Source organism: Bactrocera latifrons, unplaced genomic scaffold (assembly GCF_001853355.1).
Source record: "Bactrocera latifrons isolate USDA-ARS-PBARC rearing strain unplaced genomic scaffold, ASM185335v1 scaffold_7, whole genome shotgun sequence".
Classification (NCBI taxonomy): Eukaryota; Metazoa; Arthropoda; class Insecta; order Diptera; family Tephritidae; genus Bactrocera; species Bactrocera latifrons.
In genome coordinates this window covers 398,798-467,257 of record NW_017537378.1, presented here as the reverse complement: position 1 = coordinate 467,257, position 68,460 = coordinate 398,798, and the positions used below count along the sequence as shown (strand labels likewise).

At 39.6% G+C, this 68,460-nt stretch overlaps 10 protein-coding genes across 15 annotated transcripts in view; 6 read left to right on the top strand and 4 right to left on the bottom strand.

Moving 5' to 3' along the window:
* Nucleotides 1-2,251, bottom strand: part of LOC108975914 (mitogen-activated protein kinase kinase kinase 7-like) — a 28,940-nt gene extending 26,689 nt beyond the window's left edge. The window contains exons 1-7 of the mRNA XM_018944744.1: nt 1,642-2,251; nt 1,449-1,562; nt 1,044-1,232; nt 793-972; nt 593-728; nt 256-437; nt 1-183 (exon numbers count right to left, since the gene is read on the bottom strand). The exon at nt 1-183 is cut by the window's left edge and continues 225 nt beyond it. Coding sequence (XP_018800289.1) covers nt 1-183; nt 256-437; nt 593-728; nt 793-972; nt 1,044-1,232; nt 1,449-1,562; nt 1,642-1,953 — 1,296 coding nt within the window. The 5' untranslated portion in view covers nt 1,954-2,251. The remainder of the gene's footprint in view (nt 184-255; nt 438-592; nt 729-792; nt 973-1,043; nt 1,233-1,448; nt 1,563-1,641) is intronic.
* A 233-nt stretch (nt 2,252-2,484) lies between these two features.
* On the top strand, nt 2,485-4,748 carry LOC108975930 (27 kDa hemolymph protein-like). The gene has a single exon (XM_018944771.1). It carries the CDS (start codon nt 2,966-2,968, stop codon nt 3,902-3,904), a length of 939 nt encoding a protein of 312 aa, XP_018800316.1. The 5' UTR covers nt 2,485-2,965; the 3' UTR covers nt 3,905-4,748.
* A 3,063-nt stretch (nt 4,749-7,811) lies between these two features.
* On the top strand, nt 7,812-10,043 carry LOC108975889 (probable Xaa-Pro aminopeptidase 3). 3 transcript variants are annotated; one of them, XM_018944694.1, is made up of 6 exons: nt 7,812-7,905; nt 7,989-8,100; nt 8,157-8,431; nt 8,495-9,302; nt 9,376-9,506; nt 9,558-10,043. In XM_018944694.1, the coding sequence occupies exons 2-6, from the start codon at nt 8,037-8,039 to the stop codon at nt 9,846-9,848; spliced, it is 1,569 nt and encodes a 522-aa protein (XP_018800239.1). In that variant the 5' UTR covers nt 7,812-7,905; nt 7,989-8,036; the 3' UTR covers nt 9,849-10,043. The 3 variants fall into 3 exon arrangements, with proteins under 3 accessions (XP_018800239.1, XP_018800238.1, XP_018800240.1); XM_018944693.1 differs by lacking the exon at nt 7,812-7,905 and adding an exon at nt 7,906-7,930; XM_018944695.1 differs by lacking the exon at nt 7,812-7,905 and having other exon boundaries at nt 7,950-8,094.
* Nucleotides 9,930-18,017, bottom strand: LOC108975888 (general transcription factor 3C polypeptide 1). The gene is made up of 13 exons (XM_018944692.1): nt 17,616-18,017; nt 17,356-17,552; nt 17,157-17,296; nt 16,889-17,098; nt 16,438-16,720; nt 15,999-16,363; nt 15,847-15,940; nt 12,958-15,789; nt 11,289-12,028; nt 11,072-11,225; nt 10,596-11,008; nt 10,229-10,500; nt 9,930-10,158 (listed from the first exon to the last, which is right to left on the bottom strand). Exons 1-13 carry the CDS (start codon nt 17,701-17,703, stop codon nt 10,043-10,045), a joined length of 5,904 nt encoding a protein of 1,967 aa, XP_018800237.1. The 5' UTR covers nt 17,704-18,017; the 3' UTR covers nt 9,930-10,042.
* Nucleotides 18,018-18,351: 334 nt separating this feature from the next.
* LOC108975776 (probable ATP-dependent RNA helicase DHX34) lies at nt 18,352-23,968 on the top strand. Its single transcript, XM_018944493.1, has 12 exons — nt 18,352-19,237; nt 19,304-19,670; nt 19,762-19,910; nt 19,974-20,195; nt 20,258-20,455; nt 20,513-20,707; nt 20,776-20,912; nt 22,240-22,833; nt 22,896-23,128; nt 23,192-23,468; nt 23,557-23,678; nt 23,742-23,968. The coding sequence occupies exons 1-12, from the start codon at nt 18,470-18,472 to the stop codon at nt 23,930-23,932; spliced, it is 3,453 nt and encodes a 1,150-aa protein (XP_018800038.1). The 5' UTR covers nt 18,352-18,469; the 3' UTR covers nt 23,933-23,968.
* A 2,232-nt stretch (nt 23,969-26,200) lies between these two features.
* Nucleotides 26,201-33,501, bottom strand: LOC108975909 (5'-3' exoribonuclease 1). 3 transcript variants are annotated; one of them, XM_018944725.1, is made up of 19 exons: nt 33,428-33,501; nt 33,001-33,117; nt 32,494-32,931; nt 31,964-32,405; nt 31,670-31,899; nt 31,499-31,614; nt 31,242-31,434; nt 31,004-31,177; nt 30,654-30,944; nt 30,325-30,593; nt 30,061-30,211; nt 29,829-29,997; nt 29,539-29,771; nt 29,162-29,476; nt 28,344-28,692; nt 27,270-28,258; nt 26,950-27,192; nt 26,754-26,888; nt 26,201-26,684 (listed from the first exon to the last, which is right to left on the bottom strand). In XM_018944725.1, exons 2-19 carry the CDS (start codon nt 33,073-33,075, stop codon nt 26,619-26,621), a joined length of 4,878 nt encoding a protein of 1,625 aa, XP_018800270.1. In that variant the 5' UTR covers nt 33,076-33,117; nt 33,428-33,501; the 3' UTR covers nt 26,201-26,618. The 3 variants fall into 3 exon arrangements, with proteins under 3 accessions (XP_018800270.1, XP_018800269.1, XP_018800271.1); XM_018944724.1 differs by having other exon boundaries at nt 33,302-33,494; XM_018944726.1 differs by lacking the exon at nt 33,428-33,501 and adding an exon at nt 33,167-33,268.
* Nucleotides 33,502-33,973: 472 nt separating this feature from the next.
* Nucleotides 33,974-36,263, top strand: LOC108975784 (segment polarity protein dishevelled). Its single transcript, XM_018944505.1, has one exon. It carries the CDS (start codon nt 34,431-34,433, stop codon nt 36,186-36,188), a length of 1,758 nt encoding a protein of 585 aa, XP_018800050.1. The 5' UTR covers nt 33,974-34,430; the 3' UTR covers nt 36,189-36,263.
* Nucleotides 36,264-41,415: 5,152 nt separating this feature from the next.
* LOC108975802 lies at nt 41,416-45,255 on the top strand. Of its 2 annotated transcripts, none has more exons than XM_018944531.1 (6): nt 41,416-41,863; nt 41,930-42,542; nt 44,022-44,439; nt 44,499-44,677; nt 44,736-44,920; nt 44,980-45,067. In XM_018944531.1, exons 1-5 carry the CDS (start codon nt 41,689-41,691, stop codon nt 44,917-44,919), a joined length of 1,569 nt encoding a protein of 522 aa, XP_018800076.1. In that variant the 5' UTR covers nt 41,416-41,688; the 3' UTR covers nt 44,920; nt 44,980-45,067. The 2 variants fall into 2 exon arrangements, with proteins under 2 accessions (XP_018800076.1, XP_018800075.1); XM_018944530.1 differs by having other exon boundaries at nt 41,419-41,863; nt 44,736-44,890; nt 44,980-45,255.
* A 1,475-nt stretch (nt 45,256-46,730) lies between these two features.
* LOC108975827 lies at nt 46,731-51,219 on the bottom strand. The gene is made up of 4 exons (XM_018944565.1): nt 51,036-51,219; nt 48,324-48,634; nt 48,109-48,219; nt 46,731-46,890 (listed from the first exon to the last, which is right to left on the bottom strand). The coding sequence occupies exons 1-4, from the start codon at nt 51,177-51,179 to the stop codon at nt 46,731-46,733; spliced, it is 726 nt and encodes a 241-aa protein (XP_018800110.1). The 5' UTR covers nt 51,180-51,219.
* An 8,685-nt stretch (nt 51,220-59,904) lies between these two features.
* On the top strand, nt 59,905-64,691 carry LOC108975768 (intraflagellar transport protein 56). Its single transcript, XM_018944481.1, has 7 exons — nt 59,905-59,938; nt 60,519-60,658; nt 62,345-62,754; nt 62,816-63,263; nt 63,337-63,669; nt 64,146-64,273; nt 64,340-64,691. The coding sequence occupies exons 1-7, from the start codon at nt 59,905-59,907 to the stop codon at nt 64,536-64,538; spliced, it is 1,692 nt and encodes a 563-aa protein (XP_018800026.1). The 3' UTR covers nt 64,539-64,691.
* Nucleotides 64,692-68,460: the final 3,769 nt, after the last annotated feature.

Below are 68,460 nucleotides of genomic sequence, written 5' to 3'. Positions count from 1 at the left end.
AGTGAAGTTGGAGTAACCCTCCGAGCTGTTGGTTGGTGTTATCGAGGAATCTGAGGTGTTTGTGTTATCTGCTGTATTTGTTGGCGTTAAATCTAAAGAAGTGCTGGAGTTCTCGGTGGACCTCAGACTGCTGAAATCAAGTTGATAACTGTCAGTCGATTGTGTGGAATCCGTGCAGACAATCTAAAAGTATATACGTGCGTAATATTAGAGAATCAAGCTTATCATGAAGTTTTTTCTGTAATATTAAACCACCTGAAGATGTTTAAATTCATATTCTAAGGGTACATCAGCTCCCGGGAAATCAGCTGTTACTCTTTTCATAAAGGCCAATACTTGTGCCATGGGTGGACGCTTCGCTGGTTCCTTCAGCCAACAATCTTGCATAAGATTTTGTATTGGTTGCGGAATTTTAGGATTCATTGGCGGACGATGGCCTGCAAAAAGTGAGTTGAAACAAGTACTAACTAGAAAACTTTCGACATTGATTTTGAGAATAATTCAGGATGTGAAAACCGTATAACTTATATCTTGAAATTTTATATTCTTAAAGACTATAAAGACACTAATCACTTCAAGCCTAAGTGCTCACCTTTGTGTATTTGCCATTGTATTGAATAGGCGTTTGTGATTTCGGCAAAAGGCTGTTGACGCATCAGCACCACCCATAGCACTGTGGCCCAACTGAAAACATCACATTTTTCGTCATACATGCATGATGAGAAAACCTTGAATTTTAGAGGAAAAATTGAAAATTTTGGTGAATGAAACTATCTAGAGATACAAACTCACCTCCGGTGCCATGTACACAGCCGTTCCTCGATTATTAGTCATCTTTGTAGCTTGATCTGCAACAGTTCCGAAATCACAAATCTTCAAATGACGTCCCTTGTTCGTAAGTAACAAATTCAGGGGCTTTAAGTCACGATGAATTAGAGGTTTGGGTTTCATTGCATGCAAATAGGCGACACCCTATATAAAATAAATATTATTTCACAAGTGAAACACAATATAAAATATGTGGTAAAATATGGTTAGTTTACCTCTGCGCATTGACAGGCCCAACTCATGGCATGCGCTGTCGAATAGTAGGGTTTCACCTTACCATGTAGAAATGTATGTAAGGAGCCACCTTCCATAAACTCCATTATGAGGTATATTGATTGTTGATTTGCAGTTATTGCATAAAGCTCTATAATGTTGGGATGGCTTACCCGAGATAATTGTCGTACCTGAACATATAAAGTGTAATAAAAAAATCATATTTAGAAATACTTAAAATATATTTTTTATCAAATAAAAACAAGAAGAAACATTAACTTCGGTTGCAACGGATTCCTTCACACGAATAAAAAAGGTTCCATATAAGAAACCCTGTTTAGCGTATACAAATAAAGAACATATTTTTATATAGATATTACAGAAATCAATGAATTTGCGATAACTACCTCTGTTTCAATAGCTTCCGCTTGATCCGGATTAGCCATGAACTCTTTTGCAGCTACCTGACGATCCTGCCATTTAACTTTGTAAACTACACCAAAGGAACCATGACCGATTTTCTGTAACAAATAGCATCACGTATATATGTAGAACTAATTGAAATGATCAGCAGTTTTTTTCACAATATTTTCCACATACTTCTTCGAATAAAAGATCTTCAAAAGGTATGATAGGTTTAAACTGCTCCAAACCTTCAGTTATACAAGGCAGATATGTTGTAAGACTTGGTTTTGAAAATGTAGGAGAGGGCGATGGTGCATTTATAGTCACGGCTTTGGTTTTTGGTATAGTCACCATTTGTTCTGCTGTATTACTTGTGGAATCTTCAGAGTTTAAGGATGCTGAGGAAGAAACAATCGCTGTCGCCGTTGTTGTATCATTTTGTGACGAAACATCTTCGGCATCCGTTCCAGTAGGCATGTGGTTGGTGGTATTTTCTAATTCTGCCATCTGCAGATAAGACTTTATTAGGAATAAATGGTGTATGAAGGCTCCACAGATGTTTCGGTAAGGGCTAATGTAGCTGTCGGTTTTCAGCGTTGAAACGCAAATTGTTTTGCTTTTATCTTTGTTAAAAACTAACACATTTTGGTACTTCAATTACATATATTTATGTTTATATGTTGCCTTTAAAAAATAATGAAAACTATTGGTTTATGTGATACTGAGAGTAGACTACAGTTATATGAAATAAATAAACTAAATAATTAGAAATTAAAGTTACGACAATTTTCAATTATAATTAATAACTTCTTAATCGGTTATCAGCTGTCAAAAATAAAGGATGTCATGTTAAAGAACAATTTGAAATTAAAGTTTAATGAGTTGTGCGACATCTATCTTCTCTATGATAAACGTTCTAGAGAACGTATATCTGATAAACGTTCTCTATTCTTACATTCCGTTATAACTATAAATTACGTTTACGTTTATTACGTTCTCTGACATGCGTATAAAAAGTACATATATTTTTTACCGTGCATTCTTACATTTCGTTTTAACATAAATTCGCTACCTGAGAAATTTTGCTATTCGAGTTTTTGTTATAAACACCATCGATCAAAGATTCAATAAATTGACGCAGAGTGGACAACATATTGTAATTAGTTATTTACCAACCATTGCAATCTCAATCCGTAATCGACAAAGGCCAAAGGCGAGAACAACTGAAAAACGACGAGAGCAATTTTTGGTCGTTTTCTTTAACGCTTTGTTTTAATAATCAACGAAGCGGCCCTCACTCATTCGTCTATAGAGACTTATAATAATTATCAAGTCGTGAATTAGCATTACCATCGAGGTAGATCATTCAGTCTTTGTTTGCGAGCGAAATATTATAGTTGATGTTTCAGTTAAATTGTGCATTGTTCAAGTTATAAAACAAAGTATTCCGTACGCGAAAGCTGTTCAAAATCTGAAAACCTTAGTGCCTTAGCAACTGATACCTGCCGCGTAGAGCAAAATGAAATTGTCTTCAATGGCGAAAACTTTGCTGTCAATAGCTTTTTTTACAATCGTCATTAATTGTGTTTTGGGTAGCAGCTCTTCGTCGGGCGACATAGACCTAAGTCAAATAAATGTTAACGACCTGAAGCAAAACTTACCTCCAGAGTTTGCCAATACAAATTTGACACTGGAAGATGTTAAGACCCTAGTTCGCAACAAATGCATTGAAGTAGCTGGCAAGGAAGAGGGCGAGGCGGCATATACTGAGATTGTAAATGCTGTACCAACGCTTTCCGAATGTGCTACAAACATACTTAACTTTACGGCACTGCAAGCGGAAATTGAAAAAGCAAGCCCGGATGGTGAATTGGATGTTGTTTTTAATAAATATTGTAACAAACAGCCCGAGGCACTAACTTGCGTTAGTGATTTCAACAATAAATTAGCAGCTTGTCTAGATAAAGAGGAGAAAGAACATCAGGATACCTTTATGCGCATCATTAAAAGTCTGCTCAGCTTCATATGCCACAAAGGAGGTGATCAAATTGCGCTTTTTATAGCAGAAAAAGGACCAGAATGTCTGGATTCAAAGAAGGATGATATTCAAAATTGTATTAATAGCACATTATCTAGTTATATCCCGAAAAATGGATTCGATGATATCAAATCTTTGCCAAAATTCGTAATGGGTATGAAACAATGTAGAGAAATGGAGGAGCTAGAGAAGTGCATTGTGCAAAAGCTGGAGACCTGTAGTGAAATCACACCAGCTAATATTATGGAATCAATGTTCCGCTTTATTAAAAACGAAACTATCTGTCAAAATGCACCCCGTGTAGCAAAACAAGCATCAATGACAAGTGGTGTTGATAGTAGTGCAATAACTGGGGGCGTAATCTGGCTGATAGCTGTACATTTATTGTACCAAATTATAAAATCTCGTGTGCAGTCGTAGGTTGGTTCATACACATATCGCAAATACTAATTCAAGCAAATAGTAATGCGGTGTATAAAAATACCCGTATAATTCGCGTATACATTATATGCACACCCTTTAAGTGAATCGTCGTTTTCAGAATTTGAATATTTTAATTTTTTTTTTTTTTTACACCAGCCGATATAGTAATTGCAATGGTAATGCGGATGTATTTACTGCACTAGTAAAATTTTTGTAAATGGGGTATTTGAAAATTTGCGCTACTTGATGCAAGAATTAAATGTGCCGAATGCATATAAATATAACCTCGTGTGATATTAAAAATTGGAATCAATCAATCATTAGGCACAAATACTCTCCATTCTACTGTAACTATATTTATTTAGGTTCTTAATTATTTAAGACTTCAAGTTTTTATTTACGCTACAACTTATAAAATTAAGCCTTAATAAGGGTACTTTGTCGAAATTACATAAAAATTTCATTTTATACATTTAAATTGAAATATGTTCGAAAATTTTTAAAAATATAATTGATAATTACAAGTCAACTATGTCATATATAACTATATAAGGTCAATCAAAATATATTTTGTATTGAACCGGATAGCTGCGATAACACACTAAATGAAACAGATTTAATCAAAATACATGCAAAATACAAATCATGTTATTAATGCTTATTGTATATGTTTGTAAATAGGTATATTGTGTGAAAAATATTAAGTGTGTATTATAGTTAAGTAGATGGTTTGTACTTTTGTTAGCAACTACATATGTATGTAAGAATAATATAAAACGAAGTGTTTACTACCTGTAATTGAAATTGATTTATTTCAATAAAGCGAAATACAATATGTAAATACTATATTTCTTTCATGTCGCAATTGTCAAGTGTCAAAACGCCGCTTGAGAAATAGTCCCACTTAGAAAACGTTGTAATGTTACATAAATATCTAAGCATATATACATACATATGGTATGTACATATGTATGTGTGTATGTATGTGCTTTCGTACCAATTTCTCTAATACCCATATCCCACATTTGACAAACAGTTGCTTCAAAAGTTATTCGCAACGATTTCTTGGCTTGACTTTTCCTGCTATCGGTTCTTTTCTATTTTTTCTACTTTTCTGTGATGAGTCGCATATAATTTCTACTGTTTGTAATTTGAACTTTGCCCAGGTTTGATTCAGACACTTGTTTTCTCACTTACATATGTACATCGGTTTGTATGTGTGTGCGCTGAATTACGCGCTTGCAAACTGGTTCATATTTAAGTTAGTATGTATGTACATATGTATTTTTCATAATTTCCATCAAAAGATTTACAAATAATTATACAAGTACATGTGCGATACAGGATTTATTTCCTATTTCTATGGCATAACTTCGTAAAATAAATAAGTACATAAATACATATGGAATATATGTACATACATAAAAAAATAAAAAATATGTATATTATGTTTCATCTATTGTTTTTATAATATGTATGTTATCACATTGGCTTGAATTTCCGTTATAATTACGTGGTATACATATATGCAAATGTGTTTTGTGTGTATTGAGCATTTTTAACTTTATTTTGAAATACAATCATATTTAAATATTTACATACATATGTACATACAGCCATGTACGAACCAGTATGTTTTATACCAAACGTTCACAATATCATAGGGGAAGTGCAACTTCCAAAGTAAGGCGGGCGGACGTTTGACATTTATTCTTATTCTTTATTGGCATAGACACTGTTTACAATAGCGTGCCAGTAGTTTTTTCTTTTCACTGTTTGACACCAATTGGAGATTCCAAGTTTGCCAGGTTCTTCTTCTTGGCCTTTCCAACGGAGTGGGGGTCTTCCGCTTCCTCGGCGTGTACTGCGTCGAATACTCTCAGAGCTGCAGTGTTTTAATCCATTCAGACGACATGATCTAGGCAGCGTGGCCGCTGTCTTTTAATTCGCTGAACTAGTATGTCAATGTCCTCGTATATCTCGTACAGCTCACCGTTCCATCGACTTCGTCGTTTCCACTTCGCAAAGGACCATAAATCTTAACATTTATTAGCAACTTTAATTTAGATATATTATGATTTGTTTTATTTCCATTTGGGTTTATATTTATATTATAAGTATATGTACATATATTATATGTATACATATAACTGTTTACTGAAACTGTTTGTAATATTCAAGCAGCAACATGCATACACACGTATTTGTAGTAAGAGTGCATTGCAGGAAGTTGAACTTTATAATACAAAAAATCTTGTATTGAACTGATTTCTCGGCAGGAACTTCGTATCACCGGATATTTATACAATCGCCGATTAAAATTTTGAAATATAGAAACATTTACTAAAAGCTGTAAGAATTTTAAATAAAGAAGTTAACTCGGGCCCCACAAACAGTCCGATACTGAGTCAGTGGTCCCTAATGTCCTCTGGTAGCAAAGCCGTTACATGATTCATCACGATACATCTGTGAGCTGCTGTTGAACTTGATAAGAATATTGTGACTCGGAAACATGAACGGAAAGACCAGTACTAAAATTTTAATAAGTTTTTTATGAGTATGTTTTATTATTATTATCATTTTTTTCAAGATTACACTTTTGTGCAAAAAATATTTGGGATCAGAAACATTTATATATTATATATAAACATTATCAGTAAATTAGTATGTAGAGAAGTACATAAATATGTATTAAATCATTTACAAATTCTTTAGCAAAAGTTGTGTACATATTTACATATGTACATATGTACATATATCTTGAATTATATAGCAGTATTTTTTATAATTGAATGGGATTTAAAGATATACTTCAATAGAAAAGTATAAACATTCATTCTAACATACATAAATATAATTATATACGTATGTACATACATATATGAGAATACAGCAAGTACATGTGTACGTGATTGGCAATTGTTAAGAAATGTATGTAAGTAACAAATCAAAGTTCATTCTATTTGCGAGCGAATGAGCTCAAATTGTTCTAACCACAACAGTTTACGTATAAATACATCAATAATTGCATTGAAAACCAATTTATACTTAATTCATTTATTATAGAATTATACTTTTATCTATAGTCTCATAAATATTCTCTCAATAAAGTGGTGATTAACAGCTAATTTAATAGAAAATTGCCTGAATCATTGGTTCCTCTAGCCAGACAGCATCCAATTAGAAATCTGTTTCTTGTTCTACCTTTCACTAGCTGGTACATATGCACCTGTAGATTTAAGTACTCTCATTTCAAGTCAGAATTGAGAGATTTAAGCAGCATTTCAGTTATTCCCCTCATAAAAATTGAAATAAGAGCAAATACCAGTACTAGGTAGTTTTGTCTTACATAATTTTTATTGTGTTCGCGCCCCCTTCTTACAACGATATGCTTTTAACAATTATGTGACATATGATACTTGTAACAGTCGTAGGTTGCAATTAGGTAAGCATATTATTGGAATCGTTGCCACAGTATATACACACAGTACATACTGAGATCGTTGTTTATACGAATGCAGTAGGTGAAAAAAACTGTGCCTAATTAGTGCATATGTAAGCAAACCAATTATAAGCGGTTGAAAGTGTTCGGACTTGACCTCGACGGTAGTTTTGCACATCTTCCACCTCAATTTTGTTGTTTTCTTAATTGCGGCTCCTATTTCATACATAAAAATAGATTTTGTCCAAATAAACAACGAATTATCGATTATTTTTACGCAATACATATATTGTAACTTCAACAACGCACTTAAAATAACCATTTATTGAAAAACAAGTTTAGAATCATATAACTCGAAACTCAAGGGAACTAAACTAAATATCTCATACGTTTTTATTTTCCGTTTTGGGGCTTAACTGATCCATTACTAAGTTCCGTATGGTAGTGCATTTGCTACGGTGCTTTCTAAACTGCTATGGGAAATGTTTCCCATAAAAGCAACAACAAACACATGGCAGTTATGAAAGTTCGTTCACAATAGGGATCAGCTGTTCCGGTATGTGATAATACCAGCAATCAAAGTGATTACGTTTGACAGACTCATATTTTTATCATTTATTAAACAAAAATTTTTTTTAGGAAATCGTCAAAATTTGTATTAGTTGAAATATATAAAGAAACAAAAAAATGTCTATTTTTAAGAATGCGAGAAGAAATCACCTAATTAAAACTCTCGGCAAATTTGGTAACGGTATTGTGTCAAATTAGTTATATGGCTTGTACTAAATGTGAATCCCTTTTCTCTAGACCACAAAGCATTGTTATCATCATCATCATCATCAGCATCGTCATCAGATGCGCCGGCTGCTGCAACACTGAGTAGGAGTTTCCTCCAAACTTTACGTTCAGAAACATTTGGTCAACCTACGTATGTGACGCATCCACATCTTATAAATGAGGGTGAGCTTGTTATTGGACAAAATGTGGAAACATTTCGTGAGCGACGCTTGCGCCTTATGAGTGGCATACAAAAATACGCAGAAGACCATAAAGCTGACCAACAAATGAAGAAATCAAATTTGGTAAAATAATTAATAAATGCTATAATTTTTTAAGTGTGCTTACAAATCAAACAACTCTTGAAGGTGATTGTGCCGTCCGCTTCTAAAAAATACATGAGCGATAAGATTCCCTACGTTTTTCGTCAAAATTCGGACTTCTATTATTTGAGTGGTTGTCTGGAGCCCGACTCTGTGCTCGTTATGTCCATAAATGAGAAAGCAGACATCAAATCCATATTATTTATGCGGCCAAAAGATAAGCATGCTGAAATGTGGGATGGCGCGCGTACTGGTGTTGAGAATGCGCCCGATTTTTTCGGTGTTGACGAAGCATACACAGTGCAACAATTTCCAGAAATTCTCAAAAAACACATTACAAGCGAAAAATCACACGTGTGGTATGATATGGCCACATCAGATCAACAAAGCATAAGCAACGATGTTCAAAATGTGGCTGGCGCTACATCAGCGCCAAACTCACCCGCTACATTTATACAAAGCATGCGACTTTTCAAATCGATTTGTGAACAAGAACTCATGCGTAAAACGTGCCAAATCGCTTCAAGAGCCATAAATGAGGTAATCAGCGAATCGAGACCAGGCATCTCAGAGCATCATCTATTTGCAGCAGTCGATTACAAGTGTCGCATGAAGAATGCCAGCTACTTGGCCTATCCACCCGTGGTGGCCGGAGGTAATAACGCGACCACAATACATTACATAAACAACACGCAATTGACCAAAAGTGGTGAGATGCTGCTTATGGATGCTGGTTGCGAATATGGTGGTTACACAAGTGACATCACTCGCACATGGCCCATAGATGGTACATTCACACCCACGCAAAAAGTCTTGTACGACGTGTTGCTGCAATTGCAGAAGGAATTGATAGGTAAGCATTAAATATATATGTATGTAGTGCTTATTCAGCATCGAGTCTTATTATTCCATTTATATGCTTGTAGGTACTTTATTGAAGCCCGGTGGCGAAACATTGGACGCACTATTCGATACGATGTGCATACAGTTAGGCAAGTACTTGCAAGAAGTCGGTATCGTGCCCAAGGATATAGCGGATGATAACGGTTATGCGCGTGTAAGTTTCATTCTCTCTTTAAAAAATGTTGTTTTAACATATATCCTGTAGGCCGGTTACAAATTCTGCCCACATCATGTATCCCACTATCTCGGCATGGATGTGCATGATACACCCTTAATGCCGCGTTCGTTGCGTCTTTTACCGGGCATGGTGTGCACGGTGGAACCGGGTATTTATATAGCACAAGACCGAAAGGATGTGCCGAAAGAGTTTCGCGGCATCGGCATACGCATTGAGGACGATGTGCTCATCACCAGCGACAATAACGTGGAAGTACTTACGGCGGAATGCGTAAAAGAGCGCGCAGAAGTTGAAAATATATTTCTCGCGAAGCGATAAAAAAAAATCACTTACTCATTTTCAGTTAAACAAAAAAAAACTCACTCATTCATAATAACAACAAAAAAAAAAAACAAAAAATTACATTGTGGTTGTAATGTAAAGACTTTGCGACAAAGCCAGCTTAATTTATTCTGTTCTAGTGTTAACAATCTTAAAATAAAAGGGTATTATCAGCTAACTAGATGAAACGTTTAAAAAAATTGCGTGCTGTACTTTTTCTTGCCAATAAAAATGGCCATGCGTGTCATGGCGTCCGCATGTGCAGTCACGTAAGTGTGTTCTGGATCATAGAACTCCGTTACAATACCTAGAGGCGTAGTTTTTGTTAATATTTATAAAAAAAACAAAAAAAAAATCAATGACAATTAGCTACTCACTCTCTTGTACGTCCTCATAAGCTGAGAAAAGGTTTACAGGTGCCGGCTTCATCTCGGTTAAATGCAGGCACTTCAATTCACCCAGTATTTCGAGTAAAAACATTATTTCCATTGGTGGCAAATGTGGAAACTTCGTGCAAATATCCGAAACCATGCAACCCGAACGGCTAATGCACTCGGTTAGTATCGAGCCCAACCAACGATCCAATACACGTCGATTAATGGTGCCATTCAGACGTATCCAGGCGTGGGGCTTCATTACAATAACATCACTGTAAAAAATAAAGTGAATAATTTGTCAAATTTTACCGTTATGATTTAAATTAAATTAATATATTAAAATTAGCACGCTGCCGCCAAGTATTACCTCTTGCTATCCTTCTCCTTGTTCATGCCTTCCTTACTGGCGCTTTCAAAGCGTTTTACTGGCTTCGGCACACGCTTACTTGACCGTTGGTCGTCGGCATCGACTCGTGCATCGTCAGCTAATTTAGCTCTTTTACTGGTGCTGGGTCCATCTGCATCATCGCTATCCGCTACTTCCGCATTACAGCCCGCGCTGGGTTCGGCTTCGCTTGCACCGCGTTTGAGACTCACTGTGCCATCAGGTCCCAATTTTTCACGCTCCAGTCTTTTCAGATGGAAGGTATGCACGACCCAAGGGCGTATATGGGTTTTATGTATATACATCATGGTGGCAACACCAACACGTTTGACCAGATAATGCTCGGAGAGTAGACGCAAAGCGCGCGATAGAAACTGGGCGTAGGGGAATTCACGCTGTGGAAATATAATCGTATTTTATTAATTTTCTATTTTTTTTTTTATATAAAAAGTAAATACCAGCAAATCCGTTACGGGCACGCCGAGCTTGCGCGCTTCAATAAAACGCAGCAAGTCCTCGACATGCTGCTGTTCCATAGCATTAAAGCCCAGTTTGTTCAATTTCGGCTTGAGTGCTTCAAAGGTGTTCTCCGTATACTTCCAATGCGATTCACTATTGATACAAATTGAATATACCTTATGTATAAACTTCCAAGCTCCCAGCTCATTTACTTACTCTACTATTTTCCTCAGTATATTTTCACGATCCAGTTCAGTCTCGGCCAAAAATTGCGAAAGGCACACGCCATTGTGTGCCGTTGTCATGTCTGTAAATGTGTTAAACACACTTGTTTTGGCTTCCAACTGCAAAGTGGGCAGATTCACTACAAACACATCCTGTGCACGCGCAAGACGTTCCTCTTTGTTTAGCGTAGGCTCGTACTCATCATTTTTGTCATTGTCCTCCTCGGCTACATTGAACTGCAGTATTTCGCAACATAACTGATGCCAATCAACGGTCTTGTTGACTTTCACGTTAGCCGAAACACGTCCCAGATCCTTGCGGTCGTAGGCGGTCTCTTTCTCGCGCCAAAATGACTCCAGCATGCGCACGAGCGTCAGCAAATTCGACGATTCCACCGTCACGGAACAGCCACTCAATGCCAGATTCAGCAACTTTTGTGGTGGCATCTCCGTTAACTCCCGCAGAATGTTGCGCTTCTCCTGCACTATCCGCTCGATGGCGTTAATGTAGTTGGCATGTTTGAGTACACAGTTGAAGGGGCATTCGATGCGCAGTGTGTCGTGTTCATCGTCCTTATGCATGAGGCGACTGAAATTGATCTCCACCTCCTGGTTGAGATGGTCGAGTGCGCAGAAGAAGTGCAGGTGCCGCGTGGGTAGTTTGGATATGAAGTCGTAGGGGCTGTAGTTGATTTTATAGCTCAGGTTGGCGGGTTGGAACTTAACGCGGACCTTTAAAAAAAAAAAATAATAATAATAAAAATAAGACGTCACGTTAATTTCGGTTGCGATATCTTTCACAGGAGCATTTCCTATAGCATAAAAATGTATAAAAAGATCTTTAACTTGACTTAGGTTGATCTATTTGTACGGCAGCTATATGCTAGTGGTCCGATCTGAGCAATTTTCTCGCAGGTTGCGTCACTGTCTGAGGTAATAACCCACGCTGAATTCCGTGAAGATATCTCGTCAAATTAAAAATTTTTCCACACGCACTTCATTCCGATCGTTCAGTTTGTATGGCAGCTATATCGCGATCTCGACAAATGAGCAATTTCTTGGGAAGGAGAGGACGTGGGCAATATTTCAGATCGATAGCTCAAAACTGAGATACTGAGTATATACAAACAGAAACGTGCTGTGTCGACGGGGTCGGACCAAAGGGAGAGGGATCTCAGATGAGTGGTGTTGGTGGGGTATCCAAAGAGGTGGCCAGTTATTGAATATATCAGGATCGGATAGGTAGGAGTTGAACCTGCTATAGTATACACAACGACGCTGTCAAAGGATCACTCTCGTGGTTTGACTCCGAGTACGCCATTCACTGCAAGGGAGTCGGTGAAGGTGTTGATGACTCCACTGTGAATGGCGGTCAGCGCTTGTCGGAAGTTTATTACGTCCAAAGTCTGGTCGACGTATTGTCTAATGTCGCTTACTTAGCTCTTCCTAGATTTTTCGAAGAATTTTGAAGGTTTAAAAAAAGCAATCGAAGATCCTCACATAAAGTGCCCAAATATCCCCTTTTGTATATTTAATATTATTGTTTAATAATGACCGAATTAAGTACTTTAAAACCGAATGGTGCAAATAAATTAAACATTTTTACCCGACTGCAGTGTTTATGCAATTGAATAACGGTAAATAATTGCTCATTACATTACCTGCTTCTCGCTGGCTTCATTTTCGAAGCTCTTCGTGTATTCCGTTTCGGGCGCATTATCGAAGATACAATGATAGTGGTCGAGTATGCGATCCATTGAGGACAACGTCTGCCTTTGTTCAGCATCAACCGTCAATATATTGCTAGGAAATTTGATATTACAATTCCAAAAGTTTCGCGCCAAACCCTCGGTAATGAAGAAAAGTTGTCCTGCGTTGGGCGAACGTAGCTCCAAGTTTTTAGCTGACTGCGCGCTACTAGTTGATGCCAAGTCCATAAATTCCTCTACGGGCTGCATAAAAACATCCATTGCGCTCTCAAAGAAACCAAAGAGAGAGTCGTAAACGAAATATGGTATGCGCAGATAGAATAAGCGACGTTGGTATTGCACCGACAACGAGTAAGCCGGGCTGGTTAGTTGATTGGGTAGCTTTTCGATGTTCTTGCGTTTATTCGCCACGATCAGTGCGCCATTCCGCGCTATATGGAAGGCGCGTTGCAGTATTTCTTCCGAGAATTTTTTGAAAATTTCAAAAGCTTGCGCCGTATAGGAGGTCTTGTCGAGCGCCGAACACAACGAACTGTGCAGCACGTTAATGGCCAGCATTGTCAGCGCATCTTGTTCGTCGGCGGGATCAATATATTTCATAAGCTTCTCTTCCGTGGTCGCCATACGTTTCACGTACAGACGCTCGAACTCATCGATACTGTCGGGTATGATGAAGCGTGGTCGCAAAGCGGTAATCGCCTCTTTGCCTTTAGTGTTGTGCACCAACTGATGTAGGAAATGCAAAATGTTTATGAAATGCACCGCCAAAGCATCGCAGTACTCCTCACGCACCGTATAGACACCTTTCAGTTGTTGCAGAAAATTTTCACCATAGCGCTCCTGGATTTCGACGTTGGTCTGCAGCATGTGCACCCAAGTGGGCACCTCTGGTATATGCCGTCCTTTCTTCACGATATACTGCATGCGCCGATGGCACGCTTGCGTTGTCTTGTTGCGTATGCCCAGATTGTGTCTGATGACGTCACGACAAATTTTACCCACCACAATGAGTCCGAGTACCGGCACCGGCGCCGCTATGTATATATAAACGGCGCGTGCCAATTTCAGCAAGTCATCCTCATCCTTGCCCCAGCTGGCGCGCAACGTGCGCATGTTCTTCAGCGCATCCCGATCGATGGCATCGCGCATGGAAGCCGATTTCTTTTTGGCATTACGTTTGATTGCCACCGCATGTGGCAAGCGCTTCACGTGTCCGCCATGACCGCCGTGCAAGCGTGTCTTGCGCAAGCCCATGAGGTGCAAGTGTTTACTACTGCCATTGCGCATTAACGGTATGCGGCCCGTGCGTGTTTGCACCGGTTTCACATTCGTGCGCAGTATCCACGACCAGCTGCGCAACGCATGCGCAAACAGATGCGCCGCAAAACCGGCTGCGCCTGCGCGATCGCCAGGCACTTCACCGTTATCGTAATGTGGTGCATCGTCAAAGCTTACAGCGGGTAAAAAGTGAAAGTCTCGACGACTTTGCGACTTCTCATTATGCTTGGCACTGAGCAGGCCGAGTTTGGTATACACACAAATGCGATGCACATGCGTCCAGTACATGGTGATGTCCTCAAATGTGGAAAAATTAAAATTCAACTCTTCGTATTTGCGCTCCGTATTGACAGTGGCGAAGCTCGCTTCCGACGGTGTTGTATCGAGTATTTGTGTGCGCCGATTTAGGTACACCCAAATCATCATGGTATCTTTGAAATTTTGGCTCTCGCCCACTTGTATTAGACCCATGTGATTTAGTAGTTTCAGGACCATCGTGCAAATGCGTTGCAAGTAAATGCGATTAATTTGATTCTGCAACTCCATTGGCAGCTGTCGTATGAGATAGTGCTGGCGTATGGGGTGGGTCAAGTAATCGTCGAGCACATTGCCGCCGGTCGGCTGGAAGCGAAATATTTTGTTAAATATTGAGAGTGGCATGCGTTCGATGGCGTCCAAAAAGTTCACCCAACCGGCCGGCTTGTCGGCATACTTCGGCAGCGGCGGTATGAATGTGCGCCAGTTAAGCTCCGACATATAACTGTGCTGCACCTCGATGCCAGCATGTAAACTTTGTAAAAACTCGTTCACCTGCAGCGATGGCTCGGTCTCTTTCCAAGTGCGCAACAAAGCCTCGTCTATTTCCAGCATCTCTTTGTTTTCATTCAATTCAACTACGATATAGAAAAGAAATTCATGCATGTAACGGGATATAAGAAACTTAGGCGGGTTAGGTAACTGCTCAATGGAGGCGTTTGGCATCGTAGATTTAGTTTCGAGAGATTTTGGCGCTTTTCGTGTTAACTTTGCAGCATGCTTTCGTAACATGCGTAATTTATTCTGTTTCTTTTGCTCCTCCCGCTGCCTGGTTCGTAAGAGCATATTTTTTAAACGTTTCACCTCCCGATCCACCAATAGGTGGTCTTGATCAATTTGCGGATGTGCTACGTAATGGTATCTACGCACGTGTTCTTGATATTTTAAACGAATCTCGTATGCCTTTAAGTTGTCGGTTTTCTTCATTTCCATGAACATGCGCCGCAAGGATTTAAAGCAGATTTCATCTTTGAAACCACGCTGCCGTTCCGTTTCTTGCAATTTATTACGTAAAATAACGGTATGCATAATGCCATGCTCGTTCAGCTGTTGAATTATGAAGTCGCGGCGGGATTGCTGACGGCTGGTAAAGGTGATACGGAACGGCTTGTCCTTATGTATGTACTCCTCCACCGTGGCTTTGACTTGTGGACAGTCGACGGCCATGGTTTCGTCCAGCTGTGGTGTGGGCTGTAATGAAGCTAAATGTTAACCACTCAGTTAACGATATAAATGTACTTGGCATACCGGCATGCTGTTGAATTTGACCACTTCCGCTGGTTTTTCAACGCCCTTTTCTTTAGCCAACTTGTCTGCAGTAATCACCTCTAAGGCAACGAATCTAAGACGGACAAATTATATATATAAGTTACGCAAAAAATATTTGATTTGGGAAGTACTTGTGGATGCGTTGGCGTCCCTCATCAACGACATGTGGTACTATCAAGCCGTCACGTTGCATCGCTTTGACCATCTGACGCACCACGCAGTGCGATTCGCTGAGATAATTGGATAGCTCTGTGTGACTGCAACCGCGCGTGCCATGTCGCAAAACGGCGCGATAGAATTCCTCCTTCAGCGGCATATCCACAAAAGAATGCTTATTATCGGTGAAAGCGTCTTTGAAGCTAATTCCTGTCTCCTTTTCTTCCTCCGTAACCTCCTCCTCTATAAGCTCTTCTAAGGGTGTTTCGGGTTTCCGCAAAGTAATCGCGAGAACACTTAGCTCCTTGCCTTTTCCGCTTTTGCGTCCGGTCAGCACTTTCTGAATAAAATTATATATAAAACACAATTCACAACAAAAATATAATTATGTAGGAATGTGATCGTTTTACTTACTTTCACCTCAAAAATTCGCCGAAAGAAAGGAGTCAGTACAAGACGCCGAAATTTGGATTTACGTGCAAATATCGGAACCAAAGTGCGAAATTCTGTTAACGGTAAGTTTTGCTGTTCCGACTTCTTTACCAGCTCATAAATTTTTTCTATGAGAGTAATAATGTTTCGTGGAATTTCCGGCACGTACTGCGGTAAGTTGAGTAGCGATGTAACCACTAGACGATCACCACGAAATTCATGAAAAGGTTGGTGCGTTATCAAACCAAAGTGAGCCAATTTTTGTCTAAAAGTAATTATGTAGTAAATACTCGTCACCATAATTATTACAGAATGCTGATGTTTTTTTGTTGTAGCGGCAGAATTATGGCGAGTTGACAGTCCATGGCCGGATAAAAATCCGGGTCCGTTTCTATTACTGCTGCTACAACAACAATAGTATGCTCATATTTACTTGATATAAAAAATCACAGAGGAGTCTTTGCAAAACTGAAATAGGGAATAAGGACCAGAGGTTGTCTCCCCATTGTAGCGTGAACGTCCTACAGCTTCCCAAAAACAATATTGTACCAGTGTTAAGTCTCGTTGAATAGGTTTATTACGCGGTGTAAGCACGCAAAAACGCAATTCTTGTGAGGCCACCACTACAAAGCGTTTATCCCACCTGCAATTAATGTTTGTATTGACAAAAAACGCATATTTCATATAAATGTGTTACTCACCTTTCCAAGACACTTTCGGCATTTAAATCACTAACTTCAGCGGGTTCTATTTTCTTCCGCTCCTTATAGAATTCACACGAACCGCGTATGTCACCATCTTCAATTGGTACATATTTGTACCGCATAAATTTGTTGGGATCCTTTAAGTGGAAATAATATAATTTGGGACATTATCAGTATTAAAATTAAAATTACCAACCGGCATAATGGGTACTCCGAAATCTGGGTCTACATGCGTAAAGCGACTCTCACATTGCACAGTTGCTCTCTCCGTTGGTAGTTCGTAAAAATCTAGCTGATGGCTGTTTTGTTTGATGAAATTCCACACACGGTTCATCACATCTGATGGCAGAGGTAATTCCACACCCAAGTCGATACTTAAGTAAGCCCATAGTGCTATAAAAACAAACATTATTATGTATTTTGGGAACGGAACATTTATTTATTAAATTTCAGTACATGGTAATGTTATGCCCTCTAAACCTTCCAAAGCAATTTCCTCTAATATAGCTCTGGAAATGGGACAACGTCGGATGGGTCGAGCCATAGTTCATTGATTTTGTTCCACTATGAATTGATTTTCTCCAGACACAGCATAAAGCGCACTTAATTAAACACTTAGGCACTACACAAGAGCCGTCATCGTATACTTTGGTAAACAACTTTATTAATGTTGTTTTCTCTCTGGTTTTGGCGATACAAATCACACTTCACTATCTATTGTTTTGTTTAAGAAACTTTAATAATATGTTTACTACAGCTGTCTCAAACCATTTGCAAATGTCAGTGCCGCATATTCATATATTTCACAATGGATTTGAAACTCTCCATCTATGCTCACACACGAAAACTTTTGTTGCTTGTTATCAGCAACTTCTGGCTTGGTGTTGCCAGATATATCAAATACTGATATCTGCCAATTTTACACAACCAATAAACTAAGATGGATTTTTATATAATGAAAAATACTTGTTTTTAACATACATATATTAATAACGTTAACGATGTTAAAATAATTTTTCTTTTTGTAAGCATATTGTTTTTAATATTTGTTTGTTTATTTTATAAGCAATTGCGAATGATTACGTTTATTCACAATTTATTTGCCAGCTGTTTTATGTTTTCCTCTTCCCACAAGTAAACATTTTTTATTATCAGTTTTTATTTTGCTCAAGCAGAAATATGTTACAACCTGTAAAAGAAATAAATATTTATTATGATAAACATTATAATAATAAATCTACGTTCCTCTAATCCTCTATAAAGTGTTTCCTTCATAATTTAAGTTATACATTTCGAGCAAAAAAAAAAAAATGTCTAAATCGTCCAAACATTCTAAAAAATCGAGCTCTTTTGAAGAGGAAACGAATTTAATTAATTTTTCATTTTGCGACCATAAGTCCGTCTTCCGGCATTTGCTGGAAGGCAATGATAAATACTCGGCCTCCATTGTAGAGGATGAAACCGACTTTTGGAAATTTGTAAATAAATATGAAAGTATGTTACGTAGCGCGGGTCAACCAATACTTGGGAAACCTTTATCAGACGCTGAATTAAGTAAGCCAGAACCATATCACAAGCTCAAATATATACCATTGCAACTGGAACGCGGTAGTGACTCCGAACAACTCAGACGTGGATGTCACAATAATGATGAACGAATATTCACAAAACTGAAAGCACGACAGTTTCGAGAAATTGTGCTCATCTATCTGGATTTTAAACAAAAGGAAAGATTTACTAAAATTAAGAAATTACGTCTAGCACAAAGAAACCTACCCATCGCAAATTTCAAGCAAAAAATACAAGCTGAGCTCAAAGAAACACGAGTACTGATTATAGCTGGCGACACCGGTTGTGGAAAATCCACACAAGTGCCACAGTATTTATATGAATTTGGTTATCGTAGCATAGCGTGCACGCAACCGCGACGCTTAGCTTGTGTTTCACTGTCCAAACGGGTTGCGCATGAGATGCTTGACGATTATGGCTCTAAAGTGGGTTTTCAAATAAGGTTTGAAAAAAATAAAACCAAAAATACGAATATAGTCTTCATCACTGAAGGGCTACTGTTAAGACAAGTAAGCACACATTTTTTTACATACATAAGTTGCTCAAAACTAATATTTTACCATATGTTTTTCTAGTTGGCTGTGGAAGCTAATTTAGAGCAGTACGATGTGCTCATTTTGGATGAAATTCACGAACGTAATCTCTTTGGAGACTTCTTGTTGGGTGTCACCAAATGCCTGCTACATGCCAAACCAGATTTGAAGCTGATACTTATGTCTGCAACTATAAATGTGGAATTGTTTCATAATTACTTTAAGAATGAGGGAGCAGCACTAATTGAGGTGCCAGGCAGATTATATCCGATTAAAACCATGTTTATGCCACCACCAAGCTTGGAACTGAAAGGAGGGACAGGCGGCAGCAAAATTGCTAAAAGCACGAATCGCTTAGATCCCGCACCTTACATACAAGTGTTAAGCTTGATTGATCAAAAATACCCAAGTGAGTGAAAGTAGCTATTAACTAAAAATTATATTTGGATTTAATTCTACTTCGTGTTACCTAATGCCATCATATATGTATATTTTTTTAGCAACTGAACGCGGTGATGTCCTAATATTCGTTAGTGGCGTAAACGAAATTACAACGGTTTGCGATGCTGCCAAGGAATATGCTGAGCAAAACTCACATTGGATCATATTACCGCTGCACAGTGGCTTGGCGCTAGCTGATCAAGATAAAGTAAGACTGATAAATAATTAAAAAAGTTATATGTATCTAAATGTAATTGTGTTTCATAAACAGGTATTCGACTACGCACCGGAAGGCATGCGCAAATGTATAGTGTCCACAAACATAGCAGAAACTTCACTCACCGTCGATGGCGTGCGTTTTGTCATCGATTCTGGGAAGGTGAAGGAAATGAGTTACGATTCGAGTTGTAAAGGTCAACGCTTGAAAGAGTTTTGGGTATCAAAATCCTCAGCCGAGCAACGTAAAGGTCGTGCTGGACGCACAGGACCCGGTGTAAGTGTTAAAAAATAAATAAATCTTATATGCAAGTATATACATATATGCGTGTTTTGCAGACTTGCTTTCGCCTCTTCTCAGAGAAACAGTACGGTACTTTCGAGGCATATCCCACGCCAGAAATATTCCGTGTGCCTTTGGAAACGATACTTTTACAAATGACGGCAATGGGTTTGCCCAATGTGCGTTCGTTCCCATTTATTGAATCGCCCGAAGAAGAGTGCATTGAGCAAGCCATTTGGTCTCTCAAGCAGCATGTGAGTTTCGTCAATTTCGCCCTAACAAACTATCGACAATGTATTTTTGTATCATAGAACGCGCTTGCTGTGGATGAGAAGATCACAGCACTTGGCAAGTCACTCTCCAATTTACCGGTTGAGATTACAATTGGCAAAATGTTGCTTATGGGTTGTGTTTTTCCCGATGTTGAGAAGATTTTAACGCTGGCTGCAATCATGAGCGTGCAGAATCCGTTTACAAATCGCGCCTATACGGATCGCAAGTGTGAGGTTAGTTTTTAATACAGCTTATTACCATTATAATTTTATTTATTTAATTTTTTTTTTTTGCATTGCAGCAAGAACGTGAGCATCTTCAGTCCGATCAAGGAGATGTGTTTACCTTACTGTGCGCTTATCACGAGTGGCTACAATTGAAATGGCATAATGAGAACACCAGAAAATGGTGTCATAAACTTGGCATTGAGGAACAAAGGTATGAGTACTGATTAAGCAAAACAAAAAAAAACTTATGTTGTTGTAGACAAAATGAAACGAAATGTTACACGTCGGCTGCGCAAAATTACAAAAGACTGCGCACCACTTCCACCGATGAGGAGGTTCAGAGTGCCATCAATAAGGCGAAATCGTCCAAATGCATTGGCTGATGCTAAAGCATCTAGGCTCGACGGGAATAAGTTACCCCACTAAGGTTCTCAATTTATCGCTGACCACTCTTCAAAGTACAGAGCTACAACAAAATCTTCTAGTCGCCGGCAACACATGGAAAAAAACAAAGAAACGTTGTTGGCAATTTACAAGGCAATCGACACGCCGTACCAATATGATCGCCTCCATACAGTGAAACGCAGACAAGCGTCAGAATACTGCACTCCGGACTACGGCAGAATGCCTCTTGATGTCTCCTATCGAACACCTGCATAGTGAGGCCCGTATGCTTCCAGTTTGGAAGTTTGGAAGCATAATGAACTCCTCTTCAAGCAGTTCCCGCTGGGGGGCTTTTGTAGAAATCATCCTTGCAGTCACCTGCTTGGAGCGGAACCGCCTCCTAGGAACATCAAGAGGTTATTTATCAACTAGACGACATCAGCAATACGCCGACTAGACTTCGGACGCAACAAACTTCCGACAAGCACCGGCCATCAATACCTTCATCAACTTCCTCTAAGTGAATGGCGGATCACCACTTATTGCAGAGGAAGAGTTCGAGTTGCCGTGAGAAACAAGAGCAACCCTTGCGCAGCTTCTAGACACTGTACCTCCAGATCCAGAATAGACCCTGACATATCCAATATACATATGTCCTGCGCGCATTGAGTCTCCGCATGACACTGGCCATTTCTTTGCATGCCGCACCAATCCCACTCATCTGACACCCCTCTCCCTTTGGTCCAATCCTGCCAAAACAGCACGTTTCTTGGTCCTTCCGTTGTATGACGTCGACAACAACTTAGCTAATCCTTTCTTTGGGATAAAACGACGAGTGCAAATTTTCAAATCGATATTCAAAAATGAGACAGGCAGACGGTTTTTTATAGACAGATTTGTAAGGTCTCCGATATTTCCTATTGGGTGTTATAAATATCGTTGTAAACTGTTCAGGGTATAAAAATGGGGAAACGATCGGAAAAATCCACAAATACTTTTAAGACATACTGCCGGGTTGATTATCTAGTCGTATAAAAATATTTGCCATTCCTCTTACATACATATGTATACCCGACTAATGCCGATTATTTCATATGCAAAATGTTTCCTTTTTTTTGTTTAATTTTTTTCTCATATCACCCTGTTTCCCATAGGTTTTACGAGATCACCAAATTGCGCAACCAATTCCAAAATATACTCGAAAGTTGCAACATGACCTGTAAAAATGCGGATGGCGCGCCACTGAGCAGCGCTGAGCGTGCGCGCCGTCATGGCGAAGTGCGTCAGCTGAAGGCGATCAAACGCAAACAGAAATACCAAGAGCCGCGAAAACGTAAAGTTCTCAAACACAGCGGTTACGGTGCCGGCGATGATGAGTACGACGACACTGCCGAAGGCGATGACATACGTGACGTGGACTTTCGTCTGCAGCACGATGCCGGCAAATTGGAGGTGCTCTTAAACTCCGCCAAAGGCGACAAACTGCGCGATGTCTTGCTGCTCAAGCTAATCATAGTCAGCGGCTTCTATCCGCAAATTGCGATTGCTGACGAGTTCAACTACTGCAAAAGTGGCAGTCAACAGTTCTTCCACACATTTCTAAAGCCCTTCATATCCATACATCCAAACGCGTATTTTGCCAAATATTTTGATGTGCTCAAACTGAACGATAGCGATATACTGGACAAGCCGAGCTACTACACGCCAAAGCAGCTGCTCAGTACGCGACATCAGGTGTTGTGCTATCAGTAAGGGAAATCACATATTTAATAAGCGCTCTGTTTACTTTTACCATTTACTGCAACCCTAGAAATTTGCTGGAGACCGCAAAACCCTATTTGATGAATTGCATACGCATGCCGGCCGCGCAGACGCTACTCCTGTTCTCCTATTCGGTGGACACCAATGCGTCCGTCACACGCATAGTGTGCGATTCGTGGCTGTGTCTGGAGTTCCCCGTACCAGAGACGGGTTGTGAGCTGCTGTGCCGTGCCATAAAACTGCGCCGTTTGTGGGCTAAACTTTTGTCACAAAAACTGACCGGTAATCATACTACACTTCATAATATACACTGACATTTTTTCAATAACTTCTTTATACACGTAGATTTAGTCAATAATGTGGAGAGCCAAAGTGTAAAGAATACGAAACACGCCAAAGAAGAAGAGTCCGAACTCTGGGAGTCACTTATCGACTTCATAAGCGCAAATGTCAGTTATACAATAAAGCGTTTGCTGCCCGCCGATTTGAAATCGCTCTACACACAGCAAAAACTGAGCAATTTCGAAGCTTTCGACGTCAATCCGTTTGCTGCCGACTATGCGGTGAGCCATAACGAAGAGAAAGGTGGCATAAACGTGCTGGAAAATGTGGTCTATGGTTGGTGAGTGGAAAGAAAGTTATATAACTCAATATATTAGATATTTCGCTGTTATTGTCCTCATTATTATGTCCACTACTCTCCCACACAGCCTACAAGAAGTGCAATGGACACTGGCAATGGAGGCGGAAATGCGGCAACACACGTGGATTTGCAAGACCTGCGACACAGAGATGGCGTTGGACACCATAGAGAAATTGTTGCACAAAACAAGTGAGTAACTAACGGAAACCGTGAAATGTGAGAAACATTATATTCAATATGTAATACTTCCAGCTTGCCACGCCACGAGCTCGTCTGCAACAATCAAAAGCGAAACCGTTGCAAAAACGCTGCCTAGCACTTCGGGTTCAAGCAAGGGTGGCGTTTACTTCTGCGAGTTCTGCCACAAGGAATTGCGAAATATGAGTAAAATTGATATTTTAAAACACAAAAAATATTGCAATAAATCCGATGCGGCGAAATGAATTACAAATAAACAGAAAAACAAGAAAGAGCATTAACTTTGTCTACTGAAAAGCTTTAATACCGTTCACAGTTGCAATTCTTAAAGCAAATAAGAGCACAAAAATATATTTATTTTGATTTTGATCGGTGGTAAAATTCCGGTAAGTTGTCATCGAGGTCATCCAAGGGTAGGCCCCGGAAACTGTTTCAACGGGATTGTTGTTGTAACGATTATCTAGTTCCCGTTAGGCTGGTAAGGTTCATCGAGGTCATCCAACGGTAGGCCCAGGAAACGTGCTGTTTAGACCGGGTCGGACCATATCGCCATTTTTTCGGCGATCTAACCTCGTTTGGATTGTTTTTTTTTTTTGGTATCACATGTGTAGAGTCAGCTGGGCATGCAAAGAGGTGGTTAGAATCATGGGGGGACTCCTTACACGCCGGACATATATTTGGTATGTCGGGGGAAAAGTAGGGGTTTAACGTGCTACAGTATCCAGAATGAAGTTGCGCAAGGGTCACTCTCTATACTCGCGGCAACTTGACGCCATTATCATGCAGTCACCAGCCTACGATGTGATAGAAATTCTCTCCGTTGGTTGAAGTACTTTCGAAATGTAGAAATAAAACAGCAACGGGGAGAGGACACCACCCTGCGGAACCCCCTATGTAATTCTTCTCTATTTGGAATTTTTACTTCGAAAAAGTATGCTTGATTGGCGACCGCTCAAGCAGTTCAATAGTCCACCCTTCAACCCTGTTTTTCGATGTCCTAAGACTTACCCATCTAAACAGGGTTACAACACCGATTTTATCCGGGTCAATTCCGGAGCGTAAAACCGGCTGTTGTGGGAATTGTCCGCAAGTATCGTTGTGTGGTTGATTGTGTCAAAGGCTTTTGACAACACCAACGCTACGAGGATAATCCTCTCGCAAGGTGGTTTTTGGTTGAGATCATGAACTATCTTTCTGTCGCTAAGTGATGTGGTGGTGCTGTGCACTTTAGGAAAGTCATGCAGGACCATTCCTCCGATATTCCACACACCGGATATTTGAAGAGTGATCAGGGACCGGTTGAGATCCTTGGTAAGGAGGCTTACTCCAGCCAGGCGTAAGTGCTTTGGCCACAAATTAACATGTTGATTCCATTAAGGCCAATGGATTTGAAAGACTTTGCTTTATTGATAACACTACGATCCTCATCATCGGTGAAGGTAAGTGGTGAGCAGTCTTTTGCATTTTGCGCAACCGTGGGGTAACACATCGTTTGGCTTTTTCTACCGAAGGGTGCAGTGTGAATCGGGTCCGAAGAAGCATTGCCAATGAATTGAATTTCAACACAGTCTTCATGTCTCTTCGGGTTAGACATAGCCTTTAGAGTAGTTCAAAATTTACTCGGCGGTGGAGAGGCTGCAGGTGCTCTTACCATTTTGTCCGCTGTTGTCGATTTACTATTAGCCGAATCTGGACATTGAGATCCCTTATTTGAATCGGCATGGCGTAACTGACGATTAACTCTGCATTCTAAGAGGTAGTTAGAGTCATGAGGGGACTCGTTACAGGCTGGACATTTATATAGTATATGTGGTGTGTCTGGGTCGATTCCGGAAAAGTAAGAATTTAACTAGCTACATTATCTAGATCGGTGCTGTGCAAGGCTGAGTTCGTATGAGGATTTTATAGTTGTCCAATATCGGCGATATCTCCAAATGAGCAACTTTTTAGGAAGATATGCACGTGTTAGAGCATTTCGGAGCTTCGGTATATACGGAGACACAGACGGATATGATTAAATCGACTCAGCTCGTCACATCTGATCATTTATATATTTACCTTTGGGGGTCTCCGTCGTTTTTTTCTGTGTGTTACAACTGTGTATGGCCTTGTACACTCGGGTCAAGGTCTGTCAACTCGGCAGAATTCTGCCACTACAACAACAACAAGCCTATTCGAGTTATAATAAAAACAATAGTTGTTATTTTTTGTTGTATGCCCAATTTTTTGTTTTTTGGTTGTTACTATTAATGTACATAATATGGCCAGCTAATACATATACATATATAGTTGCAAGTCTAGGCGCGGCCAGTCGCTTTTTTTTAACACTTAACGTTAAACTAATTACAATAATTAAAATAATTTACATACATAAGAAGTGTGTGTGTGTACTTTTATACAAAATATGAGCTTGGGCATGGGGAGTATATACATATGTATATGTATTTATGTATGTATGTATACGTTAGCATGAGTAAAGTTTATATATCGAATAATTAAGCTTACTTGCGGAAATTTTTTTTCTTAAATAGCGCTAGATTTAGTTTAATATAATTATGTGACGCGATTTATCATCGAGATAAAATCAATATGCAGCTATACAATAAGATATATATTTAAGCCTACATATGTATGTATGTATATGCAGATGTCTAATAATTTACATGTGAAGCTCGTTGGGAAAAACAAACTGAATGGTCAAACGACATGAAATACGCAAAATTTAGCTCTAGCATTAAAAGTAAAATAATTTGGCGAAATTTGCAAGGCTTTAAAAACGCGCTGCATATAGTTTGTCGTTTTTTTGCCATTTTCGAAACTTTAATTTTTTTTTTATATTTTTTATACTTTTTTTATAAAAAGGTATGGATGTGTTCGACAGCCATTTGCACAACAATAGCTGCCTCCATAGTTTCACACAAAGAAAATAGCTCACTGAGCGTTGTCAAAACGTGCGCCGATCTTTGGGACGCGCGGCGAACGTTTTCTTCTCGGCTGCTGTAAAGACAAGAAATTTAGTGAATGAAGTAACAAGAAAAAAGCCAAAGCATAAACAAAATGAACTACCTCTGGTTGAGCGCTGCAGCCATCATTCTTAGTTTCATTTGTTGCTTTTGTGCTGGCTTGCTCCGGCAGCTGTTGTACATTTTGTGGCAGATTCTGTGTGTTCGATGCTTCCGACTTGATTTGCAATTTGGTCAACTGCAAAAGCAGAGTTTGAATATAATAAAATCTTTTATTTTTAATGGTATTATTAACTTACGGTTTGCTGCAGCGCCTGCACGTTGGCTTTCTTCGTGTTTATGGGTGCGCCTTTGACGGCACTCACGGTGCGCTGACGCTCCTGGTGCGGCGTAGGCTGTTGCGGTGATGCCGGGACGTGCGCTTGTGCCTGCTGATGGGCGTTGCCACGCAGCACCTGCAGCGGTATGAAAGCGCTAGGCGGATGACCCATGTTCTCCAATGTGGCATTAGGTTGAGACTTTTCATTAATCGGATGGATCATCTAAAGGAAGCGGTAAAAAGAAACGGAGGAATAAAAATTAGATGTCTGACGATGAGAAAATGTTTTAAGCAGCTTACCTGAAAGGGCAGCGGTGGGTGTGGCGTGTGCTGCTGCATTGGGTATGCTGCCGGAAAAAGCATCTTTGGTGGATAGTAGCCGCCCATGTTGTTGTAGTGTGTTGGAGGTGGCGGTGGCATCGGCTGGCCGGGCAGCCTATTGGTGGCGCCGCCGTAGTGTAGCAACGTATTCGGCTGTGGCGCCAATTGTGGAGGTTGTTGTTGCTGTTGTAGTGGGAAAATGGGCTGCAGCGGCCGGTTGGGCGCTTGATAATGTGGCCGCCTATTTAGTGGCAGTTGTTGGGCTTGCTGCGCATCGCTGCGCCAACCAGCCGGCGGTTGAGGTAACTGTTTCTTCAACGGTTGTGAGCCGTCTCTCTTGTCCTTTTGGCTCGTTTGCGGCTGCACAGTGGCTGGGTTCAAACCGACGCCGAGTATGCTCTTCAACGCTTGCGTGCCCGCTTGGCAATCGCTCGCATCGCTTACACTCGCCGTTTTCGGGGCGGCTGTTCGGTTGCCGAGTAGTAACTTTTGCATTAGCTGCTCTTGTGGATTCTCCGATTTCGCCGCTTCATTCGGCGTTGCATATTCGCCTTTTGTCGTCGAATCAATCACTTTGCTTTGGATTTTAACATTATTTTGCTCCGCATTGGCCAGCGCTAATTCTTTCGCCACCGTGTGTTTCACTTTGGTTTCTGCCGCTGGCATCCAGAAGTCATCGGCGTCAATTGCACCGCCACCACCGGCACTTTTATATGTGCTTTGCGCGGGCAACAATGCCTTCGGCGGCTCTGCTCTTTGTTGCAGTATGCTAATTTTCGCATTATTACTGCTGCTGGGCTCGTTGGAGCCGCTCGGTTCACTTAGTTCGCTCGACTGCTGTGGCGTCAGCAGCTGCTGTTGTTGTTGTTTCTGTGCTTGTGCAAAGCCATTGTGATTGCTCTGCACAGTCCTGTCTTCGTTAGGTAATTGATTCGGCTTCGTGTCCTGCATTTCGTTTTGTTTATTATCTATCATATGAGCGGAAGAAAGAAAACAAAAATGGTGTAAAACGGAATATATACAAAAATAATGTAAAAAAAATCGACAACTCACCCTGTGCGGAAATAAGCAACAACGCCGACTCCGAAACCCTATAAACGCGTTCCTCGGCAATACCGTACACATCGTTGCCACTCGGCAGATGCTTATCGAAGAGTATTTCATAGAATATGTCTACGGACTTCACACATTCCATGCGCACTGGGTTCGGATCGGTTATCGGATACACGCCAATAACGGTACCCTTCGCACCTAGCGGCACCATGTAAGTGGTTTTCACCACCACCACACGATCGAATAATTTCACAGGTCGCTTGGGCTTGTAAATATTTGCCAGCGTTACGTCAGGTTTGAGCAGCAGGTGGGGTTTCACTTGCAGCTTTACAGTCTTCACGGGTAAAGTCTAGAAAAAAAAAAAAAAAATTAAATAAAAAAATATTTAAATTAAAAAACAAAAATTAAAAATTAAATTGAAAAAACAATTAAAAATATAATTTAAAAAAATTTAAAAAAAATCAAATATAAAATAAGAAACAAAATTTAAAAAAAAAATTGAAACAATCAAAAAAAAATCAGAAATAAAATCGGCAGAAGAATCAAAAATAATATAAAATTGAAAAAAAAAAAATCAAAAATAATATCGAAAAAAGTAAAATAAAAAAAAAATTACAAATAAATGTGAAAAAACCGGTACAAGGTTGCAAAATTTTAAATTAAAAAATTGTTGATTTTAAATTAGATTTTTTATTCTTCATCCCAACATCTTGGATTAAAGTAGTTTTTGAATTAAAAATTTTTTTTTTAATCCAATTCATTTAATTTTTGAATAAATAATGTATATTTGTGATGCCAACTTTTTTCTCATATAATACCTTTAATTGTTCGATGGCGTCCAGCACGCTCTCAACGGCTTCCTTCTCCATTGTTTGTGAGCCACATAAACGTCTATCCGCCTTAACATGATCTTGGCTCTTTAGCCACGTGATAATCTCATCTAATTTACGCTCACCAACTTCTTTGGGGAAGAGATCTTCTTCGAAACAGAATTCATTGCGATCCGAGGAGCGACTTAAGAAATCAAAAACCATGGGATATTTTAAATAATACTCTTGTATCAGCGACATAGCTTTGGATGAGTAGTACCACTGATTGTTTATGCGGCGGCAATAGCCAGCGCGCTCTTCTTGCTGCAAAGAAAAACAAAAAAATTAAAATCAAAAATTAAATCATTCTTTATACACACACATACCTGCTTGGGAAATTTAAGCTGCAAGCCAATATTGACTTTTGAGACATTCTCCGGCAATTCCTTACGACGCGCGCCCGCCACCACCAAAACCGTGCCAGTGACGCGGCCAAGACACCGCATTTGTATACTAACTGTGGCGGCGACTTGGAAGGAATGTACGTAGTCACGCTCCAGTTTGTGTTGCAATAACCGTGCGGCGGTGAAATCAGGCTCCGGAAGCACCGTTATATTTACTGTTATTAAATTTATTAAATAAATGAGCAAAATCATGCATTTCAACGTTGTTTTACCTTTTAAACGACCACATTCGTAGACGAGCATGGGATTTAATACGGTGCCTTCGCTGCCAAAGTAAGGACTGCCTAAGAAGAACACTGTGCTGTCGGTAGGAAAGAAGTTCTCCACCTTTTTGGGCTGCGTCACCCCGCTTTTTTGCACAGCAATCTCAGCAACAACAGTCTGTGTGGAAATAACGGTATAGCTAAAACAAAAGTTAACAACAATAACAAATTTTAAACGGACCTGCGCCGGATAGGCGGTAACCGAATAGCCCCAGGCATCGTTCACAATGATCTTGCCTTGATTGCCGCAAACGCAAGTGGTGCCTATGTGTACGCGCACATGCACCAACACCGAAAAGTCGTCCAATTCAATGCCCATGCGTGTGCTGAGGCTAGAGGAAGAAAAAAAAAAATATATATATACATCACAGTTAATCATAAGTAGTTTGAGTACAAGCAAGCAGATTTAAGCGCTTACTGGGTACCCGTTGCAACAACAACTTACTGCTCCTGTGCTGTCTTCATGTGGATTTGAAATAACCTTGGTTCCATGTCTTTTATGCCTTCGGCATCAATGTACTTTTCCCTGTTGGATATGCCGACTACTTTTGATTTTATCAAGTGCGGCCAGCCAGTGTAAACGACTTGATTCAAATACTTTTCAGCAACAGTGTAAATATCATCCAATCCTTTGCGCATATGAGGCTTCAGTATTAGATTTTCGCTTCGACTTGATTGTTCGAAAACGCGCACGCGTGCAAACTTCAACTCGAACTATGTAAGAAATGACATTTATGGTAACTATAAAAAAAGTAGTAGTCAAACACAACATACGTCGTATTTCAGATGCTTCATGGTCGGGAAGCCAGGAAAGAAGACTGTGCGCGCGGCATTTGGCAGCTCGACACATACAGTTTTGTCGGACGGCACAGCGATTTCTCTCGACCAAATCTGCTGTTCGGTGCAGAACACACTATATAACGGTCTCAACGAGAATATACCGGGTGCGCTACCTTGCGATTCTGGATGGTAGTCGTACTGATGCATTGGACCATGACGATTTCGTTTCACTTCGGCTGGTGTGAGATTCTTTTCGCAAGCTTTCATTGCATCCAGCAAACGTTTCTACGAATACGCATATATTAGAATTTAGTTAGTACATATGACATGTGTGCATTGCTCACCTCATCAATGAATGGTATTAGGACGACCGCTTCCCATTCGTGTTTCTTGCCATTTAAATCGGTTTCGAAGTCTTTTGGATAAAATTCGAGCAATTCGCTGGAGGTGCTGGTCATTAGTTCACGATATGCCGCCGGCAACAAGTCTTTGCTAGCGGCTGGTAGCACAGCTAAGAGCTTTCAGTAAATTGCAGTTATAATTTTGTTCTGTATTTACTCATTTAGTATATGGTGGACATACCTGTTCGAATGGCAGGAACGGTTCACCCAAATTAAACTTAATTTTATAGTCTTTAAAGTTTTTCAGGTCACTGATAAATGGTGCGTAATGATGGGGATAATACCAATCCCATGATTGCACACCTCTGTAGTAGTAGTCCAAAATCCATTGTAGTGCGGTTATGTAACAAATAGCTTGCTCACGCTTTGATTCACTATAATTTGACAAATATATTATATATGTTCATATCACTAGCACCAGCATAATCATATATTTACCAATTCATATCGTTTTGATTTAATTTATTCATATAATAATTGCGTTTATAAGTCTCAAACTCATCCGCCAAGTGTTGTTCTTCATCGGACAAATCTTCATCGTCATCTTCTAAGAACTGTAAAAAAAGTAATTATCAGAAAATAGTCATCGGAATTGATTCGTGGGCTCACCTGTCTGCTGCTCGCAATTAGATCAGCGAGATCAGCGTCTTGATTCTCCAATGTTATCTCATTTATATCAAAATCGAATGCTTCATCAATGCCATTCTTTGTTTGTTTGGCTTCGAAATATTTCAAATCTGCGTGATTTTCCTGAAATATTTCGTATTCGACATTCGAAAGTTCGGCGAAATATTTCTCCAAACGCTCTAAATTTAGTTTTCCATTCACATTAATGTTACCTAAAAATAGTATAATTAATCATTTTAAAAGACAAATTCAAAAACAAAAAAATTGTATTGTTACCTCCAAGCGTTGGGTAAACTTTGATGTAGGTCTTATATAATAAAGGCAATGCATTTGAAGAGATATGCATACACGGCAAATGCGGTATAAAATCATTGCCCACAAGGAACCCCATCAGTACCCAGTCATCGATAAGATTTGATATGTTAAAATTGTCATAATTTTTCTTCAATTCGTCAAATTCGAGTTCTAGATATTCACGCAACAATCCTAAATGTAGTAGGAAAAAGCGCGTCTCCTCAACAGAAGCTTGCTTTGTCTTACGTCCGAATTTTACTTCTTCGCGCAATACTACGAAATGGGGCTCATGCGTACATTGTCCCAAAATAATTAAATCTGCATCCAATCCATAGAGGCAGTGGCGTGTATTTGGATCATAGTCTTTTTGTGATTTGAGGTATCTAATGTAATCCATTATTTTATGTTCCCCCTCGCCTGGTGCCTAAAATGTTAATATACACTTAAATATACACACATATAACACATTTGAATAAATTAAAAAAAATTATACGAAATATAACTCGACCTACATCATGTCCACTCAGTATAACACGGCACTTTTGCCATAATGGATCTGAACTGATTTTACTCTTAATAAAATAGCGCAGTGCCTCTTGCAGACGCACCATAAATTCGGTGCCAGGTGTGATGCAGTTGCTATCAAAGCGTTCAGTTTCACGTACTTCACCGCGACTTTTGGCTTTTGCTTCTAATATCTCAGCATCTTTGGCAGAGCGAAAACGCCGACTGCGCTGTTGATTCATTTTAGCGCGAGGGGCTACGCCGTCAACGGCCATAAAAAATAGCTTTTGTGGCTTAATTAGAAAGAATAACTTATCGATGTAATTAAAAATGTCTTTAAACATGTTTTCCTCTGTGATAGTAAAGTGAAAGTTGCTGTCATCAGGATGTGAACATGTATGTATTATTCCGTTCATGTCTAGATAAAGATTGTCAAAATCCGCAATCTGGAGGAGAAATTCAAAAACATTTATTTGAATAATTGCCTTAGAACATAGTAAAAATTTAACACTTACACTTTGTTCTCTTGCTAACTCACTCAGGCAAGGGTAACGTTCGCTGATGTAGCGGAAAAATTTTGGTACTCCCATATTTAGTTTTTTTTTCTATCGGTCACAGTCACAGCCCTCAAACTAAATAAAAATATTAGATTTTTGAATTATACAATTTCAAAATATTCACTTTTTTTCAAAACATTATAAACACCAATTTTATTGGTGTCCTTCAATTATTCTGCATCCAACAAGACTTGCAATCTGTTGGTTTGTTGTTGTGCTTGTTGAAAATATTTCCACGCGCTAACAATAAAAAACATACCAAAATATGGAATTATACAATTCTAACTCCTGGTAACTTGCACTGTTTGTTGAATACAAATAATTGCGGAATTTATGCAATGTATTCTAATTTAAACACTATAAAAACAAGTGAACTAAGACCAACTTTTTTGCACCATTTGTTGCAATGAAAAGCAAATAAAAACGAAAAATTTGGCAATTTATTCAATTCAAAGTCCCGTTCGATTTAGAAGAATACACAGGGTTGCATTTTAAAACGGTGGATGCAAAGTGATGCCATTATAAATATCAGAAGAATTATAAACATATATATTTAAATGAATGCAAAAAATTTGCTAATGTAATAATAATCAATTAATCAATCAATCAAACTTCAAACAAATATTTTTTTTTTTCAAAAGGCACTCAATTACTATAAAAGTTGTATACAAATTTGCATACTACAAGACTCCGAAAGTGCAGTTCTCGATTTGTAAAATTTAGATAAAAATTTAGTTTATTAAATATATTAATAATATATATATGTATATAAACATACAAATTTGCATAGTTACATTTAGAGAACCTTAAATAAAAATATATATAGTATTGGTATTGCACTAGCATAAAAAATTCCAACACTGCTTTCAGGGCATTGCACGAAGTATACCGTGAACTTGCCATCCACAGATGTGGATTTCAAATTCGGAATGTCAAATAGTTTTGCTGGTTTTTCGCTGTCTGCGTATTTTTTCCAGTAATTAATTAGTAAAAAAGTACTTGTAAACAAAAAGAAAATAAGTTTTTATTAATTTTAGAGAATAAGTTAAGCATTTCGTATACGATCTGTGTTATATGTGAAGAAGAAAAGTAAAACGTCGCTATTTTAAGCTAAAAAACATGCTCCGAGGCGAGCAACGCCTTCGGTGAACAGCAGCGGAGGAGCAGCGCCCAAGCCCCACTGTTAACCCAACCCAAAAGAAAAAAATTCTTGAAACTTCGTCGGGGTATTAAAATGCTGTGTATTGATGCAAATTAGTGTTATAGCAAAAACAATAAGAGTATATGAAAACAATTATTCTTGAAATATAAAGTGATACGGAAACAAAACAAATAAATAAATTTAGCACTTATCGAATTTATAAAACACATACACACACAACAACAAAATGGACGCAGATAAGAATAGTCATGAAACAAAAGTCATCTATCACATTGATGACGAGACTACCCCTTATTTGGTGAAAATTCCCATACCCTCGGCGCAGGTTACACTAAAGGACTTTAAAATGGTGCTCAATAAACAAAATAACAACTACAAATATTTCTTTAAATCTATGGATGCGGATTTTGGTGTCGTAAAAGAGGAAATTGCTGATGATTCCACTATATTGCCTTGTTTCAATGGGCGAGTGGTTTCTTGGCTGGTTTCAGCCGATGGTACAAATCAGTCTGATAACTGCTCAGAGTTGCCAGTAAGCGAATGTGAGGTGCGTCCAAATATGCGTGGTGCTCAACAACAGAAAATCGGTGGTGGAGGAGGAGTTGTCGGTGGCATGATGGGTGTCGGCATGTCTTCTATGGGAGTTGGTGGTGGCGGAGGTGGAGGCATGGGTGTAGGTTTAGCGAATACTGGCGTTATAACAAATCCGATGATGCAACATACTCTTACATATCAATCTGCTTCAGTTCTCTCAAGTGATTTGGATTCGACCAGCCTGTTTGGCACTGAATCTGAAATAACACTTGACCGTGACATGACCGACTATAGCAGTGTTCAAAGACTGCAGGTGCGTAAAAAACCACAAAGGCGTAAAAAACGTGCTCCAAGTATGTCACGTACATCCAGTTATTCATCGATAACTGACTCGACAATGTCGTTGAATATCATCACTGTATCCATAAACATGGAGGCGGTCAATTTCCTGGGTATTTCGATTGTAGGCCAATCGAATCGTGGCGGCGATGGGGGAATATATGTTGGCAGCATAATGAAAGGTGGTGCTGTGGCGTTAGACGGTCGCATTGAACCAGGCGATATGATACTACAAGTAAACGAAGTAAACTTTGAAAACATGACCAATGATGAGGCTGTGCGTGTGCTGCGTGAGGTTGTACAAAAGCCTGGTCCCATCAAATTGGTTGTAGCTAAATGTTGGGATCCAAATCCAAAAGGCTACTTTACCATTCCCCGAACTGAGCCGGTTCGTCCCATCGATCCGGGTGCATGGGTGGCGCACACTCAGGCATTGACTGCACACGATAGTATTATTGCCGATATACCAGAGCCGATCAAAGAGCGTTTGGATCAAAATAATTTAGAGGAAATTGTAAAAGCCATGACAAAGCCGGATAGTGGTTTAGAAATTAGAGATCGAATGTGGCTGAAAATAACCATACCGAAGGCATTCATTGGTGCCGATGCCGTTAATTGGGTACTAGAGAATGTTGAGGATGTGCAAGATCGCCGTGAAGCACGTCGTATCGTATCGGCAATGCTACGTAACAACTATATTAAACATACCGTTAACAAGCTGACATTCTCTGAGCAGTGTTATTATGTCGTTAATGAAGATCGTAATACACATTGTCGTTCAAATATCAGTCATGCCGATACGGAAAGTATTACAAGCGACATTGGACCACTGCCGAATCCTCCAATCTATATGCCATACTCAGCCACCTATAATCCCAGTCACGGTTATCAGCCCATACAATATGGATTAACAGAGCGACACATCTCTTCCGGTTCGAGTAGTTCGGATGTGTTGACGAGCAAGGATATATCAGCATCGCAAAGCGACATCACATCGGTTATACACCAGACCAACCAAATGACCATCGCTCATGGCTCAAATAAATCTTCCGGTTCGTCGAATCGTGGCACCAACGAACAGGATGCGTCGGTTTTTAATTACGTACTGTAGAAATTGCAATGAAATTGTGTTTATTCTTTTTATATACAAGTACATACACACATAATTATACATAAATACATTACATGCATACATACATAATTTTGGATAAAATTTGGAGAATTTAGTAACCACAATGATAATAAAAATAATTAAATACCACATAACGATAACCATAAAGTAAATAAAATAATAAAAATATATATTTTTGACTTATTATTTAATATTTTCTAATGGTTTGTAGAACTGAGGGAATATTTCAGATATGTACGTCTCTATAGATGTCAAAGTGAATATTGGAAAATATACGACTAATGATTATATTCGAAGCGGTATATTAAAGCTTCCATGAATTAAAAGTTTCAAGGTGCTGGTGTGGTAAAGAATTCCAGCTGCCTGCTTTCTTTAATATCTGTAAGTATAAATTTCTATTGCACGAATACATAAATTAATTTTTATATTTTTATAGGTTAATTGGAAAAAGTCTCTTGGAAAGAGAAATATTTATATTTTACACCTGATCTTTCCAACGGAGTTGAGGTCTCCTTATTCCATCGTTTCCCCCGACGAGTACTGTGTTGAATACTCTCAGTGCTGGAGTGTTTTCACCCATTCGGACGACATATCTCAGTAGTACTCACCGATCCAAACGGGGTTAGATCGCCGAAAAAGCAGCCCTTGATCGGATAAAATCCGAGTCAATTCCGGTGCGTAGAACCGGCTGTCGTGGGAATTGACACATATCCCAGTCAGCGTAGCCGCTGTCTCTTAATTCGCTGAACTATTTCAATGTCTTCGTATATCTTGTATAGCTCATCCTTCCATCGCCTGCGGTTTTTGCCGTTGCCAATGTTCTAATGACCATAAATCTTCCGCAGAATCGTTTTCTTAAAAATTCGTATGCCGATTCCTCAGATGTCATCGTCCATGCCTCTGCACCATATAGCAAGAAGGGGATGATGAGTGGCTTGTAGAGTTTGGTCTTTGTTCGTTGTCAATTGCTTACTCAGTCTGAAGTAGCACCTGTTGGCAAGAGTTATTCTGCGTTATATTTCGAGGCTGATGTAGTGCAGTCTTAAAAATCACCTTTTCAACATAGGTATAGCTTCTTGTGCAAACTATCGGTTTTAAGACATGAAGCCAGAAACTCTTGAGCACTTGATTTTAGACTACACAACAGTTTGTAGACGCAAGGCCAAGGCCGTTGGATCTATATATCCGAGTAGGCACTATATCGCTACAAAAGTGCGCAGCAGGATCCTCGAATTTATCAGAGTGAGGGGTCTATGTGAGTCTGTATGACAGAAATGATAGACCTAAGGTCGCAATACAAGCTTCAATTTATTTCTATCTTCTATCTATCTACTACAACTGTACGAAAATCATAACAACTTCAATTCTTTTAAATATTTAAAACAAGAAAAATCTTTATAAAGTGGCTGATCTTTATATACCTTGTGATGATGATAAAATCTTTGACAGTAAATAAGTCCAACAGCAGGCATTAAGCGTCAAACACAGAGTAAAAGCATTTTGGGAGTTAAATCATTAACTGTTGTAGATGTGATGTTTGAGTTATCTCAAGAAATGGAAGTGATCGTTACACGTTCTGCATTTTTCGCCAGTAGATGAAACACTTCTACATTTTTCCTACAGAAACTTGTTGAAGCAGCTGTGTTTTTATTTACTTATCTAAAGAAAGTTAGAACTACGAAATAACAGACCTTATAAAATCTGAGATGATTCCTCTGCCATAGAACCATTTGTCCGGGCATGGAAGTGATTCCGATGATAGTGAATTTTGCGCTTTTACTTAAATAATGCCTATATATTATAACCACAATAAAAACCTATTTTTCTGTGATTGCTTTACATGACCTCCAAAATGCAATTTCTGAAAGTCAACAATGACAATTTTGTGCTATAAAAACATCAGACACATACTTGCATTTCCAATGACAACGAAATAGTAAAATTACTGGTTATACCGTTAGATGACATTTTCAGCAATAAATTGGCGTGAAGTCGTTGCTACAATTACAATCCATGAGACTTTCATACGTTTCCACGACATTTGGGTCTACGTAGCCGGAATGGCTCTGGGTTTTTATGCGGCCAAGGACTCTCAACTTGGTGATGTTTTCTGCCGCTAAAAATAAATTCCAAATTTTAAAATTATATTTGTAGTTTCAAATACTTCTTGCATACTTTCTGGCGTTAAGCTGTTGATAATTTTATTGAAAATTAATTATTAAATTTTTTAATTAATTTTTTGTAGCTTTCTTTTTGTTTAAAGCTATATAGTTATCAGGTGAAAATATTATTTTATTATATTCGCATATGACAAACGCTATGTATGTAGCTATGTATAGCTACAATTAGTGAAAATTAACATCATGTGAAATATTCTTTTTTGTAGGGTTACTGAATGAAAACACAATAAATATTCTTAAATTGTTATATCCGAACACCGATGTTTGTGACACCCAATAAGAAACGTCAGAGACCCTATAATGTATGTATATAAAGGAAGAGCCATTTCGAGGTTCCCTACTTTTTTAAAGAAAAATCACAGAAACTTCAAATTTAATGGGGAATGTTTATATCATTCGAAAGAACGTTCTTTGGTAATTATATCTTAAAGAGCATCTCTTCAATTGTTGGCAGTGGAGACGTCTCAGATGGTCCATCCACTGAATCCAATTTTCGATGACTCGGTCGAGCATTTTGACTGGTAACTGGCGAATGACACGCGTGATGGTTTGCTCCAAGACCTGAATCGAAGCGAGATTGTCCGCATAGACTTTAGACTCTGCGTATCCCCACAGGAGAAAGTCTAACCTTGTGATATCACATGATCTTGGTGACCAATCGATCGGCCCAAAACGTGAAATTATCTGCTCACCGAAGTGTTCTCTCAATAAATACACAGATTGATACGTTGTGTGGGAAGTGGCGATGGTCTTGTTGAAACCAAATGTCAACGAGATCACGAGCTTAAATTTTCGGCATCAAATAGACGGTTAACATGGCGCAATAACGGTCGCCCTTGACGGTTACGTTTTCATTGTTGAAGTAATATGGACCAAATTGTTGCTTTTTATAGATAAAGTGGCAACTCTTGAATCTTTTTAGGTTGCTCTTCGTCCCAAACGCGGCAATTTTGCTTTTTTACATACCCATTGTGCCAGAAATGGGCATCATCGCTGAACAAAATTTGGTTCGAAAAAGTCGAATCTTCTTGAAACTTTTCAAGAGCTCATAGAGCGAAGCGATGTAGCTTGGGAAGGTCGAGCGGCTTTAGTTTTTGCACAAGTTGTATGTTATCCGCTTTAAATTTATTATTTCGACGAAAAATGCACCAAGTTGTATCATATGTCAGTCTGAGTTGCTGCGAACGGCGCCGAATGGACTTTCCACTGTCTTCGTGTACATTCTCAGCTGCAGCTGCTATATAATCTTCACTGCGTGCTGAAATCAGTGCTCTATTCGGTTAATATTCGACCCAGTAATGAACAATGAGTCTCAAGATGGGTGATGGCGTTGCGAATAGTACGCTCAGCAGGTCAATTGTATTGACCATAAGTTGAGCGAAGCGCGAGAAACATATTCTTTACAAATCGTGAATTTTTTTTGAACGATTTGTAAACGTTGTTCAGCGTAAGTCTTTCCATGATGAAATGCCAAATCGATTTCCTGTATGGAAAACTTTTTTATTTGACGAGATATCTTTGCGAAATTTCCCATTGTTTCCTGGGACACTGGAACGAAGGAATTGTTCATATGGAGTCACTGATCTGATAGAATAGTTGTATTTGTGAAGTGTACTAGAACCTGCCAGAAAAATGGAACGTTGTGATTACAGAGAATAAAATTCTGCCTTCTTGGTGAAGCAACTTTGTCTTTGGAATCCCATTTTAGCGATTTGGGAGCTACTTTTTGACTCCCAACGTCCGATGCCGATCGATGTGTTTCAACCCAACTGAGTGCAAACCCCGGTTATATCGAATAACAGCCAACTTGGTTCCTAATGTAATTTTAACAAGTAAGGAAGGGTAAGTTTTGGTGTCACCGAACATTTTATACTCTCGCATGATAAAGTGATAATCGAGATTTCAGGCGTGGTTGTGAACCGATTTCACTCATATTTGGTACATGTCATCAGGGTGTTAAGATAATATTATATACCGAATTTCATTGAAATCGGTCGAGTACTTTCTCAGATATGGTTTTTGGTCCATAAGTGGGCGACGCCCTCCCATTTTCAATTTTTAAAAAAACCTTGGATGCAGCTTCCTTCTGACATTTCTTCCGTAAAATTTAGTGTTTCTGACGTTTTTTGTTAGTCGGTTAACGCACTTTTAGTGATTTTCAACATAATCTTTGTATGGGAGGTGGGCGTGGTTATTATCCGATATCTTCCATTTTTGAACTGTATATGGAAATGCGTAAAAGAATCGACTCTATACAGTTTGGTTGACATAGCTATAGTAGTTTTCGAGATCTGTAAAAAAAGTTAGTACGTCCAAATATGCCCCTTCCTAATGCGATCCTTTGTGCCAAATTTCACTTTAATATCTTTATTTATGGCTTAGTTATGACATTTTATAGGTTTTCGGTTTCCGCCATTTTGTGGGCGTGGCAGTGGGCCGATTTTGCCCATCTTCGAGCTTTACCTTCTTATGGAGCCAAGAAATACGTGTACCAAGTCTCATCATGATATCTCAATTCTTACTCAAGTTACAGCTTGCACGGACGGACGGACGGACAGACAGACATCCGGATTTCAACTCTGCTCGTCACCCTGATCACTTTGGTATATATAACCCTATATCTGACTCTTTTAGTTTTAGGACTTACAAACAACCGTTATGTGAACAAAACTATAATACTCTCTTTAGCAACTTTGTTGCGAGAGTATAAAAATTCGTGGTTCTTATATAATAATATCCCAACTTCATGGACTCAAATGTTTTTAACAATTTCTCGTCGGCTCTGACCCTTATAGAAACCACTTTGGCTATTTTTTGATTGAAGCGCCAGCTGTTCAAGTGAATTTATCACATCCCAAAGTGTTGACAAATAGACTGTTCACTGCACCTTCGCTTGTGGAACGAGTCAAACGCAGATTTCGTTTCAAACGTTCGAGCTGAGATATGTCGCTGCTTTACACTTACGATAAATTTGGCATATTGGCATTTCGTATTTATTTATTTGTTATGCTAACTGATTAACACCTTCTCATATGGAACTCGCCGAGACACTTGTACGTGCTCACATACACACCGACAGACATAGACGCATACTGATAATCATTTTAGCCGCTAATAGAGAATATCTAGTTTGATGTCATTTCGAGCTGAGCACCGGAGATCACAAGTCGTGACGGGATTTTTAATTTATACACACGGTGCTTGAGTGCATATTGAGTTTGGAATTGGAAGTAACTGAAGGTAGAATCGTCTAACTGCCGTTGCAGTGCTTGTTTGTTGTTGTTTGGGACTGTTTTGAGATGCGTTTTGAAATAAACGAACTTGTGTTGCTAGTGATCGCCTTTGCGCGTCACTGTGCGGGCGTGATGCGACCGAGCGACGCGCTGTCGGTGATGGCTGGTGAGGGTTTCACGGCCTACTTGGATTTACCGAAGACCTTTGGTGCCATCGAGAACTGTTGGTTTCAATTTGGAGGTAAATAAATGTGTGACTAGCTTTCGTAAGGAACTTCCGTAACTCTTCAGTGTTCTTCATTTATAGCTGAGGAGAAAATTAAGCTTGACTTGAATGCCCCTAATGCCATCATAACGGCGAATGCTGAGGAAGTGTTGCCATTCTCAAGTACCGTTTGCGGTATACGTGTTAATAAAGTGTCCTACGTTTCCGCGGATACTTGGAAGCTGGAAGTTGAGAATGCGTTTGGTGATTATGAACGCGGCGAGCTGAAACTCTCCGTACTCGCTACGCATAGGAAACACTTCAATACTAGCGTCCAGTTGGCTATCGGAGAGGGCGCTATTTCCTGCAGCTTGTCCGACACTGCGACAAAGGAATGCAAAATCATCGATCATAAGAGAAACCAGATTTGGAATTCGTGCAATATTTATACAACCATAAAACCGAACCGAACATTCGATTGTTATACCAAAAATTGGGGCAGCATGACACAGAGCCATGAACACATAGTTGTTGAGGCTAAGAATAGCAGCTTGTATACCACGGCTAGTGTAACGGATGGCGATGACAGCGTTGTGATGCGCTGTCAGTTCAAAAGTGAGCTACGTGGCTGTCAGGCCGAATCGCCAGGTGGGACGGCTGAGTTGTATCTTATGGAGGGATTGTATAATGGACGTTACTCGGCTTATGATACATTGTGAGTAAAATTATGCACTTCATAAATCTTAGCTTATATTTGGCTTGCATTCACTAACATATTTCGGTTTGAATCAACTTGTGGGTTTGATACTGTCTGAACAATGTAAACCTTTTATGTGTGAACATTTGACATCGGACTAAGATTACGCCTCAATCGGGATTCGAATGAAATCATTGCATTGTTCAGATCAAACACTGTCCAATTTCGATAAGGTGTCACTGCTTGAACAAAAAGTCTTTCATAAATCGTATCATGAAGTCGTTTAAGTTTTCGTATATGCAGGTTATTAGATATAATGAAGTTCTTTTTGTGCCCTCAGAATTCACTTGAAATCCCTGAGACATCAAAGAAGAGTGTGTATCAGTTGAAAAGTACCTGATCTACCATATTAGAACACATTTTTTGGCAAGGATTTTTTCCCCTTCAACATAGAAATATCATAGGATTATTCACTGATTATAACGACCCTTCTCTACGATACCATTTTAGTAGCACTTTGCTTCTAAATAGGCCTCAGTTTTGGCGATTATCTCGTCATCCGACGAGTATTCTTTTGAGTTATTAGAATATGAAATAGTCTCTGGGGGCCTGATAGGATAATATGTTGGATGTGGAAGCACACTTCATGGATTTCTGCTATCATTTTCGTTGACTTGTGACACGGTGTACTGTCTTGGTAAAACAGCACTTTCTGTTTCTTCAAATACGTCTGTTTTTCGGCGATTTCGTCCTTCAAACGTATTCCAAACTACAGATGCCATAACCTTGCCAGCTGACTGTTTCGTTTTTCCACGCTTTCGAGCGGTGCAGTCTATTCGGTTGACTGTCGATTGGACGTCGGAGTGAAATGATGAAGTCATGTTTCAACCATTGTCACAAATCGACAAAAAAATCGGATTTATTACGCCAGAATCATCAACTTTTTGGTTAAAAGTGAGTGGCGCCCACCACGAACAGAGCTGTCTCATACCCAACTATTCGTAAATGATATGACGTACAAGTTCAATTGATATCTACACAGTGCCTGCAATCTCGAACTACTTCACTTTACGGTCTTCCAAAATTATTTTGTGGAGTTTTTTGATGTTTTCGTTGGGAACAACCACTTTTGGGCGTCCATTCCATAAACTTAGCAGACAAATCCTTGATGGTTGATTTTCCCGAAGCAGCGTACGAAAAATCGTCGTCAAGCTAAGGTTTTGCTTCAACTGTATTTTTTCTCTTTCATTTTATCAACTTTCTTTTCATTCATTTTTTCACCATAACAAAAGTTGCTTCACTCAAAATTATATAATTCACAAACTAATGATCCGACATACATGTTTCGTTTGAAGGTTGAGGCTAACTAAAAATCATATGAGTTTCATTCTAGTAGTGCCCCGTATGTGTCAGGCCGGGGAATAATCAATTGACCTTGTTTTTGCCAGGCAGCAACGCAATACGAAGTAATTTTCATCTCACCATTTCCATTTTCAGATATTCGAAGCAGCGCTGTGCCTTGGAAATCCCTAAACCACTCAATGAATCTGAGTTGGGTCTATGGCGTATATATAATACAGAAGTAGTGCCGCCAACAGGTTGTCTCTTCTACATTGGCAAGTCAAAAGAGCGAATTATAGCTGAGGAGCTCAATACTCTAAACGACATAAAACAAATTCACGCTTACGATACAGATAAAAATATCGAGTTGTTTACCTGCGAAGTACCCTTCATTATATACGATTGTTACCTACGCGATCCCAATAATACGGTATATTTTCCGGATGCCATACGATTTGAGCGCACGCGCACCTATGGTCAATGTCATTTCAGCAATATGCCGGTAATTGCAGGCAGCTGGATTTGTGGTGCGCGCGGACATGACTATGCCAAGGAAGTACTGCAGAATTTTGAGGTTAGTTTCACTAGAACTGTAATTTCTGATAAATACTTGCAAGTCTACCGGGTTTTTAGGTTATAGTTAAGCCAAAAGTCGGTGAGGTACTCACTGAATCGCTGAAGCTGAGACGCGGCAAGGCGGTAGAGTTGATCTGTCAGAGCGCATTTGAGGAACCACTCACCCATTGCGCATTCATCGATCCATTGGGACGTGTACATTTGGTGGGCACAGCGCACAGCATTAAAACCGCAGGGTAAGCCCCTTATCGATTTCTTTTTATTATTTGTATTTTTAACTCTGTCGAATTACAGTCATGTGAAATATTATGGACGCGGTTTACTTTGGGGTGATTGTGGCGCGCAGATTATGGAAACTAACAGCGATGATTATGGCATATGGAAATGTCAATTCGTCACATTCGCCGACAAACGCACTTCGATTTTTACACTGCGACTGCGTGAATCCGGTAGGCGGTCATACAAAAGAAAGCTTTAAGGTTTTTTCACACACAAATTCTTATTCGTTTCGGCAATCTCCTCTCTTGTTTTGCAATAGTTATTCCGGGTTCTGCAATCGGTCTCGGCGTTGGCATCACAATCATACTTGTACTTCTGTTGGGTTTATTACTCGCAACTGTGGTTTACCGTCGTCGAAATCGCACCGCACAGCACAATTTCACTTCATCCGATCCACTCGAGGCGAATTCGAGCAACTCTGTGGTAATGACTACGTTGGGATCCTTCGAACAGCCAAGTATTGAGCGGTTATAATGTACATATTTACTAAAACCATTACAAGTAATCTTTTGTTCCAATTATGGGTGGGTTTTAACTTAAGCTATATGAATTACTTAGGATTGTGTTCACTATGTATAATTAATTGGTTATTAAAAAAACTCAGGTTTTATAAAAAAAAAAACGGTGTTTAATAGTTATGGGACCATATCTTTGTGCTCTTTATTCTCTTCTTCATGCAAGAGTAGGAGCCGTTTTCGGCTGGTTACTGCGTGGGGCCTTTGCTATTTTAACAATACTTCTTTATAATGTTGGACTTTGATTTTCCTCGGAATTTAACCCAGATTTCACTGAAATGGAAGTAGCATTAAAATTAACTAATCATGACTTTTTATGTGGGCTTGGAACTTCTTCTTGTTTATTGTCGTAGATATCGCTTATGAGGTTATAGCTTCTTAATTTTTGCTGTTGGCGCCAATTGAAGATTGCAATGGTAGGCAGGTCCTACTCCACCTGGTTTTTCCAACGGAATGGAGGTCTTTCTCTTCATCTGCTTTGCCGGCTGGGTACTGCATCAAGTACTCTCAGAGCTGCACCGACATGACCTAGCTAGTATAGCCACTGTCGCTTATTTCGCTGAACTATGTAAATGTAAATGTTTTTTCTCTCGAATGTAGAGCCGACTCATCAGATGTCGTCATCGTCCATGCCTCTGCACTATATAGCAGGACGGGGATGATGTAGAATTTGGTCTTTGTTCTTCGAAAGAGGACTTTACTTCTTAATTGCCTATTTAATCCGAAGTAGCACCTGCTGGCAAGAGTTTTTCTGCGTTGGATTCCAAGGCTGATGTTGGCGTTAATGCCAAGATAGACTAAATTATCTACCATTTCGAAGTTATGACTGTCAACAGTGACATGGGAGGCAAAACGAGAGTTCGACGACTGTTCGTTTATTGACAGGAGATATTTTGCTTGCCCGCGTTCACTACTAGACCCATTTGTTTCGTTTCCTTATACAATCTGGAGATAGCAGTACTAACGGTGCGGTTGTAGAGGTCAATGATATCAATATCATCGACGTACACCAGGAGATGTATACTTTTATTTTTATTGGCTTGGAATTAGGCATTTATAAAAGGGAAATGAGATCCTTATTGTTTTTTAACAACTCAAAATAATGACTTGAAGGAATGTACCGCTTTATCCGGTCTCCTTGTGAATTTAAAGGAGTAATAAATCTTCGATTGCCATGGATTAGTGACTGAGTTATTCAAATAATGAGAAGCTGAAAAATGTATGCATTACTGGGATGAGCGCATGCCCGCCTATTCAAAAAATAGTATACATAACAAGTTCCAACAGTTGAGGTGGAATCAACCAGTTACATGCATATCGTAAGGTGGGTTCCGAGTTCCTTCAAAGTTTACGGTGCCTGATTTTAAATTAATAAATAAAAAACTTCATTCGTGCTAGCGTTTTTGCAAAAATGACCATCCCTCGGCTTTTATAGAATAAACAATAATTTTTTTATTTTTAATTTTTTTATTAAGAATTTCATAAATACATTATTTTAGTCGTCCAGCTCTAAAACAGTTGTAAACTGTTCGATTGGCGCGTAGGCACACGCAGCATATGTGGCTGCGCAGTCACCACCATTTCGACCGATGTGTTCCGCGTGTTTATAATCTTTGTCATTCGGGTTGCTGAGCTCATCATGTGAGCGTGAAGGACTGTGGAAAGCAGAAATAAAGCACTATTAAAGTAGAAATTATATAAAAGGGAGAGAAACTAATACGAAGGAATAAAAAATATTAGCTCTTAAAACCAACAATTAAAAAGAATAAAGTAACTTTAATTAAAATGAATAATATATTCAATAAAAAAATGAAAAGTAAAGCAGGAATAATAAACGTTTGATCAAATTTGACCAGGAGTGGCAAGAAAAGAAAGAATAAAGGAATGTTCTGCGGCAGATTTATGGTCCTTTGCGGATTGGCAACGGCGAATGCCGCAGTCGATGAAACGATGAGATGTACGAGATATACGATGACATTGAGATACTTCAGCGAGTTAAGAGATAGCGTCTACGTCGTCTGAATGGATGAAAACACTTCAGGTCTGAGAGTATTCGACGCAGGAAGATCTCCACTTCGTCAGAAAGACCAGGTATAGAGGGACCTGACTACACTTGGAATCTCCAATTGGTGCCAAATCGCGAAAAGGCAAAAAAGGCTTCTGAGCCAATGAAAACGTTTCATCCAATATAATAAGTATAAATATAAATATAATTTAGCGAATTTGGTATTTTCCGTTTGGGCTCATTTTTGAAGCGCCATCCACTAGATTGTTAGACAGTTTCGACTTCATATTCATAAACCCACTCCTCATCACTAGCTATGATGTGTTTGTTGAATGTAGGGTCAGTTATCAAAATTCTCTTTGACCTCTACTCGATGTGGTTTTCGCAAAAGAAAGGTCTTTCAGTGCGAGTTTATCATTGATAAGCTCCATAATCAAAAATATTAACTAAAATGTGTTGAGTCGATCCATAAGAAATGTGATTTTTGGGCACTGTGTCTTTAACTCTTTCGATGTTGTCGCATGAAGCAAGTTTTCGAAGACATCGCTTCATTGATTACTTTGCGCCTTTAATGTATTCGTGAGAAAGTAGACTCCTCAAAACAGTTCTGCAACATTTTAACCGATGTGGTTATGATTCCATCTCAGTATTATGTTTCCAAAAAACAAACACATGGCGATCAAACTTTACACGAAAATAAGATGTACGAAGCTATTAAATTTTTTTCGATTTTTTCGTGTAGCTTATATGGACCAGTCTGGGTAAAATATGATCAGATGCAATAAAAAGATAATATCTGTGGTGTGTCAATAAAAGCAAACTAAATCATAAAAGGCTAGATTCATTAATGCCTCTCAAGTTCTCTTACCTCAAAATAATATGCAATATCTCTCCTAAAATACCATTATCGTAATGTAACGGTACTGCCGCATGCTCACAAATGCTCCGCAGCATACACTCACGCCCCGCGAGTCCCGCTCTGTTTCGACAAAACGAAAAGAAGAAGAAAACACAATACATCATGAAAAAGCAATCTCAACAAATTGTATTATAAATGCGTTATATCAATAACTTCACACGAACCTATTCATTAAGATTTCCATGGCTTTGTAGATGAGCCAACGATAGGTCGCTGCCGTTTGCTGTTTGTTCTGCCAATTAGTGTGGACGCTGGCACTTTGCCGCTCGTTGCTCTTCTGCGCTTGCGTAATTGTGTTGTTGTAAAAATCATCATCGTCCCCAAAGCTGCGTCTGTTTACCGATTGTGGCGTCAATTTTGTTGGGCGCCATTCATCGGCCGTTTCGGGCAGAAAATATTCTGCTTTCAGCACATAACCAGAGGTGACCGATTCATAAGTTAGATCCTCAACGGGTATACCAATGCCGCCAATAAACTAGATCGTAATTATGGTGAGAATAACGGTGTAAAAGGTATAAGCACGTGCGCATGTGCACATAAATATTTGTTAGATTAAAGAGGGTAAGCGTAAAGTTATTTTTACGATTTTCCAGAGCAATTCTATTTCTACTACAAATTAGGCATTTTATTTTAGTTTGGTGAGTGTTTATTAGACTTATTAATAACAATTAGTAAGCGCAATGTATTATCGGCTTAATTTAGGTGCAATACCCATCTGAAGGCTTAATGAGGTTATACTTATAATATGGTTAGGTTTGCTTGTTTAGAAGTGATTGAAAAGTGATTTCAGCGAAGTTGAGGTTAATTTTTTAAAGAAAGTTAATTAATAACGGAAAGAACAGGTGATCCAAGTAAAGATACTTCTATCAAAAGGCTCTTTTTGACAGATCACGCGGGAGTCGTGTCAAGCTGTTATGTCATGTTATTTTTGTTCAGCATTTAATCATATGGGAATACTTAGGCCTGACCAACGTTTACAAATCGTTCAACTTTATTACGAAAGTTCTTTTTTTGTAAGTAATGTGTTTCACGCGCTTCCCACTTATGGTCAACATACTCAGCATACTTAGCGTACTACGCTCAAAAACCATCATCCATCGCGAGACCCTGCATTCATTATGGGATAATGGATAATGGATTCGATCGAATATGCTATGTCCACCACACAGTAAAATATATAATAGCCGTAGCTGAGAGTGTACACGAAGACCGTGGAGAGCCAATTCGGCACCATTCTCGGACTGATGTATGTGACGAATCACATGTTTATGACATGACATGCCAAGATCGAAAAAGTGCGCCAAGTTAGGTAGAAAGTGAAGGCTTTGCCAACAGTTTTCTACTTTTATAGGGGTGTCGTTTGTAGTTATTGTATTGATTTCAAAAGTTAGTACGGTCAATAAACAAAATTATCTGCAAGTTATGCGCAATCCACCAAGAACGCTAAGATTTGTGGAAGAATAAAGTTTGGCTTTTGCACCATGATAACGCTGCTGCTCAAGCCTCGTTGCTTGTGCGCGAATATTTGAGCAAAACAACATATTATTAGTGCTTGCGGCACCGTATTTCCCAGATCTGGCCCCTATGACTTATTTTGTTCCCAAAATTGAAGAGGGTCATAAAAGGACGACGCTACGATTGAGGAGAAGAAAATTGCATCGAAGGAGGAGCCAAACAAGGTCACAAAAAATTACTTTTTACGTGCTTTGAGGATTGGAAATACATACGTGCAGCACAACAATGGTTCGCTCGCTTCCTTTCTGGAAATTTCGATATGAAAGATGCACCTCGCTTGTCTCCGCTGAAGAAGTCAATAACTGGAAGAGCTCGGTTGGGAAGTTATGATGCATCCAACATATGGCTCTGACATTGCATCATCGGACTACCATTTGTTTTGGTCAATGCAGAACTCCCTTAATGGAGTAAAGTTGGCTTCAAGAGAAGCCTGTGAAAATTACTTGACGCAGTTTACCGCCGAAAAACCAGAAAAATTTTATCCTGATGGAATAATGTCTCTAGCGGAAAAATGGMAAAAAGTGGTGGACCAAAATGGTGTATAAATAAAAGAAAAAAAATTAGTTGAAGTTTGATTAGAAATACGAAATGACTTTTAGTATTTTCGACTACCCAATATATCAGTTACTACTTTGACATAGACAGCAGAGATATTCAGGAAGAAATAAACACTTTCTTAAGAAATACAAAATTCGCAATACTTTTTGTTACTTATTTCTTTTATTTATCTTTGTTTTATGAGTTCGAAATATTTTATCGAATCTGTTAGTTGAAAATAATGCGAAATATTAAATACCAGAGAGAAGCACAGAAAGCAAAGCGTTCATCGAGGCCTACACTGCCTGTAGTAGCTTCGTTTCGATTTAGAGTATGCTTGTCAAGCAAAGCGAGCAAAGTTTTATGTAAATAAGCAACGAGAAGTTTATGCCTCGCACGAAAAAGTCATCACTGAACTCAACAACATTTTAAGGCAGTATATGCCCCACTTATTTCCCACTCTTTTCGAAATTGAGACACCATCACTCTCATGGTATTCTCATAAATTACGAGAGTGTCATGATGCGTTAAAAAATATATATAATTTATTTGTCCACCCATTTGGATCACTAACACAATACACTTTATGATAACAGTTTGTTAGTCTGAGGTTTTCGTTATTTTTTCGTTCAGTGCGGAAGTAGAATGTTATTTATGGTATTTTGTAAAAGAAAGCTCACATTTTCACTTGTTGTGTTTTTTACTTTTTTTAATTTTCTTATTAGTTTTTTTAGTTGAAAGTACAATTAGTTAGATATATTTGGTTTTATTGGTTAAAAAATATTTTTTCCACTGTGTGAGTTTAAAGTTTCTCAGTTCCTTACTTGTAGACGTGTTGGCGCAGTTGGGGGATATATCAGTGTCCTAGCCTGTCTATGTTTTCTTACGTTAAATGCATGCGTCGAAATCACATAATCAAAACACAGCAGAAATGGCCAGAGTGCCATGAAAACCGTTCTCAATGCCATCTTTCCGATGAGAGACCACGAAACGCAACACTTTCGAATTTATATACACGATATGCTTCGCTGACGACGCGCCATTAACTGATCCAAAACTGTCAGTTCAAATGGAAACTGTGCTTACGAAAGTGACAGCTCGCACTTAGTTGTGAAGAAATGTTCTGGCTTGGAGCTTTCTTTGTATATAATACATACAAACACACAGCTATGAAAAGGAAGGCTTTTTTGTAGGCTCATATAACCATTTAAATCTCATGAGCAGCTAAGTGAAAGGTGTTACTTGAAATGTGTTTACGTACTTATTTATTTAATGAGCGCAGACGTAATGATTAATTCATGCGATTAAGTGTAAATCTGTTCATAACGAGTTTTTAAAAAGGTTCTCTGTGCTTGCCTATGATTTTTACATATTTGAAAATAAATATTTGAGCACTTACAGAAGAAGAATTTCTCAGACACGCGTTGAGTGAAAATAACGGCATTTGAATGAAATTTAAATACTATTCTAAGTGAATAACTTAAATGGGTCACACGGGTGATTTTATTGGCATTGAGAAAAAATATTTACAGCATAGTACTGTTTACTACTTTCAAGGACTTTTTTAAAAATTGGCTCTAGGTAGTTCACCAGTTTCGAAGGCAATTTAAGCAAGATGAACACTAAAACTATCCATTATAAAAATTAGAGTAAATATCTTAATTAATTGAGCTTAAGAACTCCTCTAAAATTTCATTTTCGTAACACATGTAGTTAGTTTTGCCGGACCGAAAAAAATATCGAATTTACTGTTTTTTTTAAGTAGGTGGAAGCATCAAAAGCCGGAGTGCGGAACTTTAATCCGCTAAACCTATCCTACTCCCAACTTCACACTCTCCCACGGAACTACCTGATTAAGTATTATTTCGTGGGAGTGGATGCCTACTCTGCCGTTTCGCTGACAGATTTCCAGTTCTCAGTGGACTGACAAATGAGTGTCGTCAAATTTTCTACGGCAAAACTACCACCGACTGTAGTTTTAAGTTTTCCTTGCACTTAAAAATCACGAGAAATAAAATATTCTTCAAAACACTCTGAACACTACGGAAAATTCGGACTAGTGTGGTGCTGAAATCTGTACAGGTAACCGCTGAAGCACCCATGTTCACTTAGTATTAGGGTAAGGTGGAAATCCAGAACCCCATGTCGTTTATCGATCCACGAATGGATGTCCGGTATCAGTCTGTGGGTCCACCGTGCTTTGGATGAACCCTTGCTGTCATATTGTTAAGCTTTTAACTCTCTCTTCTCCCTTGGCTCCTATAGACGTTTTTGATAATTTGTATACTCGCTCGTATTCCTCACCCTGGATTCATTACTTCAGCAGCATCACTTGATATTGTTCGTAAAGCACTGATAACTCTTAATACTGACAGCCTGAGCACTGTGCTTATTTGGCTTGAATATATTTTGATGCCTAACGCCTGGATCCATATTGGAGTCGCATATAACACAACCGATCTCATTACCTTTGCGAGTAAAAATCGCTGGCTGAAACGCACGCAGCTGCCATCATTCTTGATAAGGGGTTCAAGATTTTATTCGCTTTATCTACAGTGTATTCTCGGTGATCCTTAAATTTGAGCTTTGAGTCTACTATTAGATATTGCCAGATATTTTGCGTGTGGCTGTAAATGAATCTTGTACTCCCCTATGGTGAGAGATACACTTTCCTCCATTTATCTAGTACTTATGGGCATTATTTCTGTCTTTTCCTCAGCCAGTTCTAACCTCATTGAGGAGAACGTTTGGCGCAGACCATTTATGCATTCATTGCATTTACTCCGGAGGTCATGGCAGGTCGTACCAATTTCCATAAGATTTTGAAAAGCGCGTATGCCTTTAATATATTTGCCCACTTTGCTGAGTTGATCAGAGCACAACGTTTTTTTTTCGCCTTTCCATTGCACATTTTGCAGTGCCAACGACATCTTATAGTTCGTCAATGGTGGACAATCCGAAAGCATTCTAAATTGCTAAGCGGTTTCTTACTATGCTTTCGTAGAACTGGCCAATAGTGTCAAGCATGCACAGAGGTCGATATGATGAAGGTTCCTCCGGACGCTTTTTTGATTTAGGAAGCAGAACCAATCTCTGGATCCCCACTGTAAGTGAGTAGGTATGAGTGCTGCCACCTTGGGTTCAATTAACGCTAGATGCGCCATTTTGATGCACTAACATAGTTCTTTATGATCGTGCATATAAAGCTAACCTTTTGATAGTTCCCAGTGTGCATGATATTTACTCTGCCACGGATAAGTCTATAGAGGCTCTAAGCTTTGTCAATTTGTTTGCCTTTTCGTTGCCGAAAAGGTTCCTGTGACCTCCAGTTGTTGACTACGGTAAAATACATAGATGTCTGCTGTTGGCACACAAATGCCGCCTGGCATTATGATTGGATGTATACAGGTAAGGTTGCTTTCTGTATCTGCCCGTAATTATTCGATAACACTTCACAGGCCTAAGTACAGACTTCCGCTTTAAAGATGATGGCTGAAATTGGTAGTCGTATAGAAATAGATACATATTCGTTAGTAACACCTAAAAATAATATATATATATATATATTATGAGGCTCATTCACCTTTTTTTCTCGATTAATACTCTCCATTAAGCAATCTGTTGCCCTTTAAGCCTGGAAAAAATCTTGTTGCAATTTCTACCGCTTGTTGCATTATGGCAAACATATGAGGGGATGTAGCTTCATGTAGAGCAGCTTCGTTAGCTTACAGCTTTGTACTTCTTTCACATTGTGTATCACTTGGATATGTGGACGGATATATGCGTATGGTTGCTATATAGGAATATTTACGGATCATGCCTTAAATAGTTTGAGTTGCTGGAAAAGTCTCTACGTCTTTCGCACTACTTGTAGCTTACTTTTATCCATTGCCAGGTCTCGCCCGTTTCATTTCTTAATTGTAGACAAGTCGCTAGGCCTTTGGTCCTTTCATTGGGTGCGTGGACTTCCTTGCTTTCCTTGTCTACTCAATTAGTATGAGCTGGTATTCTCTCCGTTCCCACGACAGTGAAGTCTACGTAGCCGGAACGGACCCGGATTTTTTATCCGGTCACGAACTGTGAACTCGGCAGAATTCTGGGGTTACAATAACAACAATGCCCAGATCTATCACAAGTCCAATACAAAATACTTGGAACCGATTGGGCATCACACCTCGAATGATTGTTCACAAAAAGTATAACGGTTATAAATAGTATCACTGAAAGCACAAAATAATATGAACGCAATGATGAAACGGGATGGAAAGATTATAAGATCGCACGGTAGTCCATAAAATGGTGCATCTTGCCCTAATGAACCCCTGAACTCCTACCTACCTATTAGTTGATTATGTCAGGGAACCTTTAAGTCCTTTCCCTGATGGTTTGTTAAACGTAATCTATTTTATAAAACTCTAATTTGGGATAAATTGGACCAGAGGAAATTAGTCAAAGGCAGAAAAATACTAATGTCCACTTCTCTATAACAATCAATCTCAGTATTCCCAAGTTCTATTTTATTCTTCAATTCAATATTTTTCCAGATTCGATACTTTGAAATTATGTTATCACTGCATTTAGTCATAAAACCCCCCTTCTTAATTAATTATAAATATTCAAGATTTTTTCTCAACATTAGTTATACTTTCCTACACGGTCTTCTCTACAAGTAACAAACAACAACCACACACTATATCCATATGTGTAAATATTTAAAGGCACTTTGTCGTGGCAGTCGCTTGTTGACTGCCTTAAATCTGATGCATGAGGCATGCAACATGTGCATTATGTGCCACAGCGGCATCCTGCTCAGCTAAACTTTCTGCTCCTCAACAAAGGACGAAATCTTGATTCAATTGCGTTTACTTGCTTCGCAAGCTTGTTTGCGTGCGTGTGTGTGTCGCGTTGCTTGTTTGCCTTTGGAGGCGAGTGCGGTGGTGTGTATGTGGCGACTGTTAAGCAGATAATATACTGACTCACCATGGCGTTTGACTCGCTTAGCTGCCACAATGTTCACATCACTTCCGTTTCATTTTGCTTCGGCTTAGGCGGTGCAACACAAACGCTTTGGGATTATGCGAACAGAGTGCAGCTAATAAAATATGCTAAGTTTACACATTTTCTTAGCATCTCATAAAAAAATTATTGCAGGGGTTGTGAGTACACACATATACACGTACATACATTCAAACATATAAAGCAGGTTATACAACGAGAAAGTTAGTCAGTAAGTTGAAAGTGTGCTGCGGCAATAAGTATATGACAGAAATTGAAGAAGAGAAGAGAGAAGTGTTGTTGAGAAAAAAAGGATGCATTTTCGAGATAGGAAGAAGTCAAGCTGCTAATAACTCTTGACGAGATGATGTATGCTTTTGAAGTTCCAACTAGATTAAATATTCGGAGCAATTCGTGCTTCGCGAGCCTTTATAGAATTTTGGAATATTTCGGTCAGAAGTGAGGATTTACTCGATCCCATCTAATTAATTTGTGGACATATGTGGACTAGGTATTAGATTCTGCTTGGCAATGAAAAGAGCAATTTTCCGTAGAGCTTATAAAGCTATCGTATGTTGCACGTGAATTTTTGGAATTCATATTGCAACATGCCTAACCTATGTGCGGATTATATGTAGGTACGTATTATATATATTATCGAAAAGTCTTGTTTTTTCTTCAATATGATTTATCTGTTTTGTCTAAACTAAGACAGAGCTTCGAAACCTATTCTTTACTTTACTAATTGAATGCTTTGATATCCATTTCTTGAAATTATAGAAATCACTTCACTTCTTATCCTAGCGCTATGGCACTACGCGAGATGGTTCTTCGCTCAGGAACTTGGTTGATTTCAGAAACATATTAAGTATAATTGTTCTCCTTCCTCTTCTTTATCGGCGTGGACACCGCTTACGAGTTTCAACAGCGCACCAGTCGTTCTTCTTTTCCACTGTTTGGCGCTAATTGGAGATTCTAAGTGTAGCCAGGTCCTTCTCCACCTGGTCTTTTCAACGGAGTATTGCATCGAATACTCTCAGAGTTGGTGCATTTTAATCCATTGGGAGGACATGACCTAGCCAGCGAGCCGATGTTCGCACAGCTCTTCGTTCTATCGACTGCGGTATTCGCCGTTGCTAATCTGCAAAGGACCATAAACTCGTAGTTATTATGGTTTATAACTTTGTGATCCAATAGTGGCCCTTTCAATTGTCCAATTTCAATTGGTTTTGCTCTCTCCTAGATCATGTTGTGATCAATCGTGATATCAGTAGCGTATTTTCCTGGCATTGAAATACTTCGACTCGACGTTCAATCCTCGCATTCACATTTAAAATCGCAAACAGCGTCGCAATGACTATGTTCAGGAGATGTTGAACTTAGTCAATTATTCTAATGAAAGCTAACAGTTTTCGCTGATTGCAGAGCCGTCATGCATCATGAGTTAATACCAAAGTGTCGTACGGTCAATAAAGAACATTACTTGCAATTTGTGCGAAGCGATCCACCTGAATACAAGAAAAAAAAAAAATTGCCCGCTCACACATCGATGTTTGTGCGTGGATATTTTGTCAAAAACAACACATTAATGATGCCGCAGCCGCAGTCCCCAGACCTGACCCCCTGCAACTTTTTTGTTCCCAAAACCGACGATATGCTGCAACTAAGGGATAAAAACTTAATCGAAAGAGGAGCCAAACTAGATCACAAAAAATTATCTTTAAAGTGCGGGAGTGCAATGATCGAAGATTTCTTCGAAGGGGTTTGATATTCTTGAATAAATGGACACTTTCTTAAGAAATACAGAACTCGAGATACTTTCAGAACAAACCTTGTAGAATCACTTTTACTAAATACCCTCTGTGTTGTATTTCTCTCCACCTTATATTATAATTGTGGCTCCTTCCGAGAAGGAAGTTAATGGAATGAATTTATAGGTTAAAGTTTAAGCCAGTTAATGACCAGGTATTAGAAAATTAATTATACATACATATTTAATTTGAACTAATTGCTGAGGCATAAATCGCAGCGTGCCGTCGAATGATGTCAGAATATCATGACCGAGTGTCAGCATTTCACTTTACTTCCAAAGAAATTGACCGTTCGCCGCCGCAGTTGTTGTTGCTTTAGCTTTCACTGCCATTGTTTCTAGCGTTTTTGCTGTTTTTATTGTCTTTGTTTGCCGGCGGCGATTGTGCAACGCTTAAATGTCCTCATTATCGCAGTGGCGTTAACGACGGTAATGACAGTGATGGCTACGCCGGCTCAGCTCAGCTCTTTCGCACTTGACTCCAACGCCATGCAGTCAGCAATTGCTCTACGCTTCGACATCCTTTACGTAGCATGCCCAGCTGTGGCATGTGCCGCATATAGCTTGCGGCAGTAAATGGAATTTGAAAGTTGATGCCAGCAACCAGCGCGACGGCACTTTACGTCAGCAAGGCGGCAGAGCAAAGGTCATCTCTAGCGCCAGTTTTTCCATCTGCTGCAGTGCCACGCGTGAACGGAATATATGATGTATGTATGTACTTATGTATGTGTGCGTGCGAAGTGAGCGGCGTCAGTTGCCGATACTGTGCCACGCGCTTTTGCATAATTTGCGCAATTTTGCATAAAGCATGAATGCAAAGTGCACATCACCAGCTAGCATCTAGCTTCAGTGCAGCTCGGCACTAGTTTTTATATTTGCGTCGCTGCTGTTGAAGCCGGAGCGTCGCCTGCCGTTGCACTGCAGCTTTGTTGCAGTTGTGGCCGCGTCACATAATGAAGGACTACCAGCCAGCCATTTGTCACACGCGCTCACACACACACACCCTCTCACACTCACTCGCACATATATCTACTTAAAGTGTGCATTCTTAATCCTTGCACTTTGGCTCCTCCGCTTGCGGCTGGCCGCACATACGTACACACCCTTTACGTTGTGGTTTCGTATGGCTCGACACTCGCGTTCGTGCGGCCGGTCGGCCGCGAGCCGGTCCATTCCAGCGCTTCTGTTTATGTGCTAAATAGTAGCCGGTTGTAGTTTGCTGGAAAATGCAAGTGGTTGCATTACAGCCCTTGACTGCAAAGCTTGACTCCATTGAATAGCTGATACAAGGGTTTTATTTGCCATTTAGAGCACTGTGGGGTGATTTGGGTAGTAAGTAAAAGTTAAACGTCTATTTCATAGGTAAAAAGTTTCAAAGATTTATTTAATTTTGCCCCCTATAGGTTAGGTTAGGTTAATCTGCTAGACCCATAAGCCATGCATAGACGAGTTTTGGTCGTTTGCGATACCAGATGGAGTTCAGTCGCTATGTCCAAGAAGAGTATTTATCTTCTAGGATGCCTGCGCTTGACGCAATTTCAACAGACTCTGTGGCCTCTCTATTCATACCTATTCCAGTGTAACATACCGCGGGGACCCCAGATGCTTACAGCTTAGTCCTGCCAAAGCGAGACAAGTGCACAAGAGATGCATCACTGTTCACTAGTGCCTTGCTCTAGACATTTCCTGCAGTCTTGCCGTTCTTCAGCCAGCATGTTTCGCTACAAGACAATGACCAGTTAGCATTTTCCTATCGTGTTCCTACAGCCTCTTCTATCCAGTGCCAATAGGGATTTTGTGTACTTCCGGTCTACTGTTTTGCACGGGACTTTTGCAGTTTTGCACCCTGGTAGCTCGTTCCATTGGGCTTTGATTTTCCTTACCATGCTGCTATCGAGATGGTCGTGTTCACAATGTATGGGTTTCCCAATGTTTATCAAGTTGGCAATATCGTCTACTATTTCATTTCCCTCGATGCCTTTGTGTCCTGTCACCCAGTAGAGAAAGTAGTCTGGCAACACTTTCCACTCCCGCCCTGCTTCCCAAGACACTTTGGCCGATATGCGCTACGAGGTTATTGCCTTGATTCAAACGGTAATCTACGTATGTGTTGATTTTGGATTTGACAGCAGGTGCACTAGAGTACAGCTCAGCGGATTTCGCAATAGCAACGACCTCAGCTTGAAATCAACTGCAGTGGTTCGGCAACTTAAGAGGTTGCCCTGTGCTTTGGTTCTATATGTAAATTCTCCTGCAGCCAGTAGCCGCCTCACCAATTTTGGTGGGCAGTTTTCAGCAAACTGATCTATAGGTAGTTTAGTATCAGTGCAAGAGCCCCCAAAGGTATTGTTCTTAAATCTCCTGTTATGCACAGCGCTGCGAGCCTCTGAAACCTTTTCATTGGCTTCGGGTAGGTGGATTTCCGTACGTCTGTCCATCATACCACTACACCGTAGAGAAAAAGTTGGTCTTACAGTTAGGTGTGCAGCACCAGTGCATGGGAAAGGGAGAAAGCCTCCAGGTTGTGCCAATCACATCTGCTACATGCATATAAACCTTTGCTAGCTTTCTTCACTCTTTCTTCTACGTTGTGCTTCAACAACAGTTTGCTGTCCAAGAATGAAGAGGTACTTCGTGCGGTCTTTGAGAAAGAGCTGTGTCTCATTTATCAAAGGGAACCTTCATATAGGAATTTTCTCCGGGTTTAACGCTATTTTATTTTAATTTGATTATCACTGATGACCTGAAAAAAATTAAAAATAAAATTTATTATTATAAATACTTACACTGTGCAACAAATTATATGCAGCAACTAATTTGAGCTTGCCACTTACAGCGCTTTTCACTTTGCCACACTTTAGAGAAATATGTTAGCATAACCTTAACACATGAACCTGCGCGAGACCACAGGCAAGCACGAGTGTTTGTTTGTGTAACCACTTGTGTCTGATAAATTATTGTTGCGTTGATTTATAAGTGACTTTTCGCTGCCGTCCGCAGTTGAAGATTAATCTCCTCACCTTGCAGTGACATTTGATTTCGCTACTGCTTATGTCAAATGGGCACTTAGGCGGTCGAGTGCTGTGGAGAATAAATTCTGCTATGAGTAGATAAAAAAATATGTTTTTTTGGGCAAAATATGGTTATTTACATAGTAATTTCTTGTAAAAATGTAGGGTAGTAATAATTATGAAAAAGGAAATATATATCTTGTCTTAATAAATTGTCAAGGTAAGGGTGATTTTACACACAGCTGTAGACAAGCCTATTTTCTGTACTTTGACCACCCTAGCATTTGGCTCGTTACTTAGCAACCGTTAACCAAAACAAGGTAAGGAATGAAAACAAAATTTTTTTCAGTTCAGGCGGTCTGTGCAAATCCGTAAAAATATTTTTGGAAAACTGGAAAAAAGAAAAAAATTTATTTAAAAATAATATGGTAATTAGTTAAAAAATAGTTTATATTCTATTACAAAATAAGTAAAATTACTTCTTTTTTAAGCACAGATTTTATCCAGAGGTAAAACCGATTCGGCAAATTCACGGCAGGCAATTAGTGCCACACTTGTCAAACGCCTACCCAATTCACTGGAGGATTTCATACTCAAGCGGGATTACACTGGTGCTAGAGCTTTTCTCGAGGTACACATTACAAGTAAACATATATTTATGGCGAACTCAAAAATTCTTATCATAAGTTTAGAGTTTTTCCATTATTAACAAAAAATATCTAAAGATTTTGAGATATCAATGAAATTCTTTATTTCTGTGAAAGTATATTCGATGCCATTATGTATGGAACTCGGGAACGCTTGTAGAAGTACAGACACTGAACCCAATTTTCGACGGTTTTCAAGCATAAATCAGCTGATTCTGCTGCAATTTCACGTTAGATATTCGTGCGAGGCTCATCAATCGTAACTGGCTTGTTGGCACAGACCGTGGACTTGACGTATTCTAACTGGAAATAGTCTAATGGCGTCAAACCGCACGACCGAGATGGCCAATTGACTGGGCTATTTCGAGAGATAACACATTCACCAAACTTGGTTTTCAATAAATCGTTTGTGACATTCGCTGTGTGGCTTGTGGTGCCGTCCTATTGGAACCACTTATTGTCCAAGTCCACAACATCAAATTCGGGTCAAAAATATTCGGTTATAATTGAGCGGTAGTAATGCTCATTCACAGTAACGTCTCTGTTTTGATCATCACTGAAAAAGTAAGACCAATAAGGCATATTTTGTTTATTGAGGAAGCCATTCAGCTAGAAATTAGCCGCACCGCTGAGGATGATTTTTCGGTAAAAATTCAGATAATTTTCAAGTGATCGCTCAGCCCAATTCACGAGCATACGACAATTCTGGTGGTCGAGGGGTTTCAATTCTTGCGTCAATATGATCTTGTTAGGATGTAAGCCAAGATCTTTTCTCAAAATTCGCCACAACGACTTTACAGAGATGCCCAATGCTTTAGATCGACGTGTGAGAGATTGACGCGGGTCTTCCTCATTTGATGCGCTGGCGGCAGCAATATTCTCAACACTACGAGAACTTTATTGGCACGGGAACATTTTGTATTCTGCCTGTGCATTCAAATTTTTCCACTAGATGCTCAATTGTTGATCTGACGACCACGAATTGGACGTAGTTCTCTTCAAGTGGCGGCCACTGACTCCAAATTTCTGGAGTAAATTTTAATAATTTCGACTCGTTGTTGGACCGTATGTCTTCCCATGATGTAATGGCAAACCTTACTGAAGAGAAGTGTCAAAAGACTGGGAAAAATATGGCGTCATTTGCTGTCCCTATCGGTACACTTTTGTAGCGTCTCTATTAAAAACCTGTTGTATTTTTTTTAGCAAGTCTTTGGGGGTTGTTGATAGGTTTCAACCGGTACACTTGTTTAAGGCTAAGATAGAACCTACCCATCCAATCTTGTATGATGTATTGTCATAGATATATTCCAATGGTACGTCCAGTAAAATTACGCTTTCGATAGTGCCATTACGAAGGATTATAATAAGGTTCCGAAGAAAGGTTTGTTTTCATTCCGGATACTGATCAACTATACTTATCAGGATTACCTTCTAGTAAATCAAAGCAAGGTTGAACGCTTAAGAATCAGTAAGATATCAAGTCTTCTGCCTTCATATAGAGCTCTTAGCATACATTTGCTTTGAAATCCTAAAATTTGCTGATAAAAATTACTAGCTTCCTGTTGGAGATTGCGATCTGAATTATATAGGATGGCTTTAAAATAGGCATTACCAAATATTTTTTGTTTTAAAATTTATAATATTTCTACTGATTTTATTTCCTCCATAAGTTTTCCAGCGAAGATGAAGACGAAGAGCAGCATTTGATCAAGGAACAGTGGATTGCGTTCTGCAGTTTCCACTTAGGCGACTATCAGCAGGCCTTGCAACAATACAAAAGCATACGGGATGCCGAACCCGCTACCGAAGACATAACCCATAATGTCGCGGTTTGCATGTTCTACCTCGGCATGTATGAGGAAGCACACCGACTAATGGAACAGACACCGAACACGCCGTTGAAGCTACGTTTGCTCTTTCACTTGGCACACAAGTTTGGCAACGAGACGCAGGTGACACAGTTGCAGGATTCCTTGCAGGAAGACGTCGAGGATCAGCTAAGTCTCGCCTCCATGCACTACTTGCGCGCACACTATCAAGATGCGATTGATATATACAAGCGTTTGTTGTTGGATAACAAGTATGTTGATTTGTGGCCAAACGGATTCAGCGAAACTTACGTGGTTCTTGATTTCTTGCAGAGACTGCCTGGCAATCAATGTCTATCTGGCGCTATGTTTCTACAAACTGGACTACTATGATATGTCGCAGGAGGTGTTGGATGTTTACTTGGCGAAGCATAAAGACAGCACTATAGCTACCAATCTGAAGGCCTGCAATCGCTTCAGACTATTTAATGGGCGGGTAGCCGAGCAGGAGATACAAAATATCGCGGACAATGRCACTTTCGGCGCTGATCTAATACGACACAACTTGGTTGTGTTCCGAAATGGCGAGGGTGCTATGCAAACATTTCCGACTCTCCTGAATATCGTGCCAGAGGCGCGTCTCAACTTGGCTATCTATCATCTAAAAAGCGGTAATGTTCAAGAGGCTCACGCGTTGATCAAAGAACTCCAGCCAACTGTGCCTCATGAATACATTTTGAAGGGGGTTGTACATGCGGCGCTCGGTCAGCAGATAGGTTCGGTGAGGCTTTTATTGATAGCGAAACTTAAAATATGCTAGCTGGCTAGTATTAACTCATTAACTTTTCCTATAGAAAGAGCATATAAAAACCGCTCAGCAGAATTTACATTTGGTTGGTAGCTCAGCAACTGAATGCGACACCATACCCGGTCGGCAGAGCATGGCGTCGGCTTTCTTTCTCTACTCGCAATTCGAAGAGGTTTTGGTCTATATGAATTCTATACGAAGTTACTTTGTGAACGATGACACCTTCAACTACAATTACGCTCAGGCGAAATGTGCCACGGGCTACTACAAGGAGGCAGAAGAGTTGCTCATGCAAATAACGGATATGGATATAAAGAACCAGCACACTTACTGCATGATCGTAGCGAAATGTCATATACACGCCGGACGTCCAGAGTTGGTGAGTTTTTATGTTTATTTTTGGTGTTCGTAAACTGCCGTAAGACCTGCTCTCAGCTTTTGGTCGGTGTCTTGACATTCTTACAAGATTAAAGACACGAGTTTTTTGTTGATTATATTAGTTCAACCGAAGCAGCTGTAAAGTTAGAAATGTAATACTCGGTTGCAGAGTTCTAACGAACCTCCATCGTTTTTCAAGATAAAGAGTCCTATGTATAGAAATTTTTATAGAGGACAATTATCTTCTTCCGATATTACCGGGACAGATTTATGTGTATTAATGAAATTTGTAAAGGAAATTAGTCTCTAGACTTTCATTGTTGAATAGTTTCATATTTGGACTTCGTCACAAGAGTAAGTATTGTAGGAGCTGTTTTTCAGGAAAGTCCAATCCAAAGCCAGCTGAAACCTGAAACCTAGTCCACAAACCTTTAGCTACACACTTGTATGGACTCAATGTGATTGTTTTCTTTACAGGCTTGGAATGTTTTCATCACACGCGACACGAACTCTGAAGCATTCCTACTACTACAACTTATTGCAAATGAGTGTTACAAATGTGAGGAATTCTGGGTGGCCGCAAAGGCTTTCGATATGCTGGAAAAGTAAGTTCTATTAAAAATATTTGTAAAATTCCTACTTTTAAGTTATTGAATTACTTTAATCAACAGACTCGATCCAAGCCCTGAAAATTGGGAAGGTAAACGTGGCGCTTGCGCCGGTGTTGTCTATGCTTTGGCTTCGAAGGCCGACAAGGGTTGTCCACCGAATGGCGTAACGGATGTGATCGGTTTACTGCGCGACTCGTCAAATCCACAGGCAGAAACGATGATAAAAGTCATACGCAAACACATAAATAGTTTGAAATAAGTTTGAAAGGTTTACTATATATTTTAATTCGATTTTGGATCCCTTGGTAGGGGTGGAGAAGAAGCAATGTTTTCTAAACACACATAATTGTAATATAAACAGAATTGTGTATACTTTTAAGCTAATCTTTGAGAGCGTCAAGAACTTTCCAACGGCTAATACAGAAAATATAGTTTATTTCAATTCATCTATTCGGAAAAAGTTAGAAATCGTGATTGTCATTAAAATATATGTGGAGCATCGATGAAATTCTGTACATATTTTCGGTGTTTTTTTTTAACTTGCCTTAAAACATGAAAGCCTTAATTGGCTTTCAGCCTTGTCTCTGATTGCCTCGCCAGTCCAAGCCCTTTTAGATCGGTAAGTTCTTGTATAAGATTTTCAATCCTAGAGCAACGCCTTGCAGCAGAATTGGTCTGTATCCTCTCGGCTCGTGCGCCAAAAAGTTCCATCCGATCTCCACGTCGGTTAGGAGTAATACATGCAATGGATGAAGCCATCTTACGACCTTCTCAGGTTTTAAGAAACACAGGTGGTGAACAACGAGTTACGTGACCCCATGCTCTCAACGCTTTACTGCGACTTTAGGCTCTATGGCTGTGCTATCTGCATCTAATGCGCGCACTGGGCCGTCACTCTACCAGATTGGCCAACAGAGGATCATCTAAGGAGCTCAAATAGGCAGCATGTCTCCCATTCCTATCATTATTTTTGACACAGTAAAATCACACGACACTCAATGAGCACATCGAAAAATCTACGCTCCCCTAGGACTGTGAGCTATCTGAGCACTTTTTCGAGGTAAAAACTCCAAATTGAGTGGATTTAACAGGGGGTTCCGCACAGTTGTTTTTCTCTCGCCGTAGATTTTCGATAGCTTGAACTGCTTTACTTTTCACACGACCTCAACTTTTGTCAAATACTTTAGGAAAGGACAAAGACAATTTTTTAGCAACATACAAGGCCGACCGACCGACCGGTTCTTAACTACGCCGCATCAATATGTTGACCTGGATGCAGTGAAACGCAGACGAAGAAGCTACAAACATTTCAGAACACTGCACTCCGGACTACGACAAGATGCCACTTGATGTCTCTCATGGAACACCTACACAGTTAAGCCCGTATGCTTCCAGTTAAGGAGCTTAATGAACTCCTCTCCAAGCAGTTTCTGCTTTCGCAGAAAGCATCCCTGCAAGCACCTGCTGTTTACTAGGGGCATCCTTCCTCAACTACGTCGATGACATAAAACAATACGCCGACCAGACTTCGGACGCAAAAAAATTCACACATACACTGACCGCTATTCACAGTGGAGCCATTACTAAGGCCTTCACCGACTTTCTCTTAGTGAATGGCGTAATTGGAGATAAACCACTACCAATTGCGGGCGAAGAGTTCCAGTTGCCACGGGAATCGAAGGTAACTCATACGCAGCTGTGTTCTGGATACTGCTACAGCTTAAACTTCTTCTTATATAAGATAGACTCCGGACATAACCAATATACTATATATCCTGCGGGCAATGAGTTTCCGCAAGCCACCTCTTTGCTTCTCCCGCCAACCTTACTCATCTGACACCCCACTCCCTTTGGCACGACTGCTTCAAAACAGCATGTTTCTTGGTCATTCCGTTGGATGACATCGACGAAAATTTATTTTATCCTTACCTTTCTAACTGCGATTAGGTACAACAACAACAACATTATCGAGATCAACTTGCAATAAAGTAGTCGGGTAGCCGGGTAGCCCTATCGAGAGTGTTGATGTCAAAACTTTGAGGCTGACGTGAACGATGAAGACACTAGATCGAGAAATTCCAAACTATTTCTAACAACGTCTAATCAATTTAAAGGCTTGTGCTTCCGTTGAAGCTTATAAAAACTAAGTTTTTCACTCGCATAACAATTTTCCTCTCTCGAAAATATTTTTAACAATCAACACGCTTGCGTAAATCCCCAAAAATATGTTATGCTAATAATATATCTGAATGCCACAAGCTTCTTCCACTCATTCCTCCCGAAAACGTGGCCAGCAACACTACAAACTGGTGTAATAGAATTTTCAGCGCGCATCATGAGCTGCTTTCAAAAGCATCTATGCATGGGCGATGCCTTTGCTCGCATACACACACACACACACATGCACTAATGCGCTGGTAAAACCCGTTAGCATTGATGGTTAGCAACTTCAGTGAAAATATTGCAGAATGGCAGCACTTTGGACGCGCAAAGATGTGACGTTGCCACAGTTTACAATTGGCGCATTTGCAATTCAACGGCGTCAATGGGGCTACAACAACTGCAATAACAACAGGCAGCACATGAACAGCCAAGCCAAAAGCTGCGAACGAATGATACTTGTCCATGTGTGAGTATGTGGCGTTGTAAAGGCTGCAGACGCTTTGTGTCAATGTTGCCTGCCACTAGGCGCCTGTGTGTGAAGGGTGTTGTGTGTGTTTGTGGGAAGGGTATGTGTGCGCGCTGATGGCTACATTGAATTTGCATATTTGATATGAGTGTGCGGAGCGCAAATATTTACAGGGCGTGCGGTGTTCATTACGAGGCACTCACACTTCCAATTACACAGTCACACACACACACACATACGTACATATGCGCGCGTGCTCATCTATCGACGCTAACTCATTCAAATTCATGGTGCAACTATGCCATTGCCACAAGCTAGCACGCCATCATCCAGCGCCTTCAGCACCGGTCTGCCCTCTGGCACCCTACGCGCCCTTATCCGCCACCAAACATTGTTGTTGCACTGCCTTGTTGCCTTTCTCCTTCCACTGCGCTCGCGTGGGTGTGCGGCGCTGCGCTGAAAGACTGTGCAACACGCTTCTGTAAACGATTTTCCTTTTGCATTTTTCATGTGGCAAATGAATGCATGTGGTTGGCTGGTTGGTTGGTTGCATGCCACTCAGAATGCTAACGGGTGATTGTGGTATTTATATTCAATGCCTTTTAATTGCATTGTTACCGTTCCAGTTGTTGTTGTAATAACTAATTGTCGTTGCGTGTGTTGTTGTTGCTGCAGATTTGCGCCAATAAATGAAATAGAGTAACCGTATCGTTTGGATTATAATTTATGCCAAGCATTTGTTGTCTTTAGCTCAGTTCAGTCGCTGAGGTGTCCAAGCGGCGCTTCTCTTTGTCAGGCGCGCTTTTCATTGGGACACATGAATGCAAATGCGCGTTCGAATATTCCGGTGTCAAGTTGAGGCGTTTGCTAATTCATGCAACACGCTCGTGGCATTTATAAATTGCAACAGTTAACCCATTTAAGTGAGGTTAGCTTGCGCCGAGGTGTCTGTTGAAGTGTTCTGCAGCATTCAAAGGCGCGTAATTGGAAAAAGTCGGTCGAGTGTTTTGTTTGCTGCAGAAATATAACAAGAAAATGGGGCTATTAATGTTTCGCTAGTTGCCTCTAAGGCGCGAAAGAATCTTAAATCCATAAAAGACTTCTACGAAGTGGAGAAACCCACGAAATCCAACGCAGAATACCTCTTGCTAAAAGGTACTATTTCGGACTGAGTAGGCAATTGAGAAGTAAAGTCCTCTCTTGACGAACAAAGACCAAACTTTTCTCCGAATAGATGAAAACACTTAGTATGTGTAGAATGAGCGCAAGCGGTTTTCTCTCTCCTAATTAAATCCAAGTTTAATGTCACGAATTTTGTTACACTGTTCGTGCGCGTTGTCACCTAATACCTGCTAAGCGTACGCGAGGTCCGTTGGTGCAGTGCCAGAACGCAAGATGGTAGTGGAGATCTAACTCGGAACAAGAGTTTCCCCTCTGACTAGCTCGACGGTAAGATCAGGCATCGAAACGAGGCTGATGATGAAGTAGCTTGATTCTTTTCATAGTGAGAATATACAATCCTTGACAAGCTTTGAGCACATAATTAGCGAGC

Excerpts from the sequence above, each read along its gene's own strand:
- LOC108975784 (XM_018944505.1), top strand. The coding sequence starts at position 34,431 with ATGGACGCAGATAAGAATAGTCATGAAACAAAAGTCATCTATCACATT.
- LOC108975776 (XM_018944493.1), top strand. The coding sequence starts at position 18,470 with ATGTCTAAATCGTCCAAACATTCTAAAAAATCGAGCTCTTTTGAAGAG. Across the intron at positions 20,456-20,512 it reads TTTGGTCTCTCAAGCAGCAT|AACGCGCTTGCTGTGGATGA; the intron begins GTGAGTTTCGTC and ends TTTGTATCATAG. Across the intron at positions 23,129-23,191 it reads TTTGTCACAAAAACTGACCG|ATTTAGTCAATAATGTGGAG; the intron begins GTAATCATACTA and ends TTATACACGTAG.
- LOC108975827 (XM_018944565.1), bottom strand. The coding sequence starts at position 51,179 with ATGGCATTGAGAACGGTTTTCATGGCACTCTGGCCATTTCTGCTGTGT. Across the intron at positions 48,635-51,035 it reads CTGCGCCAACACGTCTACAA|TTTATTGGCGGCATTGGTAT; the intron begins GTAAGGAACTGA and ends ATTACGATCTAG. Across the intron at positions 48,220-48,323 it reads ATGGAAATCTTAATGAATAG|AGCGGGACTCGCGGGGCGTG; the intron begins GTTCGTGTGAAG and ends TTGTCGAAACAG.
- LOC108975802 (XM_018944530.1), top strand. The coding sequence starts at position 41,689 with ATGCGTTTTGAAATAAACGAACTTGTGTTGCTAGTGATCGCCTTTGCG. Across the intron at positions 42,543-44,021 it reads TACTCGGCTTATGATACATT|ATATTCGAAGCAGCGCTGTG; the intron begins GTGAGTAAAATT and ends TTCCATTTTCAG. Across the intron at positions 44,678-44,735 it reads CACAGCATTAAAACCGCAGG|TCATGTGAAATATTATGGAC; the intron begins GTAAGCCCCTTA and ends GTCGAATTACAG.
- LOC108975889 (XM_018944694.1), top strand. The coding sequence starts at position 8,037 with ATGTCTATTTTTAAGAATGCGAGAAGAAATCACCTAATTAAAACTCTC. Across the intron at positions 8,432-8,494 it reads AAATGAAGAAATCAAATTTG|GTGATTGTGCCGTCCGCTTC; the intron begins GTAAAATAATTA and ends CAACTCTTGAAG. Across the intron at positions 9,507-9,557 it reads ATGATAACGGTTATGCGCGT|GCCGGTTACAAATTCTGCCC; the intron begins GTAAGTTTCATT and ends TATATCCTGTAG.
- LOC108975909 (XM_018944725.1), bottom strand. The coding sequence starts at position 33,075 with ATGGGAGTACCAAAATTTTTCCGCTACATCAGCGAACGTTACCCTTGC. Across the intron at positions 28,693-29,161 it reads ACGCCATCGAACAATTAAAG|ACTTTACCCGTGAAGACTGT; the intron begins GTATTATATGAG and ends TTTTTTTTCTAG. Across the intron at positions 28,259-28,343 it reads GTTGCTTATTTCCGCACAGG|ATAATAAACAAAACGAAATG; the intron begins GTGAGTTGTCGA and ends CTCATATGATAG.
- LOC108975930 (XM_018944771.1), top strand. The coding sequence starts at position 2,966 with ATGAAATTGTCTTCAATGGCGAAAACTTTGCTGTCAATAGCTTTTTTT.
- LOC108975888 (XM_018944692.1), bottom strand. The coding sequence starts at position 17,703 with ATGGCTCGACCCATCCGACGTTGTCCCATTTCCAGAGCTATATTAGAG. Across the intron at positions 17,297-17,355 it reads TCGGAGTACCCATTATGCCG|GATCCCAACAAATTTATGCG; the intron begins GTTGGTAATTTT and ends TTCCACTTAAAG. Across the intron at positions 15,790-15,846 it reads TCAAATTCAACAGCATGCCG|CCCACACCACAGCTGGACGA; the intron begins GTATGCCAAGTA and ends GCTTCATTACAG.